This window comes from Diabrotica virgifera, chromosome 8 (genome assembly GCF_917563875.1).
Source record: "Diabrotica virgifera virgifera chromosome 8, PGI_DIABVI_V3a".
NCBI classification, from domain to species: Eukaryota; Metazoa; Arthropoda; class Insecta; order Coleoptera; family Chrysomelidae; genus Diabrotica; species Diabrotica virgifera.
The window spans coordinates 19,396,363-19,468,451 of record NC_065450.1 but is presented as its reverse complement, the minus strand read 5'-3'; the positions used below and the strand labels follow the sequence as shown (position 1 = coordinate 19,468,451).

General features: G+C 33.0%; 1 protein-coding gene across 1 annotated transcript; it reads left to right on the top strand.

The window, feature by feature from the left end:
* The first annotated feature begins 24,986 nt into the window (after positions 1-24,986).
* Positions 24,987-52,836, top strand: LOC126889613 (farnesol dehydrogenase-like). Its single transcript, XM_050658086.1, has 6 exons — positions 24,987-25,054; positions 36,551-36,655; positions 37,046-37,301; positions 48,723-48,931; positions 51,144-51,302; positions 52,700-52,836. Exons 2-6 carry the CDS (start codon positions 36,560-36,562, stop codon positions 52,739-52,741), a joined length of 762 nt encoding a protein of 253 aa, XP_050514043.1. The 5' UTR covers positions 24,987-25,054; positions 36,551-36,559; the 3' UTR covers positions 52,742-52,836.
* Positions 52,837-72,089: the final 19,253 nt, after the last annotated feature.

Here is a 72,089-nt window from a genome sequence, read left to right as displayed (position 1 = left end):
CCACGACTCACTGATTATAGTTCCCAAATAGTTGTATTGTGAGATACGTTCAATTCTCATTTGGTTCACATACAGATTTGCTCCAGTTATGTTTTGCTTGCTGCTGCTTGCCTGGTTTTGTTGGTGTTTATATCTTATCCATATGTTCTACTTCTTTCTGTTATTTTATTCATTAAGATTTTTACATCCCCTAGGACACTAGAATGGCATAGTATATGTATAGCAGTCTCTTCTTCCATTTCGCACTTTCTGCACCATTGTTCAAACAATGTATGTTTTTATTTAATAAATTTAGAAATATTCTCAACTTTACACCCATTATTTTTTTTTTATTTGCCTATTAGTGGAGTCACTGAAGGTGGATATGAGGTATTACCTCCGATTTCGTTGAATCTCCATCGATTTGCATGCAAATTGGTGAGTGGTTAGAGGATATCTCAAGGAACAAAGGTGACATGGTGCCAACTTGTGCTTTTACCCTGGGGGTGGATGCCACCCCTTCTCGGGGGTGAAAATTATTTTATTAAAAATAACCCCATAATTCGATAGGGGGACAAATTTCATGCAAAATTTGTTATATAAAGTTATTAAAATAAATCAAAACTTTTTGAGTTATTAAAGATCAAAAATATTAATTTTTCTTGAGAAAAATGCATATTTTTAACCAATTTTTCATCAATAACTCAAAAAGTGTAAGTTTTTACAAAAAAGTTATTATTATTAAAATTGAAGCTAAAAAAAATGAAATAAACCTCTTGCTAGAAAAACCTTTTAATGTTAACTAAAAGTGAGTTAAAGGTAATTGAATGTATATTTTTTTCGGCGAGTAAAAAACTCTATGTGTTCAAGCTGAAATAACGGGAAATTGATGAATTTTATAACATAAACTTATTAAACGTTTGCTAAAGTACTTAAAAATATCTATTAAATACGCCCCCGAATATGTTGATAGCGTTAAAATTTATGCTCCAAAATTATTTCAAAATTTATCCTTTAAAAATTTTTCCAAAAACTGTTATTTTTTTTTTTTAATAAGTCCGTTCGGGTTTACGATATCAGGTTTATCTAAAAACTGTTTGAAAGATAATTCCACGTGCTATTTAAGCACGTTGAACCTAATTTTCTAAACACCTTACTTTTTTAAAAATAAAAGGTTAAATGACCCCGGTTGCATGGTTCCCACAGCAAAATTTAAGATTTAAACGTTTCTATCTCGGTTATTTTTTACCCCATACAAATAGTAAAACAGGTAAAATATTTGTCACAGAAAAGAATAAAATTTGGTTATATATAATTTTTTACGTATATTGAGTATTTTTGGAGTTATTATCAAAAGAACATGAGAATTACAATGATTTTAAAAATTATGATTTTTTTAAATTATATTTTTTTTCAAAAATATGCATTCTAAACCGGTCAAAATTGTCAAAAATATTCTTCTTCTTCTTAAGGTGCCTATCCGTTCCGGATGTTGGCGACCAGCATGGCTATCCTAACTTTGCTTGCTGCTATTCTGAATAGTCCGGTTGTCGATGTATTAAACCACTTTCTCAGGTTTTGAAGCCAAGATATTCTTCTTCTCCCTGGTCCTCTCTTTCCAAATACCTTGCCTTGAAGAATGAGTTGCAACAAGCCATATCTCTGTTCATTCCTCATAACATGGCCAAGATATTCTAGTTTGCGCTCTTTGATTATGTTAATAATCTCGCATTCCTTGCCTATTCTACGTAGAACCTCAATATTAGTCACACGATCCACCCACGAAATTCTCAAAATGCGCCTGTAACACCACATCTCAAATGCCTCGAGTTTTCTCAAAGAAGCCTCGGAAAGTGTCCAGGCCTCTACTCCGTATAATAACGTAGAAAATACATAGCATCTGATGATAGAGATTTTGGTAGCTAAAAATATTAATTATGCTAATATAAAGAAGTTCTTGCAAGGATTACTATAAATTTTAATTTTTGTGTAAATGGCGTATGTTTTATTTTCCACTTTTTCCTAAAAAATTCGAAACGGTTCTTTTATTTTCATTATAACTTGCTTAATTTTGACGCTATTACCTTGTTCTGAAGCTCACTTTATTGGTAATCCGAAGTACTTTGGACAAATGTTTAGCAGGAATATTTTATACATTGCATCGTTTTCCCGTTATTTAAGCTTGAATACTTAGATTTGACTACTCGTCGAAAAAAATACACATTTAATTGCCAATAACTCACTTTGAACTAACATTAGTTTAGTTCTTTATGTGAGGATTGTATTCATTTATTATCTTCAATTTCAGTAATTATAACTTTTTTGTAAAAGCTTATAGTTTTTGATTTAGACGTGAAAAACCGATTTAAAACATGCATTTTTTAAGAAAAAATAAAATCTTTGGTCTTTAATAACTCAAAAAGTGTTGATTTATTTTAATAACTTTATATAACAAATTTTGCTTATAATTTGTCCCTCTATCGACTTATAGTATTATTTTTAATAAAATAATTTTCACCCTCGAGAAGGGGTGGCATCCACCCCCAGGGTAAAAGCGCAAGTTAGCATCATGTCGCCTTTGTTCCTTGAGGTATCCTCTAATTACTCGCCAAGTTTCATGAAAATCGATGGAGGTTCAACGAAATCGGAGGTGAAAACCTTCAGTGACTGCACTAAATATAGACAAGACGAAAACGGCGGGTTCGTTTTGGAAAAATATTCCCATTAGATTTTTTTGCATAATTACATTCGTTAGACATCCTAGAATAAGGTTCAAGAAGTCGCCCACGTGAAAAGTGGGCCAAATTTTGTTTTTATAATTTTTTTTAATCAAATTGTAAAAATCAATATTTTTGGCCCGGACAATTTTTTTGTACGTTTTTTATACCATTCTGTATAGAATAGAATGGAATAGAAATATGCTTTATTGTCACTGAAAATTATACAATTTTATGGACAAAGCCAAACATAGAGTCACGAAAAAGATATACATAACAATAACAAATACAATTTTATAAAATTAGATAAATCGTCAATAAAAAAATATAAACAAGTTAAAAAAGTGAAGTAAAAAAAAAACAAAACCAATATATTGCAAAATTACTATAAATTGCAAAATTGAACATACAAGTTTAAGCTGCTGTATGTGACACCCAAATATAGATAAATACATTTTAGTTACTTGTACATTACTGTGATTTCTTAGTTAGTCATTAAGAAACTCTTCTACTGAATAATATGGTCTTTTAGATAAATGAGCTTTTGTTATTTTACGGAACTTGAGAAAGGATGTTGCAGATTTGAGTTGTAAAGGGAGATGGTTGTATAGTTTTTTTGCGGAATATAGTATAGATTTCTTTACTAACTCGAAGACGGGATCGGTAAATATATATCAAAAGTTGAATTTCTGGTGGAGTAGTCATGATGAGGCCTTGCTGGAAAGACATGCATGTGTTTACGAATTAAGCAAACAGCTTCTAAAATATACAAAGATGGAAGGGTTAAAATTTCGTGATCTTTAAAGTAACTTCTGCAATGGGTTGTTCTTCTGAGGCCAAACAGATATCTTATTGCTCTTTTTTTGTAATTTGAAAATAACGATAAAATAGGTAATACGATTTGAAAATAATACGATCAAAAAGGTATCTTATAATTTTTCTCTAAAGTTAATCGTTTTCGAGTTATAAGCAATTTAAAATTGAAAAAAACGAAAAATGGCTATTTTCAAGGCTTAATAACTCGGTTAAAAGTTATTATTATGAAAATCAGAAAGTGACTAAATCAAAGTTTAATGCCCCTCCCCCTACAAGATCCCGAAGAAATTTTTGTCATTATTTTATTACTAAGCTGTTATTTTTAAGTAATAATATTGAGCGCCATGCACGTGGTAGGCGGCCGTAAATGTGAGTGCAAGTAAGATGCACAATTGGACTGCCGAAGTGGCATCTCTCCCGCACTCAGCATTTACGGCCAGCTGCCACGTGCATGGCGCTCAATATTATTACTTAAAAATAACAGCTTCGTAATAAAATAATGACAAAAATTTCTTCGGGATATTGTAGGGGGGGAATTAAGCTTTAATTTAGTCACTTTCTGACTTTCATAATAATAACTTTAACCGAGTTAATAAGCCTTGAAAATCGCCATTTTTCGTTTTTTTTTTCAATTTTAAATTGCTTATAACACGAAAACGATCAACTTTAGGGAAAAATTATAAGAGACCTTTTTTATCCAGAATGGTCCAAAAAATCTACAAAAATCCGAGCCAAAAATACTGATTTTTGCAATTTGATTAAAAAAAATTGTTAAAAAAAATTTGACCCACTTTTCTCTTCGGCGACTTCTTGAACCTTATTCTGGGATGGGAACCTTAGTCTCACGAATGTAATTATGCAAAAACATCTCATGGGAATATTTTTCCCGGCGAATCCGCCGTTTTCGCCGTGTCTAATATCATTCTAGGTACCCTCATATTTTGTAATAAAAAAAATTCCCTATATTTTACGAAGAAAATAAATATTTTCTGAATTTGGGGTCAAAGACGAACTCCCTTGGCCTTCCATGTTCCAAGTTAATACCGTCTATTTTGTGGAATATTTTATAAGAAACATTTCAATATTGAAAAAAATTGTTTGTTAAAGTCATTCTGGGGGTCATTTTTGACCTACCTTGGTCATCGGTGTAACAAAAAAAAGGTTGTTCATGAGAAGGATTTAATATTAAATCGACGAGGAAATTAAACTTCCTGTAGCTGGCTGTATACCATAAATCACAAAAATACTAGATTTGTTATAAAAGGTATATTTTAAAATACCCCAAGTAATGGTCACACGGCAAAACGTTTTCGGATTAAGAAATCCATCATCAGCGTTGTAAAAGCCAAAAAAATAGCATGCATGAGCCACCAAAATGTGTGTGGTAAAAACCCTTTAAATGTAAAAGAAGAGGTTATATTACATATTTATATAAAATATAAATGATGATCTAGATATGCCTGGATGTTACCCAGGACAACACAGTACTCTTCCCACGTGGTTGGAATTATTTTGGAGAAAATCTCACATATTGTATTTCAATGGCCAACTGACTCAATTGGCCATTCAAATCCAATATGTGAGGTTTTCTCCCAAAAAATTCCAACCACGTGAGAAGAGTTCTGTGATGCCCTGGGTAACATCCAGGCATATCTAGATCATCATTTACATTTTATATAAATATGTAACATAACATCTTCTTTTAAATTTAAAGGGTTTTTTCCCAACATATTTTGGTGGCTCAGTCATGCTATTTTTTGGCTTTTATAACACTGATGATGGATTTCTTAATCCGAAAACGTTTTGTCTTGTGATTCTTATTTAGGGTATTTTAAAATATACCTTTTACAACAAATCTAGCATTTTTGATATAATTTTAGTGTCCTTTAGAACTAGGTTTTTAAAAGTACAACTATTTACTTATAAAACTTCCATATTATTGAGTAATATAGTTAATAAGTATTTATGTCCTTCATTAATAAATTTAGGATAATCTACCAGAATGCTACCGATATACAAGCGTTACAATAGTCACAAAAAAGGCGATTTGATTTAGGGATACGGTAACTATGAGTTAATCTGCAGTGCCCTATACGCAAACACACCATTTTAAAGAATTATTGATGGTCACTGTTTATCATACACCATGAATTTTTTGTAATCTTGACAGTGTGTAGAAATGATTGTGATTTATGTCATTGATTTTTCCATTCAATTAGAGCTTTTTGGTTAACGAAACATAAAAAATCTGCAATCAATATTCTTTAGTGTTACATTATGTTCGTATTTTTATGAGGACTACAATGAGGTATCTTATAGTAATCTTTATTGTTACCTACACATTCGTATTTTTGTGAGGACTATAAAGAGGTATAATCTTTGTCTAAGGATGATAAACATAGTACAATTGGCAACAGTTTAAAATTTACTTTAGTGTTTCGCATTCGAAGAGAGTTTTGGTTGTTCCTAATATTGTTTTGACCTCTTTACAGGTTTTTGGTCGCTTTATAGATTTATTCTCGAGGGCGATAAAAGGTTCTTGAAATACTTTCTCACCGGGGGTGTAACTACATCTGAAAAGTACTGTTTGGAACTTGTTTTCTTCTTTTTTCAATGGCGCTTCAGCCCAAACCGAGCCTTGGTTTCTTGTAATTTCTACCGGAGTACAAGTTGAGTCCACGAGTCTTTACCTGTGCGTCATCATTTAAAGCATACGAAATAAGTCGATTATAAGTCGGAAATTGAAATTTACTAAACGGAACAGCAAGTGACAGTAAGTAGCTATTGCTCCTATAGGGATTTTCATTCACAGTCATTTGTTTCGAGCTTCTGTCATGTGTCACATGATATTACTATATCTACGTCATACGTTATTGATATATGCCAATGATACAAACCAAAGACGTATGACGGAGATATATTAATATTATGTGACACATAACAAAAGCTCGAAATAAATGACAATCGATGAAAAGCCCTATTACGGGTTAAAATTTGAATTATCAATTTCTTCCAGGTATTTTAATGGCGCACGGGCAAAGACTCGTGGACTCAACTGTATACGCTGTCTTGTGCCGATCATCTCTCAGTTCTAACGTTTAGCAAATTGTATGCATCCGTTGCTACTTCTCTTTCGCATCTTTTAAGTGACCTCCGTTTTGGTCTTCTGCCCTACATTTTATCATCTAAAACCATAGTCTGTCACCATCCATCCTTATTACATGATTAGCTTATCTAAGTCTCTGGAGATTTTCTTATTTCGAAAGCCTCGATAATTGTTCCTGTGTTTTCTGTCTTTACATCCATATCCTTACCTCCATAATATACTATTGATTTAAGTATTGTCGTTGATCAGGTAGCTTAGTATTCATTATCTTCTCGGTTTTGCCGGAACTTTAATAATCCTAGACTATCAGATCGGGTGGGATCGCGAAACGATGATGAACAAAGGAATAGTTCTCAAGGGTCAGGTACCGACCCACCTTTCCAGGGATTCTTGGTTAAATTAAGTAGGTCAAACTGCTTAACCTCGGTCGTAACAGTCGACATGACAAATTCTTTTACGTGGCAACAAATTAGTAGTGGAATCAGCAATATCTATGTTTTAGGAGACTGGCACGATGTGGCATAGAACTTTATAGAGACATAAGGAAGAGAAAGAACAATACTGATAAATATTACGTGGTGCAAAGTGTATTTTCATTTTGATAGAAAATAAAATTCTAAAAAAGATTTTTCCATATTTGCCAAATTTGAAAACGCGCCACTAAAGAGTTATTAAAGTTTGCAGTTTGAAGCTGTTTTGCAAATTTAGTAGTGATGTTGAAAAAGTATCTATTCGTTACAAAATACTCGTTACTTAATAATACCGAAAGTAACGATTACTATACCGAGAGGCAAATCGTTACTTTGATTACTCTGATTACTTCGTCGCAATCGTATCAGAGCGAGTACCTATTTGAGTAGGTACCTATTGTAAATACAATCGGTTGATATCAGAATCAGACCGGTATTCCACGAGTTTTCGGTATCAGTAGATACAGTTAACTAAAAATTTTATCAATGAAGGGCGAAGGCCATGGAGACTATGAAGAGTTTTACAGCCTTTTTTCACAGAACTTCACAAATGTTCGTTCCTTTGAAAATAAAAATGCAACACATTATATTTTAATAAAAAATACACACTATTCTTATCAGGCATAGAAAAAAAAATAGCTTAGATTGACCAAAAAAAAAATGTAGAAATGATAATATTTCTATACTATGATCATCAACTTTATTTTACATGTAGTTATAGCATTGTTTTTATTAGATTAGGGCATTTAACGCTAAAAACACAGGAATAAATCCATTTTTAAATATAGTAGGTACATAGCGACTTGCCACTTTTTGTATTGTATTTAGGATTAGGATGACATCTGGAAAAAAAGTCTACAATATTACATTTTAAGGTGTATAAAACGCATCGAAAAATATATAAACATGTTAAAATCAGTATAGTAGGGGCCAGATTTTTTTATTTCGGGGTAATTAGGGTCACTGAACACGAATATGTAATCAGAACCGACCTCCGAAGCACCTAAGTGCCCAGGGTTACTGCTAAGGTACGTCATCTAGAGTTTCGAGGGTTGGTTTTTGGCATTTAATTGATGCAAACAGAATAATTTTTGTAATTATAATTAGCCTGGACAAAATTATGTCGGGCACCCCTTGTTTTTAATAATTTTTAACATAACAGATTGCATATCATTTAATTTCTATCCATTAAATAGATTGGCGAAGGTGGTTGTTTTATCGAATCTTATACTTATACTAAATACTGAGAAATGCAATTCTCGATATGATTACCGGTACTCAAATACAAAAGTAATCATAGTAATCAAAGTATCCTACTGATACTAATACAAAATATGTACTGACAAATGCGATTCTCGATATGATTACCGGTACCTACTCAAATAAAAAAGTAACAAAAGTAATCAAAGTAACGGATACTATAAATGATTACTTTATACAAAAGTAACGATTTGTAACGAATACTCGAAAGTAACTATAATCAACATCACTAAAATATAGCAAATATTATGGAAAATTTTTTCAAAATAAAACTATAACTTTATTTTGCATCAAAATGAAAACACATTTTTTGCACGAGTGATCATTTTTGACTGTTCACCGTGACAGGTTTTACGTCACTAGGTGACATTTACTAGCAACTCGACGGTAAGTAATCCAACTCGACGGTAAGTACTCCAACTCGACGGTAAGTAATTCACTTACCGTCGAGTTAAAAAATCTCTTAATTTTAATTTATTTTTGCAGAATTTCTAAATATGGAATTTTATCGTCTGGTTTATTAACGACTGTAAAAGTACGCTGGATGTTCGTTTTTGTATTGGGTACTTTTACAATCATTAAACCATCGGTTTGTTGGATGTCATTCATAGTAATATTATATAATTCTTCTCTTCTACAGGCACCAGATATTCCCAATATCATTGCGACCTACAAATTATGAAAAAATCTTCATTAGAGTATTTCTTTTACCTAAACGAGCTTATATTACCTTGTGAACTAGAAATTCTTCATCCGGTGCTTCCATCAGAAATTTTTCAAATTGCTCCCGTGTAAAAATGCTCGCTTTCTTAGGCCTATAGCCAATATTTTTTCTCTTCAAATACGCGATCAAAGTTGAAAACTTGGAAATATCAATGCCATCATAAAGAAAAACGGTGGATTTAATCATTGAATATTCTGCCCAGAGGCTTCCAGGAGCTTTCAACTGCATATGTCTTTGAACGAAATATGCCAATAGAGTCTTTTCTTCGATTCTTAAATTCTTGCCTTCGCACCATTTTTTAAAACTTTGGTAGGTATTTTGATAACGGATTTTGGATTTTTCGGGAATAATTGCGGAACACCCTTCTTCCCAAGCCCGTTTAATTTCTTCAAATTCACTTTCGCTCATATTTTAATTTATAATAATCAAAATTGTACTTAAAATTATTGAAAACTAAATAAAAACTAAATTCTCCATTGTTGTTATGCACCCTAGTTACTACCTAACAACCAAAGTATCTATCTTGATAAAATGAATGAAACTAGTCAATATGACGAAAATTTAATGTTTAATTTAATAATTTATAATGGTATCAATCGTACAAAAAACGTTATAAGCATGTCGAACGTTAATGGTAACCGATCTCAGACAATAATTGGAGTCGTCGCTCAGCTCCTCCTCCAAACAATTGTCTTCGATCGGTATAAAACCCTTACCGTTCTCCATACTTAATATACTATTACGACCCTTTTAGTAAAAATTAACGAGCCGACCCAGACTGGGTGTACGTTCAAATGCCCAAAAAGCATTGGTACGGTTTTATTATCCATTCGGTACCTCAAAAATTATTACCGAATACGGTATCAACAAAAGGTACTAAGTACTTGGGTGCCTTCGTTACCTTAGCGGATTTCAAAACAATCTCACACTTTTTCTCAGCAATAGAGCTAGAAACTAGAGAGAGATGGACGAAGGGGTGTTGTGATCGTCGCTGTGCGTTGACCTGTCAAAGATTTCTATTGTCTGTGATTTTGGCGTCAATTTTGATTTTCAAGGTTTATAGTGAAAAAATAGGACACAAAAATTGGTACGTTATCAAAAAAGTAAACAATGTATTATCTGCTATTTAATTGTATCAATTTATCATAATATGAATTTATATGGGATTGAGCCACAATTATTTATGTAAGTACCTAATGACAATTACTTTTTTAATTGTTTGACGTTTCGATTTGAACTCTGGAAATCGTTCTTAAAAAATAAAAGAATTGAATCGGTGAGATCTAAAAGGTTAATACCTATGTATTTCATTTCGTGTCAAATTTAGTTAAAATAGCATTTCTGTTCACTTGACCAAGCTCTACACACTCTTTTACTTTTTTATAATGCAAATATATCTAACTAAATCTGGCTATCTTTAAATTTGGCAAGAAATTGAATATTATCCTTTTAGATCTCATCGATTCAATTATTCTAAACAATTTTGGGAAGATTTTATATCATAATTTTCATGTACGTAAAATATATTATCATTTAAAAAATTAAGTGTTATAAACCACTAAACCATTATCGCCGAAATGGTTTAGTGGTTACTACGCTAAACTTGTGAACGGGCAATCCAAGTTGATTTCCCAGGCATCCAGGGCAGCTTTATCCATTAGGCAATATAGGCAGTTGCCTAGGGCGGCACATTATGAGAGTGCGGCAAGAATACTGTACAAAAAATATTTGTATATAATAATTATGGATCTGGGTTCTGTTATTAAAGAGTATGAAGCTCTTTCAAATTACTATACCGCAAGGAAGCCAGGAAATTGTGCCCAAATAAAACATATAAAGAAATAAGAAAGAGAAAAAGAAAAATTCAATTTGACGAGGAGGCCGATGATGAACTAAACTTTTCAGCTAGTGATGAGATGAAAATCCACACACTCTATATTATAATCGACACTCTGATAAGACACCTGAGTCGACGTCTGGAATCTTATCGATTTATTTATCAACGTTTTCGTGTTATTAAGGCAGATTTGCCAAAATTAAGCAATGAAGAAATTATTAAAGAAGCTGAAAATCTGATGCAAAATAAAAACGACCAAGATACATCATTCATACATGCATGCATTCACATAACCCTTAACTTGGCGGTGTGTACTCCAGGATACGTTATTTATTCAAATTAATTTCTCTATATATACGTAAAGTTGCCGCGAGATTTTAAACGTACCCTCTCCATAAAGCATTCGCTTAACCAATAAATTAATTTAAATGTCATACACAGAGATTTCCACCAATGAGAGAGCGTTTTATGTAAGCGTGCTCAAAATTAGGGATGCGAAAAACCTACCGGTTTAAACCTAAAACCGGTTTTTTTACTTCGCAATAACCGGTTTTACCGGTTGTTTTTTGTCTCGGTTATAACCGGTTTTTTCTTTTTAAAGTAAAAACCGGTTATTAGGTTTTTACGGTGATTAGGATTAGGTTAGGTATTATTTCGGATCCCAATCATAATTATTATTCTCAAGTAATTATTCCAAACAAAACCATAATTCAAATTTTATTTTATTTTATAAAATACAGAAGCAAACTGAATGTGCAATCTCACATCAGCTAGAAACAATTATTAAGTTTTATTATAATATTTCCTTGAAAAGGTATTTGTAATCATAATATTTACATAAGAAGTGATCTGGTTGAATTAGACGCAAACATCATCTATTTTTCACACGTAACTCTTGACATTGAAAGTGGGTGAATGACTTTTTCTGATTACCAAAAATAATGCTCTGACTATGAATATCGAATTACTGATTACGAATACGAATCTCCAAGAATTTCGCTAAAATGTTAAAAGTAATACATGTTCTTTCGATAGTACTAATTTTGATCATATTGATATCGAGTCGAATGGAGTATCGCAAACTAAAGTGTATTGTAAATGTAACTTTGTAACCTATTGGATTAAAAAAACCAAAAACCGGTTTTTCCAAAAACCGGTGTTTTTTGGCCGGTTATAACCACCAGGTTAAACCGTAAGCAAAAAAAACCGGTATAACCGAAAATCGGTATTTTGTCAAAAACCGCCATCCCTACTCAAAATGGCTTTCAAAAAGGTGTTACTTTGTGTCATTCGGAAAGTAAATTCATTTTTTAAATGTTTTGAACTATTATATGAATTGGTAAACTATAATTCTAGATAATTAGGCCTGCAACAAACCATCGTATAAAATAATATTCAGGATTTGTTTATAAACAAACAGATAGGATCAGTTTGAAAAGTAGTATCTCTGAAAATACATTGCCAGGTTAGCGGCAATTTAGATAGTATCCTTGAATATACATTGGCAGGTACTGATGAAAATTGAATGAGTATCTTTTTGGATACATTACCCGGTATACGGACAAATACTAACTGTTTCTTATTAGCTACTTTGCCCATTATAGAATTAACAGAAAAGTGATAAAAACATTTGGTATATTATGTAGGATGTCCAGTCAATATTTTTTGAATACAGTATGTTTTCATATTATGTATTGAATTCTATTTTTTATATATTATATACAGTGCGTCTATAAAGTAACGCACAAATTCATTATTATCTAAATAAACAATATTATTAGAAATTCCCGAAACAGATCGATTTTTATTTTTAAATTACGATTTTTTGGCATAATACTAGTGACGTCATCCATCTGGGGGTGATAACATTATCGATGACACCGAAAAACAAGATTCGTAGTCACGTCCAGAATATACCTGGGGAAGATGTCAGAAAAGATCTTTTCGGACACTTTCCAACTTTTACAACCAAAGGATGATCCCGTAACTGTTGCAAAGGACAAACAGCAATGAGTTGTACAAAATGTAGTGCGAGATTATGTTTTATGTAGGGCGAGATTATTATTATGTTTTTAGGATTTTCATAATAACTAAATTTTGTAATTGTTTAACTATGTACTTACAATTACTTTTTATTTTTATTTTTTGAGTGTTCCAAGTTTTATTTGAAGTTTTGAATTTAAGCTTTAAGAATAATTGTTTGATCATCATTGTAGTTTATTTATAATTTATAAATGTATATGATTAATATATTAATTGATTCAATACTATGTGTATGGTTGAAACCCCTACACAAAAAGCCATCTATTCATAATTGAAGTAACACAAAATTCCACAAAATAAAATGACAACATTAAACAAATCTACAAATGTTTCGCTGAAAGTCTTGAAAATTCTAAAGACTTTTAGCGAAACAATTTATTGTAGATTTGATTATTGTTTTCATTATATTTTGTGGAATTTTGATAATTTTGTTTTAATTCAATAACCCAATATTATTTATTATATTGGTCCAAACTACAAATATACATCTTGGCAATGTATCTTTCTAGATGGGGGACATGAAAGGAGCCTCCACGTAGATTGTGATCACTTGTGAATACAATCGGGCGTCCCCTGGAAACGAGTAATGTCGGCTAATCCTTTCAACACCGGTGCACCAACAACACAGATGCAATCAAAATCAAAACGGTCTTTATCAAGGCCATTTTTGATGACGACCTCAATTAATATTGAAGGACTATCAGCAGATAAAGAAGACCTATTGTCTAATATGTGCAGAGAATATGGTGTCGATGTTCTACTGGTTCAAGAAACCCATAGAGGTACTGCAAGCCGCAGACCAAGGATTCGGGGTATGAAGCTCATACTGGAGAGACCACACGACCAATATGGTAGCGCAGTCTTCGTCAGACCAGATATCGACGTAGCATCCACATCTCTAACAGATCAAAATGACATCGAGATCCTCACAGTGGAGATAAACTCCTGTACAGTAACGTCAATGTACAAACCACCAAACGCTGACTTTGCTTTTGAGGAACCGAATAACTTTCAATCACAGCAAATCAAATTCGTACTGGGTGACTTCAACTGTCACAGTGTCGCGTGGGGTTACAACGAAACAGATTCCAATGGCGAAGAACTAGAAAAATGGGCTGAAAGCATGAACCTAAAACTTATTCACGATCCAAAGCAGCCTGCGTCGTTCAACAGCGGAAGATGGCGCAGAGGTTACAACCCAGACAATATATTTGTCAGCGACAGAATTGGAGACCAGGTGACAAAAATCGTTGGAAGCGCTCTCCCAAAGACACAGCACAGACCAATAATTTGTCTTTCCAACGCGGCAATCAGATACGAAATTGTTCCTTTCAAGAGAAGGTTCAACTTTACTAAAGCAAAATGGGAAAAATTCTCTGAAACATTGGATCAAGAAGTTTCCCAGCTAGAACCTTGCCCTGATTCATACGATAAATTTGTAGAAATCGTAAAGCAAGTATCACGGAAATTTATCCCTAGAGGTTGTCGAACTGAGTACATAGCGGGGCTCAATGAAGAATCTAAACCCCTACTTAAAAGATACGAACAGCTATATGAAGAAGACCCTTTCTCGGAAGCGACAATACAGGCTGGGGAGGAAATTTTACATGCGATATCCGCCAACAGAACGGAAAGGTGGTGCAAGCTGGTCACGAGTCTGGACATGAAACAAAACAGCAGACGTGCCTGGAAGCTGATTCGGAATCTTGGCAACGATCCCGCTGCTCCGGCAGTCAACATGACAGAAGTCACACCCGATCAGATAGCCCATCATCTTCTAATGAACGGTAAGACGACATCAAGAAAGAACAAGGTGAGAGCTCAACGGAATATCGACGAAGAAAGAGATGTTCTAGGTACCTCTTTTTGTCTAGAGGAGATGAGAGGCGCGATCCGTCAAATGAAAGATAATAAAGCGGCTGGCCTGGACGACATACGAACAGAGCAAATAAAGAACTTTGGACTAAAAACCGTAGAGTGGCTCGTAAAAATGATGAATTGCTGCATCCGTACATTACAAATCCCCAAAATCTGGAGAAAAGCTAGAGTGGTAGCCCTCTTAAAACCAGGGAAGGATCCGGCGGATACAAAGAGTTTTAGACCTGTATCTCTCTTGTGCCACCTTTTCAAGGCCTTTGAAAGAATGATACTGAACCGGATCGCAGAATATGTGGAGACTAAAATTATTCCAGAACAAGCAGGATTCAGACCCGGAAAGTGCTGCTGCAGTCAAATTCTTAATCTCACCCAACATATTGAAGATGGTTTTGAACGGAAGGAAATAACAGGAGTAGCGTTCATAGACCTAACTGCCGCCTATGATACAGTTAACCATCAACGGCTACTCGCAAAACTCTACGAAACTACAAAGGACTTCCGACTAACAAGGTTAGTGAAATGTCTCCTCCAGAATAGACGCTTCTACGTAACGCTCCAGTCCAAGAACAGTCGGTGGAGGGACCAAAAAAATGGGCTACCACAGGGAAGTGTCCTCGCGCCGTTTCTATACAACATATACACCAACGACCAACCCATACACCAACAAACAAGGCAATTTATTTACGCTGATGATACAGCGGTGGCAGCTCAGGGAAGAACCTTCAATGAAGTCGAAGTGAAGCTGAGAGATGCCCTGGGAGACTTAGCTCTATACTATGATAAAAACCATCTGAAACCCAATCCCACAAAAACCCAGGTATGTGCTTTCCACCTGAGAAACAAGCATGCCCGAAGGTCGCTGGAGGTGGAATGGCGTGGTCAGATGCTGGAACACAACAAGACGCCAAAATACCTTGGCGTCCGTCTGGATAGAACTCTGTCTTACCGATACCACTGTCAAGATGTTAAGAAGAAAGTAAGTGCCAGAAATAATATTATCCGCAAGCTAACTAATACAAAATGGGGAGCACAACCACACACTCTCCGCACTTCTGACTTGGCATTATGTTTTTCGGCCGCGGAGTTTGGAGCACCAGTATGGGCAAACTCTGCTCACGCAAAGAACGTCGACGTGGCTCTAAATGAAACGGTCCGTATAATATCGGGTTGCCTGAAACCGACACCTATCGAAGATGTATACCCCATTGCTGGAATTGCTCCACCACCAATCAGGAGAAAGGTCACGTCAGAGGTAGAACGGAAAAAGCAGGAGACGGACCGAAGACACCCCTTATATGACCACCAAACTCAGCCAAGCAGACTAAGATCTCGGAAAAGCTTCCTGAAAACATCAAGATCCATCCCCGAAGCGCCAGAGACGCGCCGAATACACCTATGGCAAGCGTCAACTACTGCGACACATTTTCCTCCCTCGGAGGAAATGGCTGCTGGACACAATTTACCGTATCCGACTTGGAAAGCGCTAAACAGACTAAGAACCGGCGTTTCACGTTGTGCTAGTAACCTGAAAAAATGGGGATACCAGGAGGACGATACCTGCGACTGTGGCGCGGTTCAGACCAGCCGGCATCTACTATCATGCACAGAGATGAGAGAGACCTGCACAGAACAAGACTTAATTATAGCAAATGACAGGGCCATCTATGTGGCCAACCATTGGAAATACAGAATTTAAAGTTGTTGGTGTTCCGGACACGGAAAGTAAGTAAGTATCTTTCTAGATACGGAGGTATTTTTTTAATAACCTGGCAATGTATCTATTGGGCATCAGTACTGGTTTCATAGTGTTCCTGGCAATGTGTCTTGTGAGGTACATTGTAATGTACGGTACGCCTAGCAGTGTATCTTATGGGATACAATGTCAATAAAATGTCAAAAAATTTAAAATAGAAAAAAAAAATGTAATTGACTCTGATAATGGAGCCTTCTAAACATGACATTCAGTAAGCAAAAACATTTTTCTTACAGCGGTTATAGGCGCGCCAAGTTAAGGGTTAAAGGGTCATTTGGATATCACAATAAAATCACCAATTGACATAAGAAGAGTTAGTGCAGTCACTGAATGTGGATATGAACTATTACCTCCGATTTCGTTGAACCTCCATCGATTTGCATTAAAATTGGTGAGTGGTTAGAGGATATCTCAAGGAATCAAGGTGACATGGTGTCAACTTGCGCTGTTACCCTAGGGGTGGATGCCACCCCTTCTCGGAGGTTAAAATTATTTTATTAAAAATGTCCCCAAAGTTAGATAGAGGGACAAATTCTAAACAAAATTTGTTACATAAAGTTATTAAAATAAATCTAAACTTTTTGAGTTATTAAAGATCAAAGATTTTAATTTTTTGTGAGAAAAATGCATGTTTTTAACCGATTTTTCATAAATAACTCAACAACTATAAGATTTTACCAAAAAGTTATTATTACCAAAACTGAAGCTAATAAAAAATGAAATAAATTCCTTACTGGAAAAACCTTTTAATGTTAACTAAAAGTGTGGTATAATAGGTAATGGAATGTATATTTTTATCCGTGAGTACACAAATCTTAGTACCTATTCAAGTTTAAACAAAGGGAAATGATTTATTTTATAACATAACCTTATTAAACATTTGTCAAAGCACTTAGAAATATCTATAAAATGAGCTCCCGAACAAGTTGACAGCATTAAAATTTATGCGCCAAATATTTTTTAAAATGTATCTTTTAAATGTTTTTCCAAAAAATGTATGGTTTTTTTAAATACCTCCGTTAATGTTTACGACATCAGATTTGCCTAAAAACCATTTGAAATTTAATTTTAATGGCTATTAAACTACGTTAAATTGAATCCTTTACACCCCTTATTTTTTTAAAATAAAAGTTTGAATGGCCCCGGTTACATGGTTCTCGCAGCAAAATTTAAGCTTTAAACGTTTCTATCTCGGTTGCTACAGAAATAGTAAAATGGTAAAATATTTGATACAGAAAAAACTAAAATTTGGTTATACATATATCACTTTTTACGTATATTCAGTATTTTTGGAGTTATTATCAAAAGAAAATGAAAATTAGGATAAATTTAAAAATTATGATTTTTTAAATTATATCTTTTTTTAGAAAATATGAATTTTAAACCGGTCAAAATTGTTGAAATCATTATATTTTACAGGTATATTTTATAAAATGCATCGTTTTCCCGTTATTTAAGCTTGAATACTTAGATTTGCGTACTCGTCAAAAAAGAATACATTCAACTACCCATAACTCACTTTGAATTAACATTAGTTTAGTTTTTTAAGTGAGCAGTGTATTCAGATTTTTATTATCTTTAATTTTGGTAATAATAACTTTTTTGAAAAAGCTTATAGTTTTTGAGTTATACGTGATAAACGGCTTTAACCCTTAACTACAGAGATCCGGTATTTTTTACCGGCGGGCATTCCCAAAATGTGGATTTCATGGTAACCTCACCACTTACAAGTTCATGTGTCTCTGTACCTCTCGGGTAGTTTGTATAACAATGCTAGTCAAAGCGTGTAGTGTGTATTGTCAATATTTTCTTTTCTAGCACACATCAAAAATATTAACCGGTAAAAATTACCGGATGTCTGTGTTAAGTAAGTATTTTTATATGGGTACTATATTTGTAAATCTGAAATGTTTATATTATTTTTTGGAGTTTGTAGGAAAAAAGTAAAGAAATGGACTGTGGAAGCCATCCTGGACCTTCAATGAAGGTTAAATTTGACGATAAAAATTTTGAGGCCACTTTGCAAAAATGGAATTGCCATTTAATTTTGTGATAATTTTACCCCTTGTCGATTTTTTCTCATGGATGTAAAAATTTTTGTGAATGCTATTTTATGTTTCCTTTGTGATTCTATGTTACGTTTATTTGTTAAAAAAAAGTCTAAATTTTTTTTCATAGCATTTATGGCCGTTTGTTTCAATAGACCAAAAATGTTACCAAAATTCTGGTTTAATAGATTATTCTTCAAAAATCTTGTATTATATTATTAAAATCACTCGTTTTACCATTCTTCCCATATCCAGAGACTCCATAAAAACTCATAATGCAAAATTTTTTTGTTTTTTATTATTAACTTTATATTTTGACTCTATTATATAATGGCCGGTAAAAAATACCGGGGATCTGTAATTACGTGCTAATATTGGGATGTCTGTAGTTAAGGGTTAAAACATGCATTTTTTACGAAAAAATAAAATCTTTGATCTTTAATAACTCAAAGAGTATTGATTTATATTAATAACTTTATATAACAAATTTTGCTTAGAATTTGTCTCTCTATCGATTTATGGTATTATTTAAAAAATAATAATTTTCACCCCCGAGAAGGGGTGTCATCCACCACCAAGGTAAAAGAGCAAGTTGGCATCATGTCACCTTTATTCCTTGAGCTATCCTCTAACTACTTAACAATTTTCATGAACATCGATGGAGGTTCAACGAAATCGGAGGTGAAAACCTTCAGTGACTGCACTAGTGGATTGAAAGATATTTTCCCTAATTTTGACATTGCTTTGCACATTTATTTGTGCCTTCCAGTTGCCAAGGTGTCCACTGAAAGGTCATTTTCGCTGGAGTGACGATTTTTTCTGTTATAGGTATAGAAACATCCTAGTTTAAATCCATTTTTTTGTATTCTTATTTAAATAAAAATTTCGTCAATTTTTATCGCAAAAATGGTAGGTACATGTTTGAAAGGCGGCTACTAGAGAATTGCCTAGGGCGTTAATTGACCTAACCGCGGCCCTGCAGGCATTTCAGTTTCTTTCTTCTAAAACATAGAAATATGACCTACACAAAAAATGCCTCGGATCACAGTTTATTTAGAAAGGTATATGTAGCGAATTAACTACTTTAAAAACTACAATACTAATCTTCCTGATTATACTGTTTAACATATTCATAAATGCCGACCATTACTAAATTTTTTATTTCACAACCGCATTAAGAGAACGTATTGTAACATTATAGTCTAAGAGCTAGTGAACCCTCCGACTAACGGTCGTCCTGTAAGGCTAGAAATTTGTATAGTGCTAATTCATAGCACACCAAGGCTAAAAACCATGACCTGGCAGGCATCAGCCGTGCACGTATATTTACCAGGTGAATCGAAAAGTGCAAATTTAGGGGGTAAAATAAACTTTCTCCTGTAAAGTTTAAATTTAAGTATGTGTTTGAGTAAGTCATTTAGAAGTAATGTGGACAATGACAGGCGATTCTGAAGAGCATAAGACCTTGCCAGGCGAGGGGAAAGATTAGGCGGTTTTCCTAAAATTATTTTTTTTGCATGGAACAAAGTTTTTTTAGGTTTTTTGAATCATTCCAAACAGAAAAGGTCTTTAGTGATTTTTTTCTTAGATTAATAGTTTTTGTTATATAAGCGATTAACAATTTTAAAAATTGCGAAATCGGCCATTTTTCACCCTAAATCGGACATTTAACTAAAAACTTCAATGTCGCCAAGGTAGGTAGATATTCTTTAAACATTGATTGATGAAATCCCGAAGAGTTTTTGCAATACAATATCGAAAACCCCTTTGTTTTTTAATTATTAATCAAGCGGGCGCGACACTGTAGTATAAATGAGGTCGTTAAGAGAAATCCTCAGACAGGTCGATTTTTAATTTAAATTAGGACTTTTGGCATATATATAATACTAGTGACGTCATCCATCTGGGCGTGATGACGTAATCGATGATTTTTTTAAATGAGAGTAGGGGTTGCCTGATTGCTCATTTGAAAGGTTATTTAATTCTCTAATCAGTAATATAAACTTTAACATAATTATTTATACAGGGTGTACACTTGTACACACAATTTTTTTCTTCCTTTTGTCTAAATTAATTTAATAAAAAAATTTTTGTACACCCTGTATCAATAATTATATTAATGTCTATATTACTGAATAGAAAATTAAATAACTTTTCAAATGACCTATCAAACAACCCCTACTCTCATTTAAAAAAATCATCGATTACGTCATCACGCCTAGACGGATGACGTCACTAGTATTAAATATATGCCAAAAAGTCCTAATTTAAGAATAAAAATCGACATGTCCGAGGATTTCTCTTTAAATTTGCCCTTTCTCGAGATATTGAATTTATGCAAACTCAAACGTCCTCACTTATACTCAGTGTTGCCAATCGGCGGATAATTATCCGATTTGCTTACCTTTTTGAGAGTTGTCGTATCTTCTTCGTGTCTTTAAATAAATCGGATATTTGCGTATATTTTTCAGTGTATCTACCAATCTACTACAACAGATTAATAACAAAAATAAATTTAAAAAAATCTGCTGTATGTATATTCCCAACAACACATTATTTTTAACACATTTAATAACAATGTTAACGACGTCCGATACTTTTCATGGTAATTATCTAAGTAGTGACAGATAAGAAGGGACAAAAGGGACCTGTGCGAATTGTTTTGTTTAGAATTTGAATGCACAAATGTTTTCACTTAAGGCATACTGATCCAATTCAAATTTCAAACACAGGGATTCTGCCGTCCGATTTTATTTATGGGTTTTTAGTCTTTAAACTTATGATAGCTACTGCACGATTTAGTTTTTTTTTATTATATTATTATATTTATTTTATTATATTTTATGTAGTGCAGTGCTTAATTAAGTAAACGTCTGTTGAAATAAGTTTTGGTTTGTGAAAATATTTTTAAAATTAAAAATGAAGCTAATTTATATTTGTTTCCTAATTTAAAAAAAGTATTTTCATTGCTATTCCTTCTACCATTTTCGAACGCTAATGTCAACGGTGTAACCAGGAAGATCCTAAGACGGGGTTACAACTACATACTGGAGGGTCTCTAGGGGATATGGAATAGTAATGGTGTTAAGCGTATAGATCTCAAAGTGCATCCCAATGTGGGGGTTACAATCCCCAATACTCGCCTGGTTACGCCACTGGCTAGTGCAGAAAAGGTTTTCAGTAATGCATTCAATATAAAAACAGATAAAAGAAACCTCTTAAGTACATCTACAATTAGGGCTTCATTGGCGACAAAAGATGGTGTCGGTAATACTGGCTGTGTAAAATTTACACCTTCAAAAAAATGTTACAATGTAACGTATGGCAATTACGTGTCTACATGTTTAGGTTTTTAATGTTTTAAGACTGTCAGTTATGTTTCTCCTGTTTTAGTTGTAATAAATGTTTAGTTGCTAAAAGAGCGTAGGGGCAAAATTTCGGACCAATAATTTTTAAATGCATTTATTTTTTTTTTCGAATCCTGAGAAAACTAACAAATATTTTTGAAAAGCTTAAACGCAGAATGAAATATTACATTATTGCCGAGGGCCAAAAGCCCCTTAGAATAAACAAAAAGGTTTTTTTTGAAAGGGATCACACTCAATTTTCTTCATTTTTTTCACCGCTGTAACTTATTACAATAAAAATTATAGAAGTCTTCAGGGACTTTCGGCCCTCGGTAATAATGTAATCTTTAATTCTGCGTTTAAATTTTTGAAAAATAATTAGTTTTCTCAGGACTCAAAAAACCATTGACCAGAAATTTTGCGATTACGCTCTTAATGTAGTTGTAGTTTTTCTGTATCGATTTATTTATTATTTATTTTTCTAGTACCTAGTTTTAGATAGTTATGACGTTTTAATAAAATAATATTTAAAAGTGCTTTTTTACTCAAAAATAAATAAAAAGATCCAAATAATGAAATATTGAGATAATTTAACACTTACAATAATAAAAAATACGTACAATAAAATAATATTAGGTAATTGCATGAATTAATAACCTAGGATACGAGATTTCAATCTATAAACGAAAATTTTTAAAATAAACGGTAAAACAGAAAATCCAGCAGATTAAAAATTATTCTGTAATAAGTAGTAGAGATAAAAGAATAACATTGGCAACATTAATTTTAATTACAGAATAATTTTTGACGTAGCGTATCCAACGTTGTAACCAGGATGATCCTAAGGGGGGAAAGTACATCCAAATGGGGAGGGTTATAACCCCAACCCCCCCTGGTTAAGCCTATAAACGTATCTTTTCGTGACAAATCGGATCTTTTTAGAGCGACCATCGGATAATCTAGAGATATGCGGTTGGCAACACTGCTTATACTACAGTGTCGCGCCCACTTGATTAGCAATTAAAACACAAAGGAATTTTCGATATTGTATTGCAAAAAACTCTTCTAGATTGCATCAATCAATGTTTAAAGAATATCTAGCTAACTTGGCAACATTAAAATTTTTAGTTAAATGTCCGATTTAGGGTTAAAAATGGCCGATTTCGCAATTTTCAAAATTTTTAACAAAAACTATTAAAATAAAAATGTATACCATTTTTATTCAGTTGCAATGCGAAGGCAAAAAAATCTTACTTTTCAATTAGAATACGGAGTGCAGTCCAGTCCCTTGAATGGCGATTTTCGGCTCTTATTGGAGCCTTCTTTTTTATTCAGTTGCAATGCGAAGGCAAAACAATCTTACTTTTCCATTAGAATACGGAGTGCAGTCCAGTCTCTTGAATCGCGATTTTCGGCACTTATTGGAGCCTTCATCGGAAAGAACGTAGGCACTGTTCTCCATATTTTAACTGATTCGTATCGAGAGGTTTTCCCACCCATTGCAACTGAAGTGATGATAGTAGATGGCTAGCGCCATCTGGCATTGAAAGACGAAATAGTTTTCAATCCTAATAGTAAATTATTAATATTGAAAATATTAAAAATATTACTAAAAGATTTTTATATTGAAAACTTATTGGTACACTTTCCTGGTGACACCTCCAAGACTTCTACAATTTGCAAATCAAATGGATGCTGCAGTGAAGACGAGAGGGAAGGAATTCTAAACTATGCAATTCACATCCCCCGTCTGCAGCTGGTAAAGTTCCAACGGAAAAATGCACCTAGTTACTCTACGGAGTAATACGACTATAAAATAAAAATGTATACCATTTTTATTCAGTCGCAATGCGAAGGCAAAACAATCTTACTTTTCAATTAGAATACGGAGTGCAGTCCAGTCCCTTGAATTGCGATTTTCGGCTCTTATTGGTGCCTTCATCGGAAAGAACGTAGGCACTGTTCTCCATATTTTAACTGATTCGTATCGAGAGGTTTTCCCACCCATTGCAACTGAAGTGATGATAGTAGGTGGCTAGCGCCATCTGGCATTGAAAGACGAAATAGTTTTCAATACTAATAGTAAATTATTAATATTGAAAATATTAAAAATATTACTAAAAGATTTTTAAATTGAAAACTTATTGGTACACTTTCCTGGTGACACCTCCAATACTTCTACAATTTGCAAGTCAAATGGATGCTGCAGTGAAGACGAGAGGGAAGGAATTCTAAACTATGCAATTCACATCCCCCGTCTGCAGCTGGTAAAGTTCCAACGGAAAAATGCACCTAGTTACTCTACGGAGTAATACGACTATAAAATAAAAATGTATACCATTTTTATTAAAGAAAAACTATTAAGAAAAACTATTAACTTAAGAGAAAAATCACCAAAGACCTCTTCTGTTTGGAATGATTCAAAAACCTAAAAAAAACTTTGCTCGATGCAAAAAAAAATATTTTAGGAGAAACCCATAATCTTTCCCCTCGCCTGGCAAGGTCTTATGCTCTTCAGGATCGCCTGTCATTGTGCACATTTCTTCTAAATGACTTACTCAAACACATACTTAAATTTAAACTTTACAGGAGAAAGTTTATTTTACCCCCTAAATTTGCACTTTTCGATTCACCTGGTAGATACACGCGCACGGCTGATGCCTGCCAGGTCATGGTTTCTAGTCTTGGTGTGCTATGAATTATCACTAGACAAATTTCTAGCCTTACAGGACGACCGTTAGTCGGAGGGTTCACTAGCTCTTAGACTATTACTCTATTATATAGTTTTCATCAAACCAAATGGATAATTTTAGTTATATGAAAGTCCACATCATCCAGTAATTCACATAATTAGGTGGCTCTGGATAAATTTCATAAAGTCAAATCCCTTTATTAGGAAATAATGCTATGAGAACTTACCCAGATGTAATTTATATAATACGATATGTTATTAATAATTCAGGAGTAGTTAGTTTTTAAAATAGGAGTATTTCGTTGAGAGATTCATTTTTAGTATCAGCCCTAAACACAATTGACAAAAAGTGTTTAATATCAAATTTCATAGAAGAATACTAAGGTAAATATATTATACAATTTGTTATATTACATTTTTTATAGAATGCTCTGAATTCTTTCTCTTTGTCAGGTTTTCTGAATATTTAAATTCCTTATTTAAGTAGTTTCGTTTCTATCCCTTGTGTACCCTCCTTTCTTCTCGTCTCTTTGTCTGGTAAACAAACCATTAACAGGTGTAAGAAGAGCACAAATAATCATAAAGTAAATATTTTCATTTATATATTTTCTTTAATTCTATATAGTTTAAGGAGATGTTACTATTAATTTTTATTACGAAGGATTCCACAATTTTCACTATATTTATTTACTTCAACTGCCCTTTCCAGTTTTTTTTGGCAATCCCCTTCCTGCAGATTTCTTCTTTCCATTTGTAACGGTTCTATACGTTACGGAATCATCTTTGAACTCTTTAATTATTGTATGTATATAAGATTGGATTTTTTTCTAAAGCATAACACAATATGATTCTCGTCTAAAACAAAGTTTATTTAATTTTTACATAACTAATATTAACTAATGAAATACTAACCTAAAACAAAGAATCGACAATTAAATGTTCATGCTTTACATTTCTTATTATAAGAACTTGAATTGTCTTTTAAACTTTTAAATATTAAATTATATTAAAGCAAATTCATTTATGATTGTAATGACAACTTGCCAAAGTCAGTGTCACCACAAAGCTTACATCACCCCCCTTCGAAATGCAAATTTTCTTCGTAAAATTTAGCCGCAAAATTAAAAGTCAGTGAGCATAGGAATGAGCTTTGTGACATGATACAATCCAATTGATCTTGTTCCACGACCGGTATTTATTTTAAAAACTGAATCCGATATTTTTTCTTCTATTTCAAAGGGACCAATTCTAATTTCATCCATTTTCTTTTTATTTAATTTGTTTCCATAGTCAACAAATACCTTATCTCCTTTTTTAAAATCATACTGTAACCTGTTCTTATTTAATAAAGATTTATTATATTCATTCGATTTTATTGACCTTTGGAGTGCTATTTTTCTGTCTTCTTCCAAATTGTTGGTTAATACATGTTTTTCTTTTAGTTCATGGGGTAACAATCTGTAGACTCACCAGATAGCAAATATTTAGGAGAAAATCCTGTTACAGAATGGTTTGTTTCATTATATCTATTTCTACACTCTTCTGCTACTTTTGACCAATTTGTTTTTCCTTTTGACTCATTGATTTTGCATCTTATTTTGTTGACAATTGTCTGATTTAGCCTTTCATTTAAACCGTTTGAAAACGGTGCGTCTACCGCTGTAAGTATTAATTGAATATTTCTGTTATTGAGGTAATTTTTGAATTCAACTGAATTAAATGCTGGATATTGATCTGTAAGCAAGATGTCTATTGTTTCTTCTTTAGGAATTTTTTCTAAAAGTTTAATGAAGTCTCGAGCATATTGATTCTTGGAACATAGGATATATGTATATCTAGTAAAGTGGTCAACTAATAGATGTTAATATCGTTTTGTTGATCTTTGTCCTCCAAATCCTCCTATTGTGTCCAGTGACATTATTTGAAAGGGTTTAGTAGCTGGGCCTAATTGCGACATAAAGCCGTATTTTCTATTTAGTCTTGTTTTGTTTTTTATACATATCTCGCAGTTTTTGCATATATTTTTAGTATTTTCTGATAGATTTGGTGCAGTATAAAAGGGTTTTATTTTAGATTCTGTTTGATTTATTCCAGTATGAAAGTATTTTTCATGTATCTTTTTGATTATCGTTTTACTGTAATCTTCAGTTAGGACTATTTTTTTCATATTTTCCCACTTTTTTTATAATAAATTCCATCTTCTAAAACCATGTTTTTTTCTAATTTTTTTATTTGCAAATTTTGTGCTTGGTCATGTTTTATGTCATGAATATCAATAATATTTACTGTTCTTAAGTTGTCTTCATAATTTTCATCAACTTCCAACACCGGATTTCTGCTGAGACAATCCGCTTCTGTATTATTTTTTCCTGGAAAATATTTTATTTCACAATTATATTGTGACAGATAATGTGACATATCGCCTAATTCATCGTCAGGTCTGTTTCTTATATTTAACTTCTCTAAAGGTTTGTGATCTGTATAAACGGTAAAATAGTTTCCAATCAACCAATGTTGCCAAAACTTTATGCTCTCTTTTATGGCTAAACATTCTAAAAATATCGCTTTTTTCTTTTTTTGAGATTCATTTATTTTTTTAGAAAAATACGCAACTGGTTTTTCTTCACCATTGTGTTGAATTTGTTTCAAAACTGCTCCTATTCCTATGGCACTGGCATCAGTATAAATAAATATTGGTGCTTGTGGATCATAAATGGCTAGTATGGGTTTGGAACATAGATAATCTTTAATTCTCCGGAATGCATGCTCACTCTGTTCTGTCCAATTGAATGTCTGATCTTTTCTCAGCAATTTATGTAAAGGGTCAAGAACTATCGAGACATTAGGAATATATTTTCCATAAAAGTTAATTTTGCCCAAAAATTGTCGTAATTGTTTTCTATTTTGAGGAATAGGGAAATCTTTTATTGATTTTAAATTGTCTTTTAGAGGTGAGATCGTATTCTTCTGTAATATATGTCCTAAATATTTAACAGAATCACTTGCAAACTTACATTTTGTGAATTTTAGCCTGAAACCTTCTTCTCGAATAGCCTCCAGCAATTTTTTTAAGTGTGTGATATGTTCATCAAATGTCTTAGAAAAGACCAGTATATCATCAATGAAATTTACTGCAAATCCTGTCAGGTTATTTTTTCTTATAATATTTCCCAAAATTCGTTGAAATATGGCTGGAGATGTTTTAAGTCCGAATGGTAAACAGGTCCATTGGTAATGTCCTTCTTGCGTTACAAATCCAGTTTTGTGTCGGTCTGTAATTTTTAATGGAATAACCCAAAAAGCTGAATTTATATCCAGAGTTGTAAAATAATTACAATTTATTGTTTTTGTTATTAAATCTTCTATGAGCGGAAATGGTTGTGATTGAGGTATAATTATTTTATTTAAATCTCTGAAGTCTATGCATAATCTACTTTGTTTTCCTTCGTCTCTTTTAAAAGCTAAGGTAACAGGTGCCGCAAATGGACTGTAAGATTCCTCAATCAACTCATGTTTTAAAAGTTGTGAGATTTGATTTTCTATTTCTATCTTGTCTTGGAGTGAACATCTATATGGTCTTTTATAGCAATATTTATCAACTTGCAAATCTATACAGGCTTCATATTTCTTCACTTTGCCAGTATCATATTTATTTTTAGCAAAAATTTCAGTGTAACTATCCAATAATGTGTTTATCTGATTTCTTTGATCAGTGTTTAAATGTTCTGTATCTATATTAAATTTGTTGGTATCTATACCCTCATTAAAGTTCACTGCATATTCTTCTTCTTCTATATTTATTTCCATATTTTCAGTTTGTTTATCTTCAAACATATTTTTACTACTTATTTTGAAATTATTTGTATTTTGTATTTGGATATTTAAATTCTCATCATGAGTCAACCCAAATTTTTGTATTGAATCTAATCCTAGTATTAGATTATACTCAAAGTTTTCATTTTCAAAGATAAATGCATTTATTTTCTTCTTTACATGTAATAACTCTGCATCCAGCATAATCAATCCTTTAGTTTTACCTCCTCCACTTATTGTTTTTATTGTGTCATAAAAATAATTAGGTTTTATATTCGTCACCTGAACTAATTTTGAATTTATTAATGTTATTCGTGAACCAGGATCATACAGCGCCTTGACTTCTAATTTATCATTTAACATCACTGAAATCTCAATTAGTGGAGGAAATTTTAGTTTTTTGAATCTTCATTACTCAGTTCAACTTCTAATAATGAATTAGAATTTACGTTTTTATCATCTGTCATTTCTTTTTCATAGTTATACCAGCAAACATTCTCTTTATGAAATCTATTTAATTTTCCTTTCTTCTCACAAATTCTACAAGATTTCTTTTCAGTTCGATTTATTTCTTGGTTATTGTATTTATTTCCAGTGCTTAAGTTTTTCTTTGTGTAGTTTTTTTCTTGTTAAATTTTCTAGCCCTCTTATGCAGTTAAATAAGTCATTTGCATATTTAAGACTTTCTCTGTCTATTCTATCCGTTACGTAGTTTGGTAGACCGGTGGCAATCAAATAAATCAGGGTCGGTATATCTATGGATTTGTTTATTTACAGCAACAGTCTCTCTTTTTTTAGAGCATATTCTAACATTGATCCTTGTATATACTTAAAATTCATAGCGTACCTTATTGGTGACCAGCCTTTATCAGCAAATGTTTCACTTAAACTTTCTTTCCATACAGACCAATCAGAATCTATAGTATGTTTGATAATCATTGAAGTGTACCAATCTACGTAAGTATCGTCTAATAGTAGTTTTAGAATTTCTATTTTGTGTATATCTTTATCTATTTTTAAACGTGTATGTTGATTTCTTTCTAATTATCTAATTTTCTCGCAAAGGACTACTTACGTGACGTCACATTTCGGCGTACGGAACTTACTTGTTGAATCGTTCCTTGACGTCTAATTCGTGTTTCGTGGTAATTTGACGTTCTACTCTTTCTCTCCTTTTAAGGAGAGAGGAATAATCGGCACTTGGCTGTTGGCTGTCGAATAGGTTAGACAAAAACGAAGGATTGATTTCCATATTTTTATTCAACTAAGTTTAATTAACTTTCGGATGACCAAGCGGGGGAAATTTTGACCTCAGCGTATGTTTTTCTTTAATAAATTCAAAGTAATTTCAATTTTTACCTCATTATTTTTTTATTTGACTTTAATATCATTCTAGATATCCTCATATTTTAAAATAAAGATATTCCCTATATTTTACGAATTAAAAATATATTCTGAAGTTGATGTTTAGTAAAATACCGTCTATTGTATGTAATTCCAAGTAGTTTTACGCTAATGACGTCGACTTTGCAAAGTAACAAGACACTTACTCAACATACACACTATACATGACACTAATACTCATGTTGTGACTGACTGAACGACATAAAGTCCATGCCATAAAAATAAAAAAAACTTAATTTTTTTGTTAATTGTCATTTTTGACATTTTTGACCTGGGTCATTTCCCCCCCCCCCTTGGTCATCGGTGTACAAAAAAAGGTTGGTCATCGGAAGGTTAAAAACTGAAAAGTTACCACCAATGGTTGTCTGGAGTAGGGTGACATGTGTGTGACACAACTCCTCTTGGAGCCTGAATAGGAATCATCCGGTGAGGGTTCTTTTTTATAATAATTTTTTGTTAGCCTTGGGATGTTTTTTGGTTATGGAATATTAGAAATATTAGTTTCATTCTTAAATTTCCTTAGTGAGCCCACTTAAGTGAAGTATGTAGATTATTTTGATTTTATTTAATATTCATTCAAGGTAAATTATAGGTATATTAATGTGTTTTTGGTTTTACCTAACCAAAGATTTTTGAAGTCCTCAACTTAATATTGAAAATAATTACCATTACTTCGCTGTAGGTTTTAAACTGATTGAACATCCAATATTTTTATAAATTCTACAAATCTCTTGCAAAATTCTACAGCAAATTATATTGCCCGTTTTAATAGCTACTTTGTTATTTTTGTAGCATGCTTTTACTGCTTTCATTAATATTCGTGGAACTTCGATGTCTTCCATTGCTTCCCATAGCTTGGTTCTAGGTATCGAGTCATAGACGATCTTAAGATCTACGAAAGCCAGGTGGACAAAGCCAGATGGACGGATCTATGTTTGGCAATTATTTTTTGTTCGACCGTGTAAATATGCTCTGAGCATGTTTTTCTCGCTGTGAATCCTGCCAGGTCTTCTCCAATTTTCTCCTTTATATGTATTTCTAATTTTTCCTTTATAGTCTTTCCATGCAGATTCCCCGATGTTTTTTGAAGTTTTTTCCATTTCCTTTTTTATATATTGATGTCATATGCTTGAGGCTTGAGTCCTTTCTGCCAGAAACTATTCTCCATTCAGTGATCACTCAAAAATTGTGTGTATCATGCGGAATAGCTTTTTCGATCCGTTTTTTATCAATACTTCTTCTTCTTCTTCTTTTGGCATCCTAACCCTGGATGGGTCTTTGCCTGTCTGGCTATGTCCTTCCATTCAAATGTCTCTTGTCCCCTTCTCCTCCATTGTCTTATATTCATGGTTTTCAGGTCGTCTTCCGCGTCATCCAACCATCTTGTCCTGGGCCTTCCTTTCTTTCCCCTTCCTACCGGCTTCCAGTGTAATATTTTCTTTGTCGTTTTCATATCTTCTTGTCGCTGAACATGTCACAGACATGACAGTCTTTGACTTTTCACAAATCTTACAATATCATACCCTTCATTCAGTTCAATAATCTCATCGTTTCTCCTGATTCTCCATGTACCGTCTTCACTCAGTATCATTCACTCAATTTTCCTGAGTTGAGCTTCATCCCTTTTCGTCATCACCCAGGTTTCACAACCATAAGATACTACAGGTCTAATCAAGGTTCTGTAGATAGTCATTTTGGTTCCTTTGTCTAATAATTTCGATGTCATCAATCTTTTATTAGCTTATAGACAAGACGAAAACGGCGGGTTCGTTGGGAAAAATATTCCCATGAGATTTTTTTGCATAATTACATTCGTGAGACATCCCAGAATAAGGTTCAAGAAGTCGCCGAAGTGAAAAGTGGGCCAAATTTTTTTTAACAATTTTTTTAATCAAATTGCCAAAATCAGTATTTTTGGCCCGAAAAATTTTTTTATAGGTTTTTTGGACCATTCTGGATAAAAAAGGTCTCTTATAATTTTTCTCTAAAGTTGATCGTTTTCGAGTTATAAGCAATTTAAAATTGAAAAAAAAAAAACGAAAAATGGCGATTTTCAAGGCCTCATAACTCGGTTAAAAGTTATTATTATGAAAGTCAGAAAGTGACTAAATCAAAGTTTAATTCCCCCCCCCCCCCTACAAGATCCCGAATAAATTTTTGTCATTATTTTATTACTAAGCTCTTATTTTTAAGTAATAATATTGAGCGTCATCCACGTGGTAGCCGGCCGTAAATGCTGAGTGCGAGAGAGATACCACTCCGGCAGTCCAATTGTGCATCTTACTTGCACTCACATTTACGGCCGCCTACCACGTGCATGGCGCTCAATATTATTACTTAAAAATAACAGCTTAGTAATAAAATAATGACAAAAATTTCTTCGGGATCTTGTAGGGGGGCATTAAACTTTGATTTAGTCACTTTTTGACTTTCATGATAATATCTTTTAACCGAGTTATTAAGCCTTGACAAACGCCATTTTTCGTTTTTTCCAATTTTAAATTGCTTATAACTCGAAAACGATCAACTTTATAGAAAAATTATAAGAGACCTTTTTTATCCAGAATGGTCCAAAAAACCTACAAAAAAATTGTCTGGGCCAAAAATATTGACTTTTGCAATTTTATTAAAAAAAATTGTTAAAAAAAATTTCGCCCACTTTTCACGTGGGCGACTTCTTGAACCTTATTCTAGGATGTCTCACGAATGTAATTATGCAAAAAAATCTCATAGGAATATTTTCCCAACGAACCCGCCGTTTTCGTCTTGTCTATTAGTATGTACGATTCTCACTGGAAATACGTGCATTAATTTCGCTACTTACGGAATTATTCTGCGATTGATTTTTGAAGTCATATTTCTTTAGGCGCGATTGAGAGTAAAATTTCATAATAATGCGCGCATGCGCACACAGACAGTATGGCGTTTAGTTGCTGAATCTTTCAAGTTATGTATAAATATATCAGTGCAAGAAATAGTGTGAAAAGAATATATTAGTGTTTTTAGTAAATGTATTATTTATTATAAATTTTGTGTCTTTGGATTTGTCTTCCTTGGGAATCTTCTTCTTCTTCAAATGCAAATCCACTAATGGATGTTGGCGATCACATTTTCCATTAACTCTCTGTTTCTTGCAATGTGTATCAGTGATTGTATGTCGGTAATCCCTGTCCATTGCCTTATGTTTCGGAGCCAGGACATTTTATTGCGTCCTATTCTTCTCTTGCCTTTAATTTTACCCTGGATTATAAGTTGAAGGAACTGGTATTTTTCGTTTCGCATGATGTGACCCAAATATGCCGTTTTTCTTTTCTTGATGTTTTCGAAAAACTGACGTTCTTGGTTGATTCTTTTAAGGACATCCACATTTGTGACTTTCGCCGTCCATGGTATCTTTAGGATACGGCGATAAAGCCACATTTCGAAGGCTTCTAATCTGTTTATATCCCTCGTTTTGAGTGTCCAGCCCTCTATGCCATATAGCAGCACCGACCACACGTAGCATTTAGTAAACCTTAGTCTCAGTGTAAGGTCGAACTCTGAGCAGCTCAGTACCTTCCTGAATTTTACGAAAGCTTGTCGAGCTTGCTCAATGCGAAATTTTACTTCCCTGTCCGATGCCCAGTATTCAAAAATCCACGTTCCTAGGTATTTGAATTTGCTCACTCTCTCAATTGACTTAGTATTCAGTGTTATGGTGGAGTTTTCAAATGCATCCAAGTTTCTGGAGATGATCATGAATTTGGTCTTTTTGGTATTAATCTCTAATCCCATTCGCTTACTGTATTCTCCGATTATAGTGACAAGTTGTTGAAGATCTGCTATGTTGTCTCAAATTAAGACAGCATCATCAGCATATTGTCTGTTGTTGATTAATACTCCATTCACTTTGATTCCCATCTCTGCATCTTCCAAAGGCTCTTGAAATATGGCTTCCAAATAAATGATAAATAAAAGAGGGGAAAGCACACATCCCTGCCGAACACCCCTTCTTATATGTATGGATTTGGATACAGAATTGTCTATTTTTAATTGTGCTGCCTGATACCAGTACAAGTTTTCAATGTATCTTATGTCTTTTTGGTCTATATCAAGCTTCTTGAGGATCTGCATTAACTTGTGATGTTGGACACGATCAAACGCTTTCTCGTAGTCTAGAAAGCACAGGAATACGTCCTTCCTCTGATCGTAACAATTTTGGACCAACACCTGTGTTGCTACTATTGCTTCTCTTGTTCCCAAACCTTGCCTCAACCCAAACTGAGAATCACTGATGTTCCATTCATATTTTTTGTATAATCTTTGATGTAGTATTTTTAAGAATATTTTTAAAGTGTGACTCATCAGGCTAATGAGTCTGTGATCCTCACATCTTTTTGCATTGACTTTTTTGGGTAGGGGAATAAATGTAGAGGGCAACCACTGCTGAGGATAGCAACCAGTTTCATAAATAAAATTAAATATTTTATGTAGTGCTGAAATTCCCCTTTCATCTAGTAGTTTGAGTATTTCTGAAGGGATTTCATCAGGTCCAGGTGCCTTATTGTTTTTTGAATATAATATTGCCTTTTCTATTTCCTCTTTAGTAATTGACGGGCCAGTCAGCTGGTCGTCTGTATAAACTTCACTCATAGGTCTTTCGTCATGAATGAGCTCCTGAATATAGTTTTCCCATATATGAATTTTCTCTTTTTCACCTAGCACTACCTGGTTATCCTGATTAACTATAATAGTTGGTCTTCGTTTTCTGTATATTCCAGCAGTCTCCTTAAGCTTTTTATGTAAATTCCGATTGTCGTGCTGTCGTTGTAAATGTTCTAGATCGATACATTGTTGCTTAAGCCATTCATTTTTTGCTATTCTTATCTTTGCTTTTATTTGCCTGTTAATGTTTTTATACATATTGCTGCCATCTGGGTCATTCTTGTGTCGTCGTCGTTCATCCATTAGTAATAGTATTTCTTCTGTCATCCATTTTTGCTTCTTGTTCTTTGGTTTGTACCCCAAGTTGCTTTTCATGATGTCTGTTACAGCACTTGTAATCGTATTCCATGTTGGTGTTAGATCTTCGGTAATGGTTGTCGTCAATATTTGAATTTGTGTGTTTATTTCATTACTTATTTCTGCTTGTATCATTGGATCTTTCAGTTTATCCAATGCGACCTGTTGTTGAGTTTCTGATGAGAATGAAGTCTATCTGATTTCTTATTATGTTCTGAGCTCTATCGGCTGGAGATTTCCAAGTATAAAGGCGACGGGGGTGGAGTTGGAACCATGTGTTGGTAACTCTCATGTTTTCTTTCTGACAAAATTGTACAAGTCGGTCACCCCTTTCGTTCCTTGTTCCATGACCATAAGGTCCAACTACGTCTTCAAAGCTGCCTTTCCCTATTTTGGAATTAAAATCTCCCATAATTATGTTAACATCATGTTTCTTTGTCAATTTAAGCAATTCTTTGATTTCACTATAAAAGTTTTCCACCTCTTCATCTGCTGCATCTGCAGTTGGTGCATAGACCTGTATGATGTTGAGATTATTTGGCTTCGCTTCAAGTTTTACCAAGGCTGTGCGGTCGGAATATGGTACAAACTCTGTGACAGCTCTCATCAATTTTTTACTTATCATAATCCCGACGCCTTTTCTATGATCGCGGTCGTCATTGCCTGAGTAAAAGAATGTTCCGCTCTCTGTGGTGCATTTATCGGATCCAGGCCACCAGGTTTCTGAGATCCCCAGGATATCTAGATCGATTCTGCACATTTCTTGAGTCCTTGGGAATAAGATATTTTATAATAATAGTAAGTATATTTAAAGTATTTTTGTATTAAATTTGTCAGTGTGTATGAGAAATCTTGTAACCTGGCAAAGCAAAAGGGACATAGCTCAGTGGTAGAGCGTGTGACCGGAGATCAAGAGGTCCCGGGTTCAAATCCCGGACGATTCATTTTTTTTTATATTTTTGGTATCATTTTAATAAAAATGTTTTAAAAGTGATAGCTAAAGAAAGTTAGTTTAATATTTAAATAAAATGCAAATAACCTGTTAAGTATATTAATTTCGTTGAAACCATAATAATAGAAGTATAACTTTTTACGTGCGTACAAAGTACACACACATTCTTTTTTATATAGTGCGTAAATCGTTCAGCTGGACATAGGGAACATACATTGTATATATTTAGATACATAAATACATACATTGTATTATATTAAGATAATTGTGGCAACTTCGCTCTCTCAATGACAATATAGTTGTTAGCATTAAGGGACATCATTAACCTCAAAATTGACAATTAATTCCGGGTGACACAAACAAACGTCAAGATATGACATTGTAGTAGAACTATTTTTGACCTAATGGGAAAACTGTGTCTTTAATTTGGAAATTAATTTTTAAATAAAAGATATTTTAAAAATGAAAGTAAAATTATTAATTTATCAGTCATAATCTTTGTTTTTGATTTATTTATGGACTGCCTTGCATTCAAATCACTCATTCTATTCGTTCTAACAGCTCTATTGCACCAGAAACTCGTACTCTAACAGAAGTTTCAACTAACACAGGTTATCGCTGTTGCCACAATGATCTCAATCTATATTCCCTATGTCCAGCAGAACGATTTACGTACTGTATAAATACTACACAACTATTAATTTTTCTAGGTGAAAATCATGGAGAGGTGGATTGGAAAAGTGGCAATCGTTACTGGCGCTAGTTCTGGCATTGGAGTTGCCGTTGCAGAGAGACTGGTAGACGAAGGAATGATGGTAATGACTTCTTATATTATACGTTTACTTTTTTGATATTATTCAAGACAAAACAATATAAAATACGATAATTAGGAAGATATATAGGAAGAAAAAGACTATCGTGGCTTAGAAATATCCAACAATGGACAGGGCTAAATTTTGAGTAGCTAATAAGAACAGCTGAAGACAGAGAAGAGTTTGGAATTGTAGCAGCCAGCCTTCATTGAGGAGAGGGCACTTTACGAAGAAAAAGATAACATGTTCCTTACAACCGATAATAAAAATTATAAACTAATACACAAAAAGGTTTCTTGTATAATACTCTGTTAATATCTATCGTCCATTAAAATTTGAATAACAAATACTATGTAAGATCTGATACCTAATTCATTGTCCATTTGTTTAAAGGTAGTTGGTCTGGCTAGAAGAGTAGACAAGATGGAAGAATTAGCTCGAACTTTAGCTAATAGACGAGGAAGTTTCCATCCTATTCGCTGTGACGTTTCTATTAAACAAGATATTCTAGATGCGTTTCAAACAGTCAAAGAAACTCTCGGCCCCATACACGTCTTAGTGAATAACGCTGGCATCGCTAGAGTTACTCATACTCTATGTAGTGGAGACTCCGAAGCGTGGAATGAAACATTTTTGGTCAATGTGTTAGGTAAGTCCACACACGGTGATTACAAGCATACTAGATTTATTTCTTAACAAAATTATTTAAGATCATGGCATCTACAAGCAGGATATATCTTATATACCTACTTAGATTGTCTTCCTAGTTCGTCGTCCAATACGGACATTGTGCTATCTTGAATTTTCAATAACTTCTCTTAAACCGTTTCCATCTTTCTCTATTCTCTCCAACTCTGAAACAAAGGTTTAGCGGAGCTCTTTTGTAATGTGATCCACATATATTTTTGGTGATCTTGCCCGGACTCTCGGTGCTTGCAGCATTCCCTGCAATGTTCTCCAGCTAGACCATCTCTACCCATCACATGACCAAAGTAAGCGGTGATTTTTTCGGTCATAATGTTTCGAAGCTTACTTGTAACATGTGTAACGTTGGCGTTTAATTCCATGCTCCGGGTAACAAAATACAGTCGAAGACAAAGATTTGATTTTTAAGACATTTTTATTTAGAATCAAAACATACAAAAGATAAGATAATTAGTCTTAATTACTCGTTAATTTCGTTAATAAAATATATTTATAATCTATGTATCGAACTTTCGGTTCGGGTCGATGTGACGATATTTGGTATATTCATGAATAATATCGACGATCACGTGAATTAGGAATTACATTTATTAATATGAAATGGTCGTATAGGGAGAGGACATCTCGCTCAACTCACCAGGGGGAAAGACATGTAAGGAATTACGATCACCGTGTAACGATAAGCGTTCGAAATATCGTTACGAAATATGCATGTCAAAATATTAATCAGGTAGGACTTAATAGTATGCAACCAGGTATACGTTCACTCGTATAGAGTGTTACCTAAATTTGGGACCAATTATAAGTATTTGGTTGGTAATATGTTTAGTGAATTTGGATTTTATTGGTTGGTTCATGTGTCAATGACCGTTTCCGCCTGCGTGATGGGGCAGGGAGCAGCAACCACGATTGATGGTCACTTAAGCTTCCGCCACCACCCGCTACTGACGTTGATCTTCCAGCGACCATTGTCTTGACATCATTTTATTTTATTTCGGGAAGTATTATTCAGCTTGGGGATTCAAGAATTTAAGTTGGAAGGAAGTTTTTGTTTATGTTGAAATTTGTAAAGGAAGTGAGATTTTAGTTTCAATATCGGAGAATTCTGGACAGTGGGTAAGTCGCCATTATATTTTTTTCTTGTCAAGGAAAAATGACCATTTTCTCCTCTTCAAACCATACTTATATCAATAAAATTGTTATTCTATAATCATCAGGTCTTAATAGTCCATATCACTATCAAATTTATGTCCTCTACTGAGAAAAATTCTTTAAAATCTTATTTCCCGTTCAAAATAATTTCTGAATCATTGCCATTTTCATTTGCTTTTTAGTAGCTACGTCTGTAAAGAAATCCGTATTGCAACATCCATATTCTACAATCATATTTTGCAACAAGTAATCCTTATCCATATTTTAGTTGTTCAAAAATATTTCCTCACATGCCTTAAAAATCAAGGTCAATGACACTTCGCATATATACGTCAGTAATTCATCTTTTTGTTTCAAGTTCCTCTACAAATTTTTTTATAAGTTTTTACCTTCCTTACATGCCCTGTTTCAAGTTCCTCAACGGATGTAATATGACTGAAGGACTTTTGTTTCTTTTAGTCGCTGGAGGAGAAGAAGATTAAGTCAAGTATCTGATTAAGTTGTTGGAAATGAAATAAAAAATAATAATTTTGGAGAATTATGGAAATTTTGGTGTATTTATGGAATGATTTTTGTTTTTTTATGGAGTATTAGCTGATTTGCCGGTACTGAGAGGTACCTCCTAGTCGGTGACAAGTCTGCCACCCTCTTAGGGTTGGGGAACCCGGAAGATACATTACTTTGGCATCCAATCATCATCCTTGAAGGAGTTTGGAGAAGAAACCCATCGTCACTTTGTAAAAGCGACAGGTTTTTATAACTAAATTTGCATGTCAATGTGTTTTAATAATATTTTCCACTTTTACTTATATAATATACCCTCATTTTTTCCTAAAACATAATTAACATAATATTCAATAATTTTCAACAAATTTTATATTTCACCCTTGTCTCATTTATTTAAAATAGTCTGGGATTTACAAACTATCTGTGAAGGTACTGTGCACAATATCTGGTTTATATCCTATTTAATAATATTTATTTCAACTAAAAGGGAAGTTCCCTAGGTTGGCTGTATACCATATAGTTAAAAAACTCTAACAAGAAGTAAAACCACTTCTATGTAAATTGGTATATTTATTAAAACTTGAAAATCCCAATGGATTGAATAAAATATGTCCAATTCAGAACGTTTTCAGACCTATCGGTCCATCATCAGTGAATCTACAATAAAATAAGTAATCCCACTATTAGAATTGAAAGATGGTTGAAATTTTTAAAAAGCTAAAAATGTGGTTAGATTACTTACGTGCATACTTGCTAAATAGCCCCAGAACCAAACAATGGTTGAATTTAAAATGCAATTTACATTATTTAAAAATAATATTCAACAGGCTAAACGCCGATGTTACAGGATATTGCCTATGGGAACATGGTGAAACCCTACCAAAACCTCAATCAACCATCTTAGGCCAACTTTGACTATAAAGTGACACTAGCATGTATGTAACTGTTTGAAGTGACGTTGACAGTAGAGAAAAAGGTAGTAGATTTTAAAGTTAATTAACCAAAAGGTCATGACCCACAACAAATGATAAAAATTTTAATATCTGAAAATGTCTAACATTTTAAATCTATTGGTTATTGAAAAGAACTTGTGATATACAAAATTAATTTAGAATATAAATTATTTATATTGACTGTATACCATAACATTAGATTGATCAAATTGATAGAAAGAAAGTTGAGCTGCTGTCAATAATAATAAAAAGATAAAAATAGATGAAGGTGAGAGAAGAGAAAGAATCAGTATTAGTTGGAATGATATTGTACAAAATGAATAAATTGGTGGCAATTTAATCTAGTCTATATTGTATTGGTGGTTGTATATGTAAAAGGAAAATATTGTTATTTAAAAAATAAATGCAAATTTTTGTAAATAATGGATTTGAGTTAGGATACAGTCAAATAATTAAAAGTGTGTAATATGTGAATGAAAAAAATTGTAATTATTATGAGATGTTTTATTTTTTAATTTTATTTCAAAAGTTTTGAGAGAATTCTTGTGACAAAGTGAGGGTATGTGAAGTTAGAGATAAAGAAAAGTATGATTATAGCTGTTAAGTCCAGTTGATACACGAATGAAATTAAAATGAAAATAATATTGAAAGTGTACTGAATAAAATAAAACCAAAGTAAGAAAAAGAATATTGATATAATTTAATTGTAATGATAATGGATCTGAATGAGAGAACTGAAATTAAGTCATGTGATGTTAGTTGGAGAGGTAAATTTTTTTTTTTCTTGGAAAAGTCAAAGACAAAAAGTAGAGGGCTGTGGTGTAGGGTATAAAGACAAGAATTTTAAGGGAAAGAGAGGGATAAAGAAAAGATGAGGTGTGGAATTAAACTGAACGAAGTAATGAAATGAAAAAGAAGTAAAAAGATGGTAGGGTGAATTAATGAGGTGATGGTTAATAGGGTTCAGTAGTTAATAATGTTAGTCGGGTAAAGGAGTTTGAAACAGTGAAGGATAGAGGAAATTTTGAAAAAGAAGGAAGAGAAAGTTGAAAGAGAAAGAATAGGATAAAAAGAGGAAGTTGAAAAATAGGAATTATGAGAATAATTGGCGGTGAATGGGGACAAAGTTGCGGTTAAGGGATGTTTGTCTATTGACACAGTTGGGACTCTTCTTCATGTCCTTGCCAATCTCCAAATCTTCGTATAAGTCTAAACGGAGTGTATTGTTTTGTTGAATATTGTGTATCAACTGGACACCTTCAGGAATCTTAAGTTCATGTTTATTGACTTTTAAGTGGTGTGAAAAGGCAGAAGTGGTATCTCTCTTGCTGTGTTCAGCAGATCGGGTAGAAAGGGATCTGTAAGTTCTGCCGATGTAGGTGGCATCACAATCTGAACAAGAGAGTCTGTATACCCCACTCCGGTTCATATAATGGATAGGATCTTTGGTATTAGTTAAATTTTTGCTGAGAGTGTTATTAACTTTGAAAGATATTTTTATGTTGTCACAAGAATTGGAAATGATATGTTTGACTCTTTCAGATAATTTGGAGTTATTGAATGGTAAGGAGGCATAGATGGGAGTAGTTGTGGATGATGTAGAGAAAGCGGATTGTTGTAGTAATTTGAGTTCTCTTTTTTGTTGAAGTTTAGTGATGATGTCTGGGTCATAACCATTGTTGACTGCAATCTGTTTGATAATATTCAACTCATTGTTGAATTCAGTTACGGATAAAGGAATAGAGTTTAATCTATGTATAAAACTGCGAAAAGCAGAGAGTTTATATGATAAAGGGTGATTAGAAGTAGAATGGATAACATGATCTGTCTGTGTTGGTTTATGGTAGATACCAAAGTTGAAGTGGTCATGTAGTCTGGTAATAGATAAATCCAGAAAGTTAATGGAGTTAGAAGACTCTAGTTCCATGATAAAGGTGATATTAGGATGGATTTGATTAATTTTGTGAAGTAAGTTGTGAGCTGAATCAGAGTTACCAGAAATGAGGACTAAAATGTCATCAACATAACGGAACCAGTGTAAGATCTCTGGATTTTTTATGATATAGTTGGATTCTAAGTGATCCATAAAAACATCAGCTAAGAAAGGGGATAAGCAACTACCCATTGCTAAACCGTCAGGTTGTTGATAAAAGTTGTTATTAAAAACAAAGTAATCTTGAGATAGACAAATTTTGAGAATGTTTATAATACACGAAGTGGTGGTGGAAGTGACAGAATTATTTAAGAGGAGTGAATTAACCAGACTAATCGATTCATTTTTTGGTACTGAAGTAAATAAATTGCTAACATCAAAAGAAAGCATAACAATATTTGGATTAAGATTGACAAGTTGAAGTTTTTCAACTAATTGGCGAGAATTCAAAACAGTAAACTGTGGGGTAAAGTTGATAAAGTTTTTATGGTGTTAAGAATGAATTTAGATAAAATAGAAACTGGAGTGTTAATGAAGCTGACAACGGGACGAATAGGAATGTCAACTTTGTGTATCTTTGGTAAACCGTATAACCTGGGGGTGAGTGGATTTGATGGAATTTTAGTATATGGTGCTTCAAATTCAGAGAAGAATTCAGTAAATTGCTTTAAGTTGGTTTTCATCTTCGAAACAAAAGATTTAGAGCGATCAACGGGAAGAGAAGTAAAGTTATTGTTGTCTAGGAAAGAGGTGACTTTGTCAATGTATAATTGTTGGTCTAAAATAACAAGGCAGTTACCCTTATCTGCTTTGCTGAAGATGAGGTGATGGTTTTGGATCTTATTTTTGATAGATTTGAGTGTGGAGAGAAGGGATTTAGACTTATTATATGAGAAATTGGGAAAAGAGAGAGATGAAGAAGTTTGTGTAGAAGTAGAAGGGGAGCTGATGTTGGTAAGAGAAGAGTTATTGTTGGAAAGAAATTTCGTTTTGAATTTGTTGATAGTTTGGATGCAAGAGTTTCTGATTAAAGTTTTTTGTGTGAGTGAAATGGAAAGATTCTGAATAACCATGTCGGTCTCTATGGAAAGACTCTCAAGATCTTTGATAGATAAATTGCTAGGAATGGAGTGTTTGAGGCCGAGGTTTAAGAGTTTTAATTCGTCATCAGAAAATTGGACATTTGAGAGATTTTTGATTCTTTGGTGGAATCGAAAATTGGAATAATTTTTATTACGAGAAGCTTTTTGTTGATCAAGTCTAATCTTATTGTTGATTAAGTGTTTTAATTTATTATTGACTCTATTAAATTTAACTGAATGTGAATGATCTACCTTATCCTGAACGTCTGACATAAAAGAATTAAGATTAATAAATTGTAAAGTTTCAAGTAGAGAATCATATGTTACCTTTAGCTTACATTCTATGTAGTTGAGTTTACTGTAATGTTTACAAATCTCTTTCTTCATGAGTTTAATCTGCATGGAGGTCCTGATGTTAGGATGTATATTATTGGATGTTCTAACTCTACAAAATGTTGGGAAGACTTTATGATGTAAACATCTTGAAATGAACCATATGTCCAGCTTTATGTTGCTCCGTTGTGTGGCTAATCGCAAGTATTGTAGCGCCAAGTTGACCATACTGTCATATATAAACTAAAAGGGAAGTTCCCTAGGTTGGCTGTATACCATATAGTTAAAAAACTCTAACAAGAAGTAAAACCACTTCTATGAAAATTGGTATTTTTATTAAAACTTAAAAATCCCAATGGATTGAATAGAATATGTCCAATTCAGAACGTTTTCAGACCTATCGGTCCATCATCAGTGAATGTGCATACTTGCTAAATAGCCCCAGAACCAAACAATGGTTGAATTTAAAATTCAATTTACATTATTTAAAAATAATATTCAACAGGCTAAACGCCGATGTTACAGGATATTGCCCATGGGAACATGGTGAAACCCTACCAAAACCTCAATCAACCATCTTAGGCCAACTTTCTTTTAAATTTTAAATTCAACCATTGTTTGGGTCTGGGGCTATTTAGCAAGTATGCACATTCACTGATGATGGACCGATAGGTCTGAAAACGTTCTGAATTGGACATATTTTATTCAATCCATTGGGATTTTTAAGTTTTAATAAATATACCAATTTACATAGAAGTGGTTTTACTTCTTGTTAGAGTTTTTTAACTATATGGTATACAGCCAACCTAGGGAACTTCCCTTTTAGTTTATATATGACAGTATGGTCAACTTGGCGCTACAATACTTGCGATTAGCCACACAACGGAGCAACATAAAGCTGGACATATGGTTCATTTCAAGATGTTTACATCATAAAGTCTTCCCAACATTTTGTAGAGTTAGAACATCCAATAATGTACATCCTAACATCAGGACCTCCATGCAGATTAAACTCATGAAGAACGAGATTTGTAAACATTACAGTAAACTCAACTACATAGAATGTAAGCTAAAGGTAACATATGATTCTCTACTTCTACTCTTCTCTCACCTTCATCTATTTTTATTTTGTTATTATTATTGACCGCAGCTCAACTTTCTTTCTATCAATTTGATCAATCTAATGTTATGGTATACAGTCAATATAAATAATCTTATATTCTAAATTAATTTTGTATATCACAAGTTCTTTTCAATAACCAATAGATTTAAAATGTTAGACATTTTCAGATATTAAAATTTTTATCATTTGTTGTGGGTCATGACCTTTTGGTTAATTAACTTTAAAATCGACTACCTTTTTCTCTACTGTCAATGTCACTTCAAACAGTTCCATACATGCTAGTGTCACTTTATAGTCAAATTTGGCCTAAGATGGTTGATTGAGGTTTTGGTAGGGTTTCACCATGTTCCCATAGGCAATATCCTGTAACATCGGCGTTTAGCCTGTTGAATATTATTTTTAAATAATGTAAAATGAATTTTAAATTCAACCATTGTTTGGTTCTGGGGCTATTTAGCAAGTATGCACGTAAGTAATCTAACCACATTTTTAGCTTTTTAAAAATTTCAACCATCTTTCAATTCTAATAGTGGGATTACTTATTTTATTGTAGATTCACTGATGATGGACCGATAGGTCTGAAAACGTTCTGAATTGGACATATTTTATTCAATCCATTGGGATTTTTAAGTTTTAATAAATATACCAATTTACATAGAAGTGGTTTTACTTCTTGTTAGAGTTTTTTAATATTTATTTCATTTCTCAGGTATTGTCAGGTTTGTCACTTCCGATCAGACACGAGATTGCCAGCCAATCTTGTATTCCTCATTAATAATAAGTTGTACATACATCTTTAGATCAATTAACTGTTTTGACATAACAAATTCATTACATAGTTTTTTTTCCTACTGTAAAACCTGCGTTATCGACAGGAGCGTACTAGCCTAGTACGTCCGGTGGTTAGCTAGTGTATAAAAATTGTATATAGGGTTTATAGGTATATTTCATTAAATTTGTTGGTTGGAAGATAAGTTGTGTTCCTGGGACGGCTTTACTAAAATATAGTTCATTCGATTACATGAACTCAACCCCAACTCAAGAATATCCGCCACAAAAAAATTCATAGCATGTGATCTGTCTTTAAAAAGACAACCACATGCAACGGTGGCAGTAAAATTCTCGTGCTAGAGATTCCATAGTAAATCACGAGGGAAAACCAGGAAAAAACCTCGTGATACTATCCTGACATCGTAAGTATTTGGGCTTACTTTTAGTTTACTCTCAAATCGAATACCAAATTCTGACTTTAATGTACAGGGTGAGTCACCACTAACGCGACGGAAGATTACATCGAAATGGTGAAGGATTTGAAAAAAAAAAGTTGATAAAAGCTACATTTTAAAATTATTTTGAAATATAAAGGGTGTCCCAATAAATGGCGGCGTATCAAAGTTATATTTTTTCTTACGGAGCACCCTATATTTTATTGAATTTTTAATTGTCGGTAAAAAATAAGGTATAGTTTCATAAGGCTTCCCTATACCTATGTACAGAGTGTTTTGAGTTATGTTGACTTTTCTTAAAATGTAAAGTTTTAAAAGAAGGCTTATTCTCAAGTTATTTACGAAATTATAAAAACATTACTTTTACATCTAAATAGTTGGATATTGGTTGAATGTATTCCATGATTAATTATTACACATTTGTCTATAGGGTGTTCAAAATTTACAGTTTCATTAGTGGAATATTCAATGTGTCATATGATGCTTATTTTAAATAGAACACCATGTATATTAATAAAAAAGTATACTAAACAAATTTAGCTCTTTCGAATGGTATATGGATGTCCTATACCTAGGTGTTATAGTTTTTGCGTAATTTACAATTATTTAAATTCTTAATCTGTAAATAGATTTTTAAACAAAAGATGTAGTTAATTAATGTCATTGTATAACATTATCATTTTATGACAATACGGACTGGTAACCATCTTATAATTAATGCATTCCATGCTTGATTATTACACATTTATTTACAGGGTGTTCAAAATTTACAGTTCCATTATTGGATTATTCAATGTAGTATAATATGATGGTTATTTTGTTAGAACACCATGTATATTAATCAAGGATTATACTAAACACAGGTTGTTCCTCTTTAGAATGGTATATATATGGTATGTGTTCTATAACTAGGAGTCATAGTTTTTGCGTAATTTACAATTTTCTTAAACGGTACATCGATATTACAAATATTTTTATAGTCACTCTCGATTTTTAAACCCATCATCTTGGCATAATTGTTATAGAGTGTAGTTGTAAATAAATATGTAGATATATTTTTATTTGCTGATTTATAAAATAAATTTTTTCGGTACTAGGTAGTAAAATTAAGAAAATAACTAAATACAAAATGAACCACAACTTACTATAAGTAAAAAATTATCAGTTATGTAATACATGTTCAAAATGTTTATACAACAAGCGATTTTAAATGATTTGTTTACATTATTTAAAATAGCTGGTGTTAAAGACGCAAAAGCGTTCGAAATTCTTAATTTCATAAAAATGTCATCTGAAGTAGTAGGGTAGGAAGTGTAGCATTTACAATATTTTTAATATAACCCCATTTAAAAAAATGCATCTTGGTCAATCCTGGTGACCTAGCTGGCCAAATATATGGGCCGAATCTATCTATCCATTTATTTCTAAATTTTATGTTGAGGTTGTTCATAACATCACGTCAAAAATAAGCAGGATTTCCGTCCAATTGAAGCCACATATTTGTAAGCACGCTAAGTGGAAGGTTTTAAGAAGGATCCAAAAAACTTGTTTTAAGAAATTTAAAAAAGCTGCTCTATTCAGATTTTCTTCAAAAAAATATGGATCGATAACGTACTCGCTCAGAGTACTGCCCCAAACATTAACACTTCATCGGTGTTGGTGATCAACAGTAAAAGGTTTGTTTATTGTATCATAATAAAATGAAAGCTATGTCTATTAACTAGACGATTATTATGAAAAGTAGGTAGATTCGTCTGTACACAATACATTCTTAAAAAATCAGGATCTTCTCCAAATCCTTAAGTATATAAACGAAAAGTTAAACGTTCCTGTTCTGTCTAATGCTGGTGTAGTTAGGTTTTATACTGATGATAGTGGTTTTTCCTATGTATTCTACATACACTCGTTTGACTGATTTCCAATTGACTCGAAATTTTTCACGTACTAATATTTGGGTTTTCCGTAACAGAAAGCAGGATATCAAGTTGGCTCTGCCAAAGCCATTTTTAAGTAAAAAAAAAATTTGAATAGCATACACCGATGTTTATATTTTTGATAATTACCAGACCGTACTGTCATAAACTGACAATGTCATACAATAATATTAATTAACTACATCTTTTGTTTTAAAATCGATTTGCAGATTTAGATATTAGATTAGGAATATTAGATATTAGATTTAGATTAAGAATTTAAATAACTGTAAATTACGCAAAATCCATATACCATTCGAAAGAGGTAAATTTGTTTAGTATAATTATTTATTAATATACGTGATGTTCTATTTAAAATAAGCATCATATGACACATTGAATACTCCACTAATGAAACTGTAAATTTTGAACACCCTGTAGACAAATGTGTAATAATTAATCATGAAATACATTTAACCAATATCCAGATATTTAGATGTAAAAGTAATGTTTTTATAATTTCGTAAATAACTTGAGAATAAGCCTTCTTTTAAAACTTTACATTTTAAGAAAAGTCAACATAACTCAGAACACTCTGTACATAGGTATAGGGAAGCCTTATGAAACTATACCTTATTTTTGCGGATAATTAAAAATTCAATAAAATACAGGGTGTTACATAAGAAAAAATATAACTTTGATACGCCGCCATTTATTGGGGCACCTTGTATATTTCAAAATAATTTTAAAATGTAGCTTTTATTAACTTACAAATTATTCAATTTAAATTTTTTTAAATTTTTTACCATTTCGCTCTAATCTTCCGTCGCGTTAGTGGTGACTCACCCTGTATATATGCTATTTTAAATTATAAATAATATTAATAATACATATATTATATACATAATACTAAAATATAAAATATGTACGAACTCGATATGTTACTGACTTACTAATCGTGGTATTTTCTTTCTATTGACTTCCTCTTTCAGTATTGGTAACCACATCCTACTGCATTCTACCGAGGAATTTGCGACACAATTGGTTTCATTAACATAATTAGAGCCGTTTCTTATTTAAAGTGGCTTTTATTTCCCATTGAAAATAGTTAATTTCAAATAACTTTCTTGTCTGTTGTTTTAGGATTGTGCATTTGCACACGAGAAGCAATACAAAATATGATAGAAAACGAGGTCGATGGACACATAATCCATATGAACAGTGTCCTTGGTCATAGCGTTCCCAAAAATTTGCTTTTGAGCTTGTATCCAGCCACCAAATCGGCAGTAAAAACTTTGGCAGAGTGTTTAAGAGTAGAATTTAATGCAATGAAGTCGAAGATTAAAATAACGGTACGTATGTATATTTTACTATATTTAACCGATAGCTTCATTTGGTTATGTTGATCGTGATACAAAGTACAACGAACAGAGCACTGAGACTTGCCAATTGGGAATTTTTTGTTTATCTACCGAGAGCTTTCGCAAATGTGTGTATATATCTTCTATCCTTATGTGAGTGGGTCCTAAAGGGCTTGTTATTTCTACGAGGTTAGTATTCTAAAAGGAACGCTTCCTATTTGCTTGAAGAAAAAAGCTTACAACCAATGCATACTGCCGATAATAACATACGGTTCCGAATCCACAACTTTGACTAAACATTCTGCAAACAAATTGAAAATAACCCAAAGGAAAATGAAAAGGGCAATGTTTAGAATAAGAAGAAGATATATGGTACCATATAGGATAGTGTGTGAGAGAGAGAGAGGACGAAAGCGACAGATGTCATAGAAAAAATTGCACAAGCCAAATGAAGATGGGCTGAACATGAAGCGCATTTAAATGATAATAGATGGACCAAAGACTCATAGAATGGAGAACTAGAGAAGATAAAAGAAACCGAAGTAGACCACCAAAAAGTGGTCCAAAAGTTATTTCCAAGTATATGCAAGAGGTTGAGAAGTGATGATGATGATGTTGATGATGAGTGGAACAGTTTGTACAAACAAAGGGTTAGAAGATATAGGACACATCTGTAGAACCTCTCGGTTAGTAAACAAAACATTCTCAATTGGGAATTTCCCTCGTGTACATGAAAAATCATTCACATTTTAAATTTTCTTGTGCGCAGCAAATTTGTTTACGTTTCCTTTAAACAGGTCGTCGCTGTTAAATTAAATCGACGTACCTATCTGCAAAAATTTAGTTTTCGAGTTCTTGGTGTCAAAATTTTTTTATTCCTTCTATTTGTATGTCAATCAGCCATATCAGATATGGCGTTGGGCCGGTATGTATTTACGTTAAAATGACCACTTTGTTTATCAAAAGACAGATCTAGTGTGTAATACGCCAGTGGCTAAAACTTTCAAGGAGAAAAGACGTCCATCATTTAAGTAAAACTGAATTATCTCATAATAGTACATTTTTATAATTACTCAGATATTACTTATTGGCAGATAATCCGGTTTGTACATAACATGAATGCGTTTCTAGCTCCTTCAACTAAGACAAAACCGGCATATTGTGACATAAAAGCAAACATTACACTGAATTTAAAGTCATACTGGCATATCTGCATATTTCTCTTAATTTAATTAAATTCTGATTTATTTGCAACTACTGCTTCAATAAGCAGTAATTTTCTAAATGTTATTCATGTATAAGGCGGCACTGAGGTGAACCAAACTGACGTCAAATGGAAAATATTGCATGTGAAAACTTCTCTGGTGAAAAATATGCATTTTGCAGATATGTCGATTTAATTTCACAGCGACGAGGTGTATAGGTACTATTGCTATATGTCTGTACTCTATTATGCATTTCCTAACATTAGCAAATACTATCTTCTCTATAATTATTATTTATAGACTATAACTCTCGACTAATATATAGATTCGGGTTAGAATGTCCTGCGACGTTGTCCGATGCCCAATTGCCATCGCGTCCTATCATCACAATCGTCCTCTGTCAATCCTCGTTCGCTCATTGATCTTCGAACTCCTTCCATCCACGATTTCTTTGGTCTTCTTCGTTTCCTGTGTTCCGGTGGTATCCATTTTGCTACTTTCTTTGGTAGTCTTTCTTCTGGCATTCTTTGAACATGCCCATACCATATAAGCTGTTTTCTATCTATGCAGTCGGTCACAGTTTCCTTTAGACCCATTTCTTCCTTAATTGTGTTGTTTCGAACCCTATCAAGTTTCGTTTTTCTAGCTGCTCTTTTTAGTGCATCCATTTCTGTGGCTTCCATTTTCCTTATTTGATGTTCTTTCAGACGCCAAGTTTCAGATCCGTACAGCAGTGTGCTTTCTATCATTGTGTCATATATTCTTAATTTTCTTTGTTTTCCTATTTCAGTTCTCCGTAAAATTCCATTCAGAGATTTAATTAATTTTCTAGCTTTATTTATTCTACTGTTTATCTCTGCATTATCCGTTCCTTCTTTGTTAGAATTTGTTCCCAGGTATTTACAGTCTTCACATCGTTTTATTGTTTTATTGTTTTCCAGTTGACTAATACTCTCGACTAATACAGAAGTTTATAAGTTTTACTTGTATTTTTTCAGAATTTGAGTCCTGGAATCGTGGCAACTGAAATTTTTGAAACCAGCGGCGTATCTGCTGAAACTCTTCAAGAAGTGATGGGCGGAGAGGTGCCTGCTTTAGATGTTAAAGACATTGCAGACGGTGTTGCGTACGTTTTGTCTACACCGCCCAATGTTTTGGTAATTTTGTATTTTTTATTAGATATTTCAATTTTAATCCAAATAAGCCACAATGTTACTTTAAAACTAAGTTTATTTGAGGGTTTGATTTCCATTTCCGAAGTTCATAATTCACAATTTACAATCCACAATTCACCATTTACAATTAAAAATTCACGATTCACAATTGTATTCACAATTCTTATTTCACAATTCTATCCCAATTCACAGTTTACAATTCACAATTTAGAATACACAATTCACAATTGATAATCCACAACCAAAAATTCACAATTTATATATATACACCGTTTTTTTTTGGCGTCAACGCCCTTCCGGTAGAGATCTATCGAGGAGTGTCACCGAGCTGCAAGCCCTTATCCCTTGCCGTACCGCTCCTCCATAGGCCGATCAGACACCAGCTTATTCCAGACCAAGTCGTAGATTCTTTTTCGAATTTTAGACTACGACGTCAGCCTTTTTATTTTTCTATTCACCGGGCTGAACCGCATATCCACTATAGATTTGTCAGTCGTGCGCCTCAGTCCGCTTGGCTAATCTGATCGACAATTCACAATTTACAATCCACAATTCACGATACACACTTTACAATTAAAAATTTACGATTCACAATTGAGGCGTTCTTTGCAAAAACCCCAGTTGTCATTATTTACAACATTGGAGATATTTAAAAAAAAAAGTTAATTAATTGAACCCTATTAAGTTTACGGAAATTCTCAAATTAGTGATTTATTATTTTGATGATTACACACAGTTTACAATATAAATAACATTATTTTTTCCTTTTGTTTATTTATGAAGGACATTTATTCATTTGACATCTGGGGTTTTTGCAGGAATTTTTCATTAATTTATAGGAAAAACGATATTTATAGTAATAAACCAAAATAAAAAATTAACGAAAAATGGTGTTTACTTATAGAATCACACAACACAACTATTCGAAGGAACTTTAACCTATAAAAATCGACTGACAGCCAAGCGATAAAGTTTCCCGCAAAAACACCAATAGTCATTAACAACTATGGTTTTGAAGGGAATTGCGCTTGACATATGGGGTTTATGCGGAATCGCCTATATTTTTGTCGCTTATATTTTGGACTACTGTGATTTTAATGGAAGTTTCTTACGCAAGGAACGTAGGTAATTAGTCCTTCAATCCATAGATGGCATAAGTCTATTTCAGAAAAAAAATGACAACTGGGTTTTTGCAAAGAACGCCCCAATTGTATTTACAATTCACATTTCACAGTTCTATCACAATTCACAGTTTACAATTCACAATTTACAGTTCACAATTTACAATTGACAATCCACAACTAACAATTCATAATTCACAATTATAATATTTAATTGTATAGAATATATTTATTATTACTGTGCATTTACATTTTTAGGTAACTGAGCTAACCATACGGCCTCTTCACGAGAAAATTTAAGAAACTACTGAAATTGTTTTGTTATCTAAATGCTTCACTGTTTTTCTATGATTGTTATTGTTCATGAAAATAAACGATAAATTATAATATTGCAATAAAAATAGACTACTCGGACTTTTAACCCGTTAAAATCATCCTCATTTAAATCACTCGCTCACCGAATAATTCTATAGTGGCACATTTTCAGAAAATGGTGTTTTGTAATAACCACTACCTACTGAAACATTACGAAATTTCACTTTATAATTGAACAAAACCGGCATAACGGTAGCTTGCATAGAATCCCCTAGATAGAGTTGTACCACGCGCATATTTCCCTCCATTTCACTCGAGCGGCAGCACTATACCGTCACGTATTTAATATGCCGTTGACATTAGGTGTGTTTGTGTTGTTTCTACGTGGAATACCGGCACATTTGAATAAAACTAATGTTACGCCACTTTACAATTTTTATAACCTTCAACAAAAATATCTTGTTTTTTAGTCTATACCGGCACATTTAAAGTTGTGCCAGTATGAAATGAATTTTTTGGCAAAAACATGCTATTTGTGTCACCAAAATATAAGGTTGTGTCGGTATAGAATTTACCTTAATTAAAATATTTCACTTTATGCCATGAAAGATCAAAGTTTTGCCAGTAGGTGTAGGTTTACTTTTTCTTATATTTCACTTAGAATGTAAGAAAAAGAAGAATGTAAGAAGTGGATACAAAAGCGAATTAAACGCCTCCGAAACTCTGGACAATTTTATCAAATGTACAACAGGAAGATAGACGTTTCAGGCAGATCAGGTAAAGATCCGTGTGACATCACAAAATGCAGGCAAACATGTACCGGAAATGCACAGAAGAAGAGAGACGAGCGTTTTTAAGTTATACTGGGATTTGGGAGACATTTCCAAGCCGCTAAACTACATTATAATGGCATTTATGGAACATGTTAATGTGGCAAAGATTGGTGGAATAACCAATAACAATGCTTTTTAGTTTGTTATTCAATGTACAAAAGTGTGCAAAGTTTTTTCACTTCGATTTTATGTATTACTTTAGGTCTTTAGGGAGAAGTCTTTATTAAGTGATGTTTCAATACTGAAAGTCGAAAAAGATAATTATAGCATTTTCCTGAATAAAACTTCCTTTAACGAATTTTATTTCAAAATGGTGAACTTATTCAAAGAGAAAAGAACCATAAATCCTAGCAAAGTATTCTCTTTTAAAGACATTGAAATTTAAAGGGTCTATCAAAATAAAATTCCAATTTCCAGAAAAAAGTATGAAGATCTAATGTATCCTATTCGATCCAATGCAATTAATAAAAGTCACAGTGAATTTTACATCAACTTACATTCCACGTTTTTATTCTTGCTTCTTTAAACAAGGTTTTTCTATAACTGATAATCATTTTAAAATTCTTTTTTAGTTATTAGTAAGGAAAATACTGTTGTGTTGATATAGTATATCTTTAGTGCGAATAAAAACAAGATTAAAAAATAAAAACGTTTATTTTATGAACTCTTTATGCCACTACTTACTACCGACCATCTTTGCCAAAACACTATAAAAATTGAATTCAATACTGGCATATTTATATCAAAGTTCTCGAAATTCATATAATGGAAAGAAATGTAATATCTAACCATTCATTGACAAGTATTTGGTTTTTTCTGTTGACCTCTTATCCATAAATTGTAATTTTGAATGGTGTTTTATGATGTCATGAAACTTCATGGTCAATTATCTCAGAACTTCATTTTTGCGCTTGTGCCACTATAGAACTCAGTGAGCGACATCTTGTTCAAAATTCGGAATCAGACAAATTATAGATCCTACTTATGAACAAGAAACATCCATAATGGCAAATCTGACGAATGGCAAATTTTGACGAAACGCCTCCAAACATCTCCCATTCAACGGGAAACAAACAAGGTCTGGAGAACGAGCAGGCTGCTCTATAAATCATCTACGTACAATCCATATATTTGAATTTGCGTTCAAAAAATTTGTTAAAAAAGCTCTCCATCTTGTTGAAACCAAAAATTTTGTGATGATTCTGCCATTCTGTTGAAGTGCAATAATAATTTGCTTATTTAATTATCTAAATACTTGTTATGATTCAGTCAATTTGTACTCTACGAGCTCCCTAGTGGGAAAGTTTCGGGGTAGTTCTGATTTCTTTCATTATATTGGATTTTGTGCTGCTGAATCCGAATATGAGGTTTGTGGACAAAATTTCCTGCCGGAACATTGAAAAAATCGCGGGAAAATCGAAAAATTTCAGCTAAACTATTAACTTTTAGTAAATCGTCTGTTAACAGAAATTAAAGTAATTAAAATTATCTACAAATATCACTACTACTTTTTTTCAGACGAACCGTTCGGTCTAAAGTGCAAGTTGAAAATTGTCAATTTTTAACGGTCTCGGCAAAACCCACTTTTTACATTCCAAAACTTTAGTTTTTAATAGAATGCTGTCATTTGTTAAATTTCTCCTAGTTTTCTGTACAAATAATAAATGTTAGTTCATAATATGAATATGGTATGTCTCTTCTCACAGCTTCCATGAATCCATTCCCTCCTAAAATACCGAGAATATCTCTGCTTTTCTCTTAGAGCCACAGAAGATCAGGCACAGATGGAGTCACAGATTCAGTTGGTGAGAACATTCCCTTCGGATCTTGATTTCTGATAAACCTTGAGGTTTTGTCCTTTCAAAATGTATTAATTAGCCAGCTCTCTGACTTCCATAAACCTGAGGTGCGGGTTTAGTTTTTAGTCGAGGAATGGATTGATTAGGAGCTATTGCATGTTTTGGTGCAATACAAGAAATGCCACCCATGACGTAAAAAGTGTGGTATCCGTCGATTGTATGTGCGTTAACCGTTTCTATCCCAACGCTGCATATATATAGTATTTTTACTCCAAAAGCGATATTACGTAGGTCAAAATTTTTGACGTAAGAGAACTGTCAAAACATTAGAATGTGACTCTTCATTATATCCATGTTTACAATAAACATGGCAATAATGAGAATTCACATTCTAATGTTTTCACAGTTCTCTTACGTCCAAAATTTTGACCTACGTAATATCGCTTTTCTAGTAAAAATACTATACCTATGTTTTTGAAAAAGTGGGTCTGTATTCCCTGCCGCCGTATATATACGTTCAAGGTGTTATGGTCTTAATTTACCAAAGCCGAAAATAGGCGTTGCTTATAAAATTTTAGACTCATTGGTGTCCCAATGCCGTATAAATATGTCCGAAAATGTTAGATTATTGTTCCCAAAGCCTCAAAATGTTGGCAACTAGGACAGGTCAGGCGGACCCATTGCCGTATATATTTTTGTTCACGTATTTTAGATATATGCTATATTGTAGCACTGGTGGCAACGCTTATAGGTAGCTGCTAGAAGGTGAAGCGTTTGTAGCCACAGAAAAGTTCAGAAAAAAAAAGAAGCGAATCGAGATACATGTGTGCAAGATGCGGAGTCGGCCTTTGCGTAGTGTCATGCTTTGAGGAGTACCACACAAAAGAAAACTTTTAATGTTAATTTATATTACATTATTTTTTTTACGTTAGTTACATTTTTTCAAGTTGGTTTTACTCTCTGATGAGTACTTTTGAAAAGAAAACGTTTAAGTCGGTTAAAAAAAACTCATTAAAAAACATGTTTTGGTCATTTTTTGTTTATTTATATGCGAGGTATATATAAGGCAATGGGATTCTAAGCATGAAAAAACCTTTGGGATTGAGAGACCAACATGCAAATTAAGGCCTGGCATAGAAAGGGTTAAAATCAGCGTCTTCATACACCTGATGTGTAAATCACGGCTGGTCAATTTTCTGCGGATCGTCTGCGATTGCTGACACTTCCAGATAAGCAACGCGCTTGCTCAAAGTCTTGTAGCGGCAGTAAGGCCCAGATAGTTGGTCTCACCATTCCTTGCAGGGTTGGCCGTTTTCTCTACAAAAAGTACGGCTCAAGAAAAAAGGTTGATGTAGTTTCCTCTTTGGAGTTTTGTTCATCCTATACAGAAGCTGTTCGCCTGGAAGTGTCAGCATTCGCAGGCGATCCGCAGAAAATTGACCTGCTGTGCTTTACACAGTAGTGCGGCAGATTCGTGCAAATATTATAAGAATTGTGCATTTAATGATAGAAGCATATAATTTGGACCACATATACTACACGTATAAAGGTTCAAAATTAGATAAGAGGCCATCTCAGACTTTACCTTTTACAAAAATGGCGCGCATTCAAAATGGCGACGATACATATGTGACTAATCATATTGGTCATTTGCGATACCATGAGAAGGAAATCGATGAAGTCAATAATGAAAGGGGAGACGGAGATAATAAAGAACTACGTGACGCAAGCCAGTAACAGAAAACGTTTAGAAAACTAAAAATAAATTTTATGTATTCAACGTGCTAACAATGTAACAGTTCACGTTAAATGTCAAATACTTTCATTGCTATTCCATAATCAAGTCGATATGATTGAATTTACATTGCCAATATTTATAGTGAAAATGGCGTAAGTCAACAAAGTCCTATTTTTTAGTTGTTTTTATTTCAATATCATTTTATTTCAGACCATTTTAACAGACCACTGCATTCCTCACTGTATTTCTCATTGAACTAAGTCAATGTAATTTTCACCGGTTCATATTATCTTACTAGACTTAGGCAAATATGCAAATTGCATATTTTGCATATAATGCATAAAAATGCAAAAATGTCAAATTTTGCACATTTTTTTAAAAGTGAGCATAAAGTGCATATAATTTGAAAATTTGGTGTTAACTATATATTTTTATATTCAAACTTACAGATAGCATGAAACTGCCAATATTTAATTTTGTTTTATAATCACTTGGTATTCAAATTCTTGGTATAGTAACTAAAAAAGACAGCGGCTTATAGTTTTGTCACGTTTTATCCTGGAATTAAGTGTTTGTGTTTGCCAGTTTATGTCTCTAGGTAAACATTTTTATTTTGACGGTCAGTTTCACTTGGTTTCACTTTTGTTGTAAAATTGGAAGCATAAACAACGTGTATTTCTAATTGTGAATAATTATTGTGCTTTGAAAATGCCGAAAATAAGCAATGTTTCAACTTGTAAAATACCTTGCAAAGAGCTATCTATGGATATGGATAAAGTTTATTGCTCATGTTGTGGCAAAACCGTAAGTACATACGTATTTTTTTTTATTTTATTTTAAAAATTTACACGGTGGTACAAACAAAGATTTTAAAATTGGAGATTATGTTTAAGAAAAGTACCGACACAAAGCTAGTTCGCAATATATCGCTGTATTTTTTTTTTCAAGCATTTTTAAACTCCTTGCGACAAAAAATAATATACCTATTTCAAATTCAAATCATTCAATAGTCTACTGAAAGGTCGCTAACATTTTTTTTCAACAATAGCATAGTTTGCTTTAATTTTGCTAAAAACAAAAACATATATATTGGACTTAATTGATTAAGTGCTTTTAGTTTATGCTCAGAGTATTTTTTCGTTAAATGTAAACAGAAAAGACCAAGAGCCTCTTGTAAATATTTGGGGGTTCTTCCTTATTGCACAGTCATTTCTTGACATTTTCAAGATTACTACACCGATTTTTATTTGATTTAATTTTAATATTTTAGTTGTTATGCAAAAACGGTTCATTTTTAGTTTATTTCTACAATCTTAGATTTTAAAAGTGGGTATATTCTATCACTATAGAATATTTATATTCTTTTTTAGATTTCATCTGAAAAAAAATTTCAAATAGATGAGCATGTCAGAACCGCGAAATATTTAGCTAAAAAATTAAAAACCATATCCGGTGAAAAACATCAACCTTCAGTATCCAAGTGCTTTCAGTCAAGTTCCAAAAAACAAACCGAACAAGAAACTTTTAACGAAAACTTGTGTCGTGCATAAGTATCTTCTAATACACCGCTTTCAAAATTATCTAATGAAAACTTTAGTTCTTTTTTAAAAACTATGGCAAACACAACATTCCCAGTGAACGAACTCTAAAGAGAAATAATGTCAATTTGTTATAGTCTTCAGTTATCCACAACATAAAAGCCTAAATAGGTAATAATTACTTTTAATATGTGTGGACGAGACCACTGACTCGTCTGACTCGTCAGGAAGATATATTGTGCACTTATTGATTGGTGTACTTAGCGATGAAACCTTTCCAAAATCGTATTTAATTTCCTGTAAGCAAGTGGAAAAAACCAACGCTCTAACCAAAACAATATCACGGTTTCTATAAGAAGCATTAGCAAACTTTTTCTTCCTGCTGCTGTGCCTAATGATAAATGATTGCTTATTTTATCTGATGCCGCACCATATATGGTGAAAGCAGGACAAAATTTAAAAATATTTTATTCAAACTTAATACTTGTTTCGCGCATGGAATAAACAGAGTTGCAGAGGAAGCAAGAAAAAAATTTCCACTAGTTAACAGTTTAATACAGCGTCAAAAAGATATTCCTGAAATCAACTGGAAGAATACAATGTTACAGAGATTATGCTTCCTGCTGTTCCACTGCCACCGCAAACCATTTTAACACGTTGGGGAACATGGTTGGAAGCAGCTAATTTCTATGCTGATCATTTTGTTGATTTAAAAAAATAATTAAGCTTTTAACGGATGATAGTTTCCAATCTTTATTGGAAGCTAAGCAAGCCTTCCAAAATAACATCCTCCAACAGCATCTGTCGTTCATAAAATGAAATTATAGTTTTGTCCAGAAAATTATTACTCAATTAGAATCCTCCAAATTATCATTGTTAGAGAGTACAGTTTTTATAAAAGAATTTGAGTCATTGTGTCAAAACGTTAAAGGTACTATTGGAAAGGAAATATTTTCAAAAATTTAAAGTAACTATGAAAAAAATAGTGGTTACCAGGTTCTTTCTGAAGTGGTTCAAGTACTAGCTGGGACATTTTCCGAACTACTTAATTTAGAACCATCAGGACCAAAAATGTCCCAGTTATATCAGTTGATGTCGAAAGAAGTTTTTCTTCTATTTACAAATATATGTATTCAGATAGAAGCCATAAGTTTTTATTAGAAAATTTTGAACATAATTTGATAATCTATTTTTACCACAATATTGTAAGTATTTTTGTAATGGTAGGGGAGCCCAAGCGGGGATTTTTGCAGTTACTCGAGCGCGTCAGATTATCATATGGGGAGAAACGTGGTACCCTGCAGATGTACCTCTGCCATATATTGGCTCTTAACACAGAGGAGTTCGTTTAGGGGGGCCCGAAAAAAAAAATCTATCCTTAAAAATACTCGAAATTGTCAGATTAAGATAAGGTAAGTTAAGTACATGCAAAACAGTGTATATTTAAAAAATCTGACGATTTGAGCGGGGCGTAAGGGAATTGGTGAGTCACAAAGTTTCACAAGAAAAAGGCGAATATTTCGCGAAATGAAAGTCAGATCGAAAAACTTAAAACTACACGTTCAATATTTTTCAAAAATCTATCGATAGATACCAAACACGACCCCTCGCAGAGAGGGGTGGGGGGTAAATTTTAAATTTTAAATACAAATCCCGCGATATTTAGTAAAATAAAGTTCAGATCGAAAAACTGCAAAATATACTTCTTTAATATTTTTGAAAAATATATCGAATGGTACCAAACGCGACCCCCGCCGGAGGTGGGGTGGGGGTTACTTTAAAATCTTAAATGGGAGCCCCCATTTTTTATTGCAGATTTGAATTTTCTGCATAAAATAAGCAACTTTTATTCGAAACATTTCTTCGAATTATGGATAGATGGCGCTATATTCGGAAAAAACGATTAATGTAAATGGAAAATGAAATTAAAAAATGGCAACCGCCCGCTAAAATGGAAAATTTTACTTAACTTTTTTTGGTTTTAGGACCTAATAATCACAATCCAATAGGTCCCCAAAGCGCTCGAGTGACTGCACATTTAGCATACTTTGCTCCCCTACCATAAATGAAAAAAATATTGAAAATATTACATGCAAATTTTCTAGATAAATATGCAAATTTTGCCTAAAATACGGCATATTTTTGCATAAAATACTGCATATTTATGCGTATATTTCATAATTGTTTATTTGCATATTTGCCTAAGTCTACTTATCTCCCATATTCTGATAATTATTGTCTTAATTTTTGAAGTTATACTTTAGTATAGTTGCAACATAGGGGGTCCCGTAGGAAATTTTAGCTCGCCATGATTTGATGGTGGTATTATAGGTTTTTTTGGTCGATGAATTCAATGGAAGTGACCTAGAAGCCCAAATTTGGCAATTTTAATTGTTATTAACAAATTATGGTAAAATTAGGTATTTTTCAGGTATGTACTGTACAGCACTATAAAGAAATTGATAGTGTTACGGTCTTCTCTGGTGTATTTTTGGTCGCTTTTTCATAGTATTTTTATACGCTAAATCTATTGCCACTAGTCGTGATAGTTTAAATTACGTTCCGATTTTGTTATTAATAAATTATATTGCAAAAATAACGGTTTCTAGTACATTTACTCACGGTTTTTGCTCCAAATAAAAAAAAATGCGATTGTCATGAAATTTGGCATACACGTAGCTAACATGTCAAACCAAACAAGCAATATTGTCCCGATGTGTAATTTTACCCTAGGGGTGCTTTTCACCACTTCTCGGGGGTGAAAAAATAAACCTTTCAAATAAGTCCAGAATTGGATAAACTGAATAATTATAAGCAACTCTTGTTCTATACAGTTTTTTCACTTTTTTCGAGTTATTTTCGAGTGAACATGTTCATTTTCGTACAAAAAAAACCTCATTTTTAGTGGCTTTATAAGCAGTTTCGACCCAATGAAACTTACAGATCATATAAATACAACATAAGTAAAGCAACTTGTGATGCGGTAACGATTAATTTCATTTTAGATGCTAATTAGGGGGTGATTTTCCCGTTTTTTTACCAAAAAAAGGAACCAACTTTATTTTGAGCGCAACTTGCTTATTTTTAATACTAGATACTTTTCCAAAAAACGAGAATAAAGTTTTTTTTAGCTTTAAAAAAGCTGTAATGACTTTTCCTCAAAAAGTGCCCCATTTTTTGGTTATTTTATTTTAAAATATTCGATTTGGAATTTGGCGAATATGAACATGTTGTTTATTAGCTACAACTCAGCTTCTACTGGGCCTACGGATCTCACACATATACTTTTTTTTTCACTTTTTTACAGTCTATACTTTTTTCAACAAAATTTTGCTTGAAAAAACACTTACTTTTTGAGTTATTTGCGAAAAACCGTCTGAAAACGTGGGATTTTTGTTGAAAAATGAACATATTCACTCGCAAATTACTCAAAAAGTATTGAACAAGTGAAAAAACTGTATAGAACAAAAGTTGCTTAGAATTAATTAGTTTGTCCACTTCCGGACTTATTTTAAAGGTTTCTTTTTTCATACCCGAAAAGGGGTGAAACTCACTCCACATAGTAAAAGCACATATCGGCACTATATCACTTGTTTTGTTTGACATGTTAGCTACGCGTGTGCCAAATTTCATGTCAATATCAGTGGAGTTTTTTTAATTTAGAGTAAAAACCGTGAGTAAACGTACTGTAAACCGTTATTTTTGCAATAATTTATTAATAACAAAGTCGGAACGTAGTTTCAGGGGATGGGTACGAACTCTCGGCTTTAATTCTATTTAAATGGGACTAATTTTTTTCGAATCCTGAGAAAGCTAATAAGTAATTTTGAAAATTTTAAACGCAGGATGAAAGATTACGTTATTACTGAGGGCTGAAAGCCCTGAAAACTTCTATAATGTTTATTTTAATAAGTTACAGGGGTTAAAATCTAAGAGAAAATTTAGTGTGATTTTTAATTTTAAATATCTCATTTAAAAGAAACTTTTTGTTCATTCCAAGGGACTGTCTGCCCTCGGTAATAAAGCAATCTTGCATTCTGCGTTTAAATTTTTCAAAAATATTTATTAGTTTTTTCAGGATTCGAAAACAATGATTACATTTAATTTACATTGAAAATTTTGACAGCCATCAAAATTTTACATTTTAGCTATCACGACTAGTGGCAATCGATGTAGAGTATAAAAATACTATGAAAAAGACTATAAACCTGCAGTAGATAGCGCACTATTTCGAGATTTTCGGCGAATAAACAATTATTTTGTTAATAACAAAATAAGAACATATTTTGAGTAATCGCGACTAGTCGCATTCGATTCAGCGACCAAAAATACACCAGAGAAGACCTTAACACTCTCAATTTATTTATAGGGTCTCTAATAATTCCTGAAAAATAACTAACTTTACAATAATTTTTTAATAACAATTAAACGCACCACAGTTGGTCTTCCAAACCAGTTCCATTGGATTCAGCGATCCAAAAAACCTATAATACCACCATCAAATCACGGCGAGCTAGAACTTCCCAGGGGACCCCCTATGTGGCGACTATACCAGATTTACAATCAAGATGCAGTAGAGATAGATAAACCAAGATATTTTAAATGCTACTAGGAGCACTCCCGAATCATAATTTACAATGTATGTACATACATTCTAAATCCCAAATCATGATTTACATAGTGTATACATTGTAAATTATGATTCAGGAGTACTCCCAGTAGCATTTAACGTGTCTTGGTTTGTTTATTTCTACTGCATCTTGATTGTAAATTTACTATAGACTACCTATTTCTTTAGGCGCGATTGAGAAAAATGTTATGAGTGAGTTTTTATAAAGGCGACAGTGTAAAGTACGCACGTACCGACAGTATGAAGTTAGTTCCTAAATCTTTCAAATTACGTATGTATCAATGCAAGTGTGAAAAAACATATTGGTGTTCTTAGTAAATATATTTATTATAATTTTTGTGTCTTTGGATTTGTCTTCGTTGGGAATAGGATAATAAGTATTAAAATATGTATAATGAAAAGCAAATTAAAAATTTGTGTAGAAAATCTGACGTTTTTTTAGATTTTCTACGAATCATCAACGGAAAAGTATTTGCGAGGATGCTACATTTCATAAAAATAGCGTATTAACGTTATTTTTTATTTTTTGTATTATTTTAAATATTAAAATGAGTTTATTATTCATTAAAAATACAATTAAACTGTTTAAAATATATTTATTCCGTTGAAATCATAATAATATAAGTATAAATTCTTACGTACGCACAAAGTATACACACTTTTTTTAAACTTCTTTTGCTGACAACGGCCTTTAATTTAATTTATGAAAAAATCTCATGTAACTTTAACTCATAATAACTTCTAAGTATATCGTTGTTACAAATTCCTCCTTTAGATTTATTATCAAGAAAACAAAATTTCCATAAGCAAATTTGGCTGTTGAAATACGACTACCGTAAAATGACTCGAATATCTGAACTCTTGATGAGAGTCGACATTTTGCGGGAAAGTAGTGACTTGGGGCCTATTACGTGGCTCCCTCTGTAACTAACACAAGACTGTGGAGAACTTGATAATACCCAATTCGATGGTAAACATTTTATCATACGGAAATTTGCTTGTGTTATCTAAAAGCGCTTGCAGGATGCTCTCTGGGTTGTTTGCCGATTTTATAATTGGTCCCTTGGAGAAGATTTCCTAATACAACAGAACCTTAACCCACATTTAAAAGAGAATGTATCTAATGAAATAGGTTGGGGTTAAGCAGAAACCTATTTAAACAAACGTTAAATAAACATTTAGTAGTAATAGTAGTAGTAGAACACTGTAGTTCATTGTATAATTCTCTATCAAGAACAAAATATTTAATAAAAAGTAGATAGCATGTTTTTTTAATTACTAGAGAACGGCAGTTCTCGCCAGTGGCGTACACCCACACCCTCCTACACGCGATACTATTATATGCACGAAATTTTCGATTTTCTAAATCTGACTGAATTCAACATTGGAACAACTCCCATCTTAAAGTTCAGGAAAAGACTCACCCATTCATATATCAACCATCCTATTTTGTCCAAGGGTATGGATTTTACGGCCCTTCCTATTTAGGGTCTGTTTTTAGTTCTTGTCCCCAAAACTCCCAAAAACTTTGAACATTTAAGTCCGACTTTGGCGGCTTCTAATAGTACTGATCATTACCTTTCCAACGCATGTCTAATTTTAAAAATGGGTTATATCATTCAAAAGTTACCGAGCCCAGAAATATGACTCAATTTCAATTTAAAAAAGGAAAAATATTTGTGGATATGTATGTATGTATTATGTATTATGTATGTATGTGTGTGGAAAACCGATCTGAATTTTTTTTCTGTGTCTGAAGAGGGGGCCAGGGCCCAGAACCGGTGTAGTTTGTGACTTTTGACCACCCATAAGCCAGATATAGGACTTGGTAGGTACAAACCAGCATATTTTTTGGAGGTATATTATATCTTCGGTTTAAGAAGAGACAGGAGAACCGCAAATACACCAAATTAATAGTGTTGAGTTAAGCTTTTAGATGGTGTCTAAACCGTCAGGATCAGACATAAACACGGCTCAGTATAGTCAAAAAACTGAAAAACTAAACTTTAAAAATTTTGGTTTTTCGACAATTACTCAAAATTTTAACCTATGGATGGCGCCAATAACTTAGCGTTCGTAGAAGGACTATAGACAAATGTAACGGTGTATACCCCATATCCGGGAAAATTCGAATTTTTAAGTTCATAAGTTTTAAGCCTCATAAGTATGATCAAATCTATTTCCTATGGGAAAAACGGTTTTTCAAGATTAATAATTCCTGTAATAGCTTCAGTTATCATACTTGACCTAAGATGCATCAGATACTACTAGTCAATACGTTTCAAACACACGTTTACGGATTAAAATCGGTTAAGCCGTTTATAAGTTATTAAGCTGCAAAACTATAATCCAATTAACGACTATTCCCGAAATAGTTTATGTAGTTGTAGTGGTTACGACGCTTAATTTCATCTGGCAATAGGCAATCTGTGTTCATTTACCGGCCATCCCAATATTTTTTTTCTATCTATTTCGAATAGAAAAAAAATCTAGTGTACATTCGATGGACACTAGATAATTTGGGAGATAATGCAACAAAGGCGACCATTCATAAAGCTTAACGCGTAATCGAGAAACATCGCATTCAACTTCATACATTTAATTTATAAATAACTTTGAAAAACTCCTTATACAAGAATAAAAATCCGCTAAACGCCGTCAAAATGAGTGGCGCATACAATATTTCAGCTACAAAAGATCTGATATGAATATTACGTGGCGCATAAATGTATTTTAATTTCGATGCAAAACAAAATTCTAGTTTTATTTTAAAAGATTTTTCCATAATACTTGCTAAAGAGCCTAGCCGGGTAAGATGGTGAAAAGTGCCCCCAATTCGATTCGAATTCCATATAGGTCACCGTTTAGCATATATAGTGAAACTAACTTTCTGAAATTTTTAGCCCCCTAGTTGGTCATGTGACCCACCTAGAGCCTAATTAGGCATTTTTATTTTTATTTTTTATCTCAGCCGCATCGAGAACCAGCGAAAAACTTTAAATAAAAAATTTGTAAGATTTAAAAAGTTCTGTGCGAAAATTTTTTTTTTAATTTTTGGCGGGAAATTTAAATTTTGAGAACGATTTTAAAATTTTAAATGAGTATAAAAAAATAACTAAGATATTCGTTTTCACGAAAAAAATATATAACGTGTATTTTTGTATAATATTTCACCCTGAATTTTTTCAAATTTTTAAAATTGGTGAAACGCACCTTCAAAAATAAAAAACCGCATTTTTTCGTTTTTTTTTTTTCGTTTTTTGATACAATTTTATACATATTTTTCAAAAAAAGGTAACACCGTCACTGGAACAGGTAAAAAATTTAAAAAGAATTGGGGTTTGATTAATACAAATTTTTTCTAACACCATCCATTTTCAAGATACAGGGCATTGAAGAAAACAAAATTTTACACTTTTTTTACGATTTTGCCGAAACTACTGGCAACATTGTAATAGAACTTGGCGGGTTTTAAGAGGTAGTTATTGTGCATGTTTTGACATACAATTAAGGATTTGATATTCATGATTGGCGCGCTTAGGGGTAATGGTCTGAAATTTTCAAAGTAAAAAAGATAGTACGCCACTGACATATTTCAAATTAACAATCATTTTTAAATTCCTCATTCAATTTGCGATAAAAAAACTATCTTATCATTTTTTCATACGAGGCCCCGTTTTGCTGCAAAAAATAAACTATCTTAACGCTTCCAAACTATTCGAATTAGTTTTTATAATGGACGTACGAGTTTACGTATGTACATACGAGTAGATGTAGAAACTACTAATAGAAGTTCGAATACTTTGTAAGGGTTAAGATATTTTATTTTTTGAATAGAAATGGCGCGTCGTATGAAAAAATAGGAAGATAGATTTTTTGTCACAAATTAAACAAGAAATTCAAAAAGGATTGTTAATTTGAAATATGTCAGTGGCGTACTATCCTTTTTCTTTAAAAAGTTCAAACTATTACCCGTATACGCGCCACTGATAAATATAAAATTCTTAATTGTATGTCAAAAAATGCACAACAACTACCTCTTAAAACTCGCCAAATTTTATTACAATGTTGCCAGTAGTTTCTTCAAAATCGTAAAAAATGTGTAAAATTTTGTTTTCTTCAACGCCCTGTATATTGACAATGGATGGGATAACAAAAAATTTTTATTAAGCAAACCCCAATTATTTTTCAGTTTTTTACCTATTCTAGTAACGGTATTACCTTTTTTGAAAAATATGTATAAAATTGTATCAAAAAACGAAAAAAAAACGAAAAAATGCGGTTTTTTATTTTTAAAGGTGCGTTTCACCAATTTTAAAAATTTTAAAAAAATTGAGGGTGAAATATTATGCAAAAATACACGTTATATATTTTTTTCGTGAAAACGAATGTCTTAGTTATTTTTTTATACTCATTTAAAATTTTAAAATCGTTCTAAAATTTAAATTTCCCGCCAAAAATTAAAAAAAAAATTTTCGGACAGAACTTTTAAAGCTTACAACTTTTTTATTTAAAGTTTTTCGCTAGTTCTCGATGCGGCTGAGATAAAAAATAAAAACTTAAAAAGCCAAATTAGGCTCTAGGTGGGCCACATGACCACCTAGGGGGCTAAAAATTTCAGAAAGTTAGTTTCACTATATATGCTAAACGGTGACCTATATGGAATTCGAATCGAGTTGGGGGCACTCTTCATCATCTTACCCGGCTAGGCCCTTTGAAATAAACGCGCCACAAAAGAGTTTCAAAATTCAATCTGTATCAAAGTTACTTTTTGGTGGCGCGTTTTACTTCAAACTGAGCAAATATGAAAAAATCTTTTAAAATAAAACTGGAATTTTCTTTTGCATCAAAATGAAAATATATTTTCGCGCCACGTAATATTCATATCAGATCTTTTGTAGCTGGAATATTGTATGCGCCACTCATTTTTACGGCGTTTAGCGGTTCTTTATTCGTGTTTGATATACACGTTGTTATCTATTGGTAATAGTATATTACATACCTAGCGGGAAAGTACTCTACTTCAGCCGAGCGGCAAGGTAGTTTACCGAGGTGCGAAGCACCGAGGTAAACTACAGACGCGAGGCTAGAATGAGTTCCCGCGAGGTTTGTATACTATTTTACTCACAATCGGATAGTAGTTTATGGATTTCTAATACTCACAATCTACCAATAATAATTTCGTTTCAAATATCTGTATCCATTTTCATTATGTGATAAAACAGTAGAAAATCCAGAAACGTCGGCGTCATCATCTATTTCTGAGACTCATAATTTTGATCAACACGGTCTTACTTTAACCGTTAATAGTAATTATAATTCCAATGTAGCTATTAATATTTATAATTCCAAATAATTTTCTTTTTGTTATTGTTGTTGTTGTTTCTTAATTAAATAAATGTTGAGTGGATTCTATTCTTTCTAAACCATCTTTAAATCAAAAATGACATTGACATTTGCAGGTAGAAAAGTGACAGATGCTAGCCGGGAAAGTACTTTCCCAGCTAGCTGGGAAAGTAAAGTAAGTAATAAGTCGCTTCCTGATTACTTCAAAGGTTAGAATTCCATAAATTACTAACCGATTGTGAGTAAAATAATAGATATGTCGGTATTAGTATGTACACAACTAAGTGCATAAAATTCATAAAAAGTGCATAAAAATGTCAAAATAAGAATATTAAAGGTCAGATTTTGTTACTTGGGGGTATTTGGGGTCTCTGAACACGGCTACGCTACCAAAATCGACCTCCAGAGTCACTCCTAAGCGCGTCATTTACTGATTACTAGGCGATGTTTGGGGTCGCTTAATACGATTACGCCTTCGGATCCGACCACCCGTACCACCTGGTGCCCAAGATCATTGCTGAGGCATGTTATCTTTTGGACTTTGGAGGGTTTTTGGGCATCAGGTGTACCAGGGGTCGGTTCTGATGGCATGTTCTTGTTCACCGACCAAAAAACCCCCGAGTAATTTATTTGCATCAACTTAGTGCCGAAAACTCTCGAAACTTCAGATGACGTGCCCTAGTAGTGAATCTGTGCACCAGGTGCACCGATGGTCGGTTTTGATGGCATATTCATCTTTAGCGACCCCAAAAATCCCCGAGTAAAAATATCTGGTCATAACACACTTATTTTGATATGTCTATGCACTTTTATAGATATAGCAGAAGATATAGCAGAAGCTATAGCAGAAGATATAGCAGAGACATGGAGATCGTATTGCAGGAACTTATATAAAGATGCTCAACGCCAAGAACCTGTTAACCAAATCTCTGACGAGGTGAAAGAAGAACCTGATATACTTGAAAATGAAGTAAGACTCGCGATCAGTAAGCTCAAATACAATAAAACACCAGGTTCAGATATGATAACAGCAGAAATGCTCAAAGCCACAGAAGAAACTGGCGTAAAACTACTTCATCTACTCTGTAACCAAATATGGCATTCAAAACAATAGCCTGAAAACTGGACAAAATCTACAATAACCACAATTCATAAAAAATGGCAGCTTATATAAATGCGACAATTATAGAACTATTTCTCTTATATCACATGCCAGTAAAATAATGCTACATATAATCAACGAGTGACTAAAAACCTTCCTTCAAAGAGAAATTCCACAAGAGCAAACTGGATTTAACTAAAGGTAGGGGTACTAGAGAACACCTGTCAAATATAAGACAGATAATCGAAAAATCTAGGGAATTCAATAATCCACTGTACATATGCTTTATAGATTATCGTAAGGCGTTCGACAGGGTCAAGTGGAGACATTTATGGCAAATACTAAAAGAAGTGGGCGTACCCCAACACCTTATTTCGCTTATAACTGAACTATACGGACACACTACTGGATCAGTTAAAGTGCTTGACACACTTTCAAACGAATTTCATCCAGAACGGGGTGTCAGACAATGATGTATACTATCGCCACAATTATTCAATATATATAGAGAGCATATTATGAGAAGAGCACTTGAAAGATGGGAAAAAGGCATCTCAATAAATGGTCATAAAATAAACAACCTACGTTTCGCAGATAGCACAGCCCTTCTTGCAAATAGTCAAGCAGAGCTGATCGATCTTATATGACTGGTTGAAAACGAAAGTCAAATATTTGGTCTGCAATTAAACATATCAAAGACAAAGATCATGATAGTGGATAGACTACATAACAATCATCCACATATAACCACAATTGATCTGTTTGAGGTTGTGAACTCATACTTATATCTGGGATCATTAATCACAAACACAGGGTCACTACAGGAGGAAATAAAACGTAGATGTGATCTAGGAAAAGTCGCCACAGCAAAAATGACCACAATATGGAAGGACTGTCAAATTTCAAGAGCGTTAAAGATGAGGTTGATCAACTGCTTAATATTCCCAATAGGTACTGACTTACGGATGTGAATCTTGGACCCTGAGAAATTCGGAAAGAAGACAGATAGACGCCACTGAAATGTTCTGTTGGAGACGAATGCTACGAATTCATTGGACCGACCATAGAACAAATAATTCGATTTTAAGAGAGCTAAAAGTTAGCCAACGGCTCTCCAGTAAAGTCCATCTCCAACAATTAAAATACTTTGGACATGTTATTAGAGCTAGCACAGAAAACATGGAAAGACTCATTATACAAGGAAAGGTGGAAGGCCGAAGATCACGAGGAAGATCCTCAACAAGATGGATCGATCAGATTACAGGAATATGCAAAAGACCTATGCATGAATTAAAAGAAATGACCAGAGACAGAGATCTTTGGAGACGGACAATACACGACATTACGTCGACCACTACACTCCCTCCGGGGGGTCAGGATTGAAGAGAGAGAGATGCACTTTTAGATACATTTTATGCACTACATATATGTCGAGGAATGTTTCACATAGCTGCCGCCCGAGAAACATTTCATCAGCTTGTTAATACGACGATAGTCAGCGGTTGAAAACCAGCACGGTACATAAAGAAGAAGTTTATCTATCGAAAATGTAAAAAAATTGTACTAATTTAAACAATTTTAAATGTAGTGTTCAACTCAATGTCTAATATGTTTGAATTTCGTTTTATATAATATGTTTGATCAATTTTATGTATTTGAAATATTTTGACTATAACAATGGGTTACAAAACACACAGTGAAGTAAACTTTATACTTATATCCGATACTTTTTCTTTGGTAGTCTGATACTGTTTTACAAAGTTTATACCACGAAACTAGTTGCTTAAATAAAAACTTTAACACTAGAATGGCAAAGTTTGTCATTATTATCACATTACTTTTAGCTAACTCCACTTGAAGCTAACTTTTATACTTTATTGACGTTTCCGAAAATCTGGTGTTTTTAACATTGATACATTTCGAATTTATGTTAGTCTTAAATTTTTTCTTTTATAGTATACTTAGGTTAGATTTAAAATGAGTGGGGGCAGTGTAGTATTACGAGAAAGACGGATTTTGTTGCAAAAATATTTTTAAGGAATTCTTTATGTAGTTCACGTTTACGTTGAAATTTTGTCCAATTCCCCTTGACTCTTATAAAATTTTTGTTTTCTGTATTTGTTTTGAACTTATTGTCGATTTAACAAGGTTTTAAATACTGGTTGAACTGTACTGAGACGAGGGATTTGTCTTACGTAACTGAAACGAGGTTTCGAGAAAACGAGAAAAATTAGTTTAATATTCCACAATTAAATGATTACAAATTAATAATATCTGAAATTGTTACCGTGCAATACCTAGATCATTACCAACTGTAAATAAAGCTAAGATATTTAAATAAGGTCAT

What these genes read in the sequence shown, in the direction of transcription:
- LOC126889613 (XM_050658086.1), top strand. Translation starts at nt 36,560, where the DNA reads ATGGAGAGGTGGATTGGAAAAGTGGCAATCGTTACTGGCGCTAGTTCT. An exon ending in TGGTAGACGAAGGAATGATG is followed by an intron (nt 36,656 to 37,045) that starts GTAATGACTTCT and finishes ATTTGTTTAAAG; the next exon opens with GTAGTTGGTCTGGCTAGAAG. An exon ending in ATTTTTGGTCAATGTGTTAG is followed by an intron (nt 37,302 to 48,722) that starts GTAAGTCCACAC and finishes CTGTTGTTTTAG; the next exon opens with GATTGTGCATTTGCACACGA.